The 64,221-nt window shown below is 43.1% G+C and overlaps 1 protein-coding gene across 1 annotated transcript; it reads left to right on the top strand.

Moving 5' to 3' along the window:
- Window positions 1–44,248: 44,248 nt before the first annotated feature.
- LOC143440298 (histone H2B variant L1-like) lies at window positions 44,249–44,820 on the top strand. The gene has a single exon (XM_076926963.1). The coding sequence runs from the start codon at window positions 44,393–44,395 to the stop codon at window positions 44,762–44,764; it is 372 nt and encodes a 123-aa protein (XP_076783078.1). The 5' UTR covers window positions 44,249–44,392; the 3' UTR covers window positions 44,765–44,820.
- Window positions 44,821–64,221: the final 19,401 nt, after the last annotated feature.

Raw genomic sequence — 64,221 nt, 5'->3', positions numbered from 1 at the left:
CTGATGGTGTGTCTCCATCTGTGTGCTCGGCCCACCCGATTTCAGCCTTTTGTTACTTGTGTTCTTCTTTCTTAGTCTCTGATAACTCTCAGTCAGGTTTCTAGGACCCAGCCAAGCAGGTCCTGGCACAGGCCTCTGTCAATACCTACCACACAGCCCTGACTTGTGATGATCGCACACTTAATTCAAAATAGCTGAGCCTCACTCCTATGCTCAGAAGCTGTGTGCTGCACATAGAAGTCTCTCCCAGTCAGCCGGTCTACACAGTGAGCACCCCCAGTCGTATGTGATCACTCAGAAACAGTTTCAGTGTGTCTCCTTCCCACAGGCCCTTTCTGCCAGACCCCTTTTAAGAGTATCCACCTAGCAAGAAGTGCTGAAGACAGGTTGTCTCCCATCACAACGAGCAGGCTTGCTTACTGTCCATTATAAGACACATGGCTTCTTTTAAGCTCAGAATTCCTCCCCGTGATGCAACCTATCAAAATGACAGAAAACTGCCATTAGCTTGAAAATGCCCTTCAGCTATTGCCACTTCTAAAGCAGGTGCCCTCTGAACCTGTTGTGAGTCACAGTTGGAGATAAGGCTCAGAGGATTTGAGGCTCAAATCGCTGTTGCTCTGCCTGCTGCTACCTCTGAGAATGAGGGTTTATTTCCCAGGTATCTCCTTGTGTCTTCTGCCAGTACTCATAAAACTAAAGCAGACTTACTTACCTTGTAGTCTGGGGGCAGTGGTGTCAAATTTCAGGACATTCTAGGCCTGTACCACTCAGCCAATGGACATGTGAGTCTGCCTTTCTCAGACAGGACCCTTGCCATGGTTTTCTTGTCAGTGGCTAATATTAATGAATCTTGACTAAAGCCATGCTTGATGTACTAAAGATAAAGCGAAAGTTGCCCCCAAAATGTCAAGAATAATGGCAGTTCAAGGCTCCTTCCTGAAAACAGCCCATTCAGATCAATTAGGAAAATGGAAATCTTTAAAAAAAAAAAAAAAAAGAAAGAAAGAAAGAAAGAAAGAAAGAAAGAAAGAAAGAAAGAAAGAAAAGAAAAAAGAAACCATGGGGGGGGGTTGAGGGGGTAGCTCAGTGGTTAAGCCACTTACTTGTTTCACTTGCAGAGGACTGAGTTCAGTTCCCAGCACCACATGGTGCACTCAGTCATCCATAATCCCAGTCCCAAGTGATCCAATGCCCTCCTCCTGCTATTCTCAGTTACCAAGCATACAGATGGTTTACGCACACACCTATAGGCAAAACACACGTACACATTAAAACAAATATTTTTTTTTTAAAAAAGATACAACACAAAACATTAGAACACCACTCTATCTGGAGTGACTCAAGAACCAGTTACATTCTTCTTGTAAGCAGCCAGAGGTGACCTGTGAAGATGGTTTGCTACTCTCTTGACCCAGGAAACCCCATAAAGTCATGCAAATCAAAAGGTTCAAACCTTTGAGTTCACTTTAAGAAGATTTGGGAAACTGCCCAGGCCATCAAGGGTATGCCTATGTGCAAAGCAACCAAGTATCTGAAGGATGTCACTTTAAAGAAACCATTCCAGTGGTATAATGAAGTCAGTAGGTGCATCAAAATCAAACAGTGAGGCTGGACACCGGGATGGTGGCCAAAAGAGAGTGTTGAATTTTTGCTGCACGTGCTTAAAAATGCAGAGAGTAATGCTGAACGTAGGGTTTAGATGTAGATTCTCTAGTTGTTGAACACATCCAGGTGAACAAGGCACCTAAGATGCGCTGACAAACCTACAGAGCTCACGGCCGGATTAACCTGTCCATGAGCTTCCCCTGGCACATTGAGATGATCCTCACTGAGAAGGAGCAGATTGTTCCACAGCCAGAAGAGGAGGTTGCACAGAAGAAAAAGACATCCCAGAAGAAACTAAAGAAACAAAAACTTATGGCCCGGGAGTAAACTCAGCATAAAATAAATGCAGGAAAGAAAGAAAGAAAGAAAGAAAGAAAGAAAGAAAGAAAGAAAGAAAGAAAGAAAGAAAGAAAGAAAGAAACAAAGAAACAAACAAAGAAACAAAGAAACAAACAAAGAAACAAAGAAACAAACAAAGAAACAAAGTAAGAGTGAGTGAGTTACACAAAGACAGAATATGAACATGGCAGTCTATGTTCCAATGCCACTGGAAACACATCTTCTTTACATCTCTCCCCAGGACAGTATTTGCTAAATAAGACACCCCTGTTCTGTCATATGGCTTAAATTATAAATACCGTGGAAATGTGTAAGCTGGAAGTCATCCCTGATTCCAGCCCTGTGCTGGGTTAAAAATTGGCTATGATTGTATAAATTTGGCCATATTTAGGCTTCATCCTAAAATACCACTCAACAACAAAGTAATTACAAGGTTTAGTCTGAAACATTTCACACAGTTATTCCCTTTAATCTTGGTTTCAGCTCTGGGAAATAATGACCATTCCACAGATAATGAGCTCTGAAAATAGAGCATTCAGGGCAAGAGTTTAGAAATCAAAATGCACAAGAAAATTAATGTGTCTCAATTGTTCCAGTCTAAGTGGTCGTTGTGCTACCTGGCGGCCAGGCATAAGCAAGCCATGGAACAGATGTACTTGGTGCACGGGAGACAAGGTTGACTCTGCTTCTCTCTCCTTTCCAGAATCCACTGACCTCACACAACAAGGATGCTAAAAGACTCATGTCAGGGCTCTCCATACAGAATCAAACCTGTAGTGACTAGAGAAAAGCCCCCCCAAACTCCTCGTCTTCCTGCTTCCCTTTGAAATGACAGGTGGGGTGCTCAAGGGAAAAGAACCAAGGAAAGAACTGGACCCTGGGGTTGGGAGAGAGTGATGCTTATTCTTGTTCTTCCCAATCTAGCAGAAACTCCAAAGGGGAATAAGAGTTGCATGCCAGTGACCCTCAGTGTCCATATGTTCTAAGGAACTAATCACTCAGACCTCTGACAGTGGTCCAGGGAGGAGGTGGCACTCATATGTGTGTGTGTGTATGTGTGTGTGTGTGTGTGTGTCTTCATGACTGCTATATACTCCTGTCACAGGCTAATAAACATTGTCTGATTTGTGGTCAGGAAGATTCACACATGTGTTTTGCTTTGTATTTTTTTCAGTCTGGTCTCTCCTCAGTGGGTCTTTTGTCTAGTTCTTCTAGCACGGTTTGGTGAACAAGCTTGCTTTTGAGAAACTTCCTGCAAACTGAGATCTTTCACTCTTCCAATACTTCAAGCCTTAGGAGTTGAATTTCAAGAGCTTCAATTTCGTTTGCTTTAGCATGTCCCTTGTTTCTGGTGAAGACAGTGGTGATCATTTTAATTGATGGCTCTTAGGAATTTGTCATGGTACCCAATGCTGCCCCAAATCTGTATTTTTAATTAAAGCAGTATCTCTGGTGTTCAACTCTGTGAATAGCAGGAAAGTAGATGCCCTCTGTGTAGCTGGAGGGAAGGAAAAGGCAGGAAAGAGTGTAGCAGTGAGGGATTGTAGGACCCTTGGACCATCAAGAAAGGAGGTGGAGGAATCTTAGCATACCCAAGTAGCAATCGTGTTTTGTCTCCAGCATGTTCATATCTCTAATCATTCTGTCTCGACACTTCCTTTAGTCTCATCCTGAGAAATGATTCCCAGTATAGAGCAATTTTGTTTGGAGGTTTTTGTTTTTTCATTACACGATGTGATGGGTTGGAAAGGCTTGGTTCCCATAGGGAGTGGCACTGTTAGGAGGTGTGGCCTTGCTAGAGTAGGTATGGCCTTGTTGGAGGAAATGTGTCACTGAGGGACGGACTCCGAGGTCTCTTATGCTGAAGCTATATGTTGCAAACTCCCTAAAGACGATGTTAGTCCCTTTCAGAAAAGGTCCCTTCCTATAACTCTGTGACTTTCTGGAGGGTAGATATTCCCTCAATTGGCAAATCCTTGTGATGAACATTATTTTCAAAACTGACAAAGTTTGCCAATAAAAGTCAGTTTGCTAAAGTCAGAATTAAGCTCTTCTCCCCCATCCCCACCCCAGCAGCGCCTGGCTCATCAGAGATTGAGAGTCTGGGAGCCATTTGATCTCAGAGAACACACAGATGTGGCTGCTGCTGTAAAATGCAAACTGACTGCAAATGAAAGAAGAGTGTAATCCTCACAGTGGCTCCTCCTTTTCTCCAGCTCAGCTAGAGAATTAGCAAAACGTTCATAAAATTCCAAAGAATACAAGTCCAGGACAGCTGAAGGAAGAATCTTCAAAGTGGAAAAGACACACGCAATGTAATCCTTTTGTGTAGATTTAAGTCCTGTGCTATTGCAAAGGATGTGCTCAGATGAATCTCAAATAAGCCCTCATCAATGGCCGCTCCTCCTCCACCATCCCTTAACAGAAGTGGCTTTAATGAAACAGCCTGCCCAGGCACTGGGAAATTCATATCTCAGGGTGCCAGGAAATAATGCAATCATGGTTTGCAAATGCAAATTTAGGGGAGTCTCTAGACTCGGTAAATAAAGATTTATGAGACTGCCTCATTAATATTTCTTGCAAGCCAAGTATCGCACAGACGGCGTGAGATGAAATTCTCTGTAGCATCTTAAGCGTCCAGCTCATAATAGATATGGAAATGCTGCCAGGCCGACAGTATGAAGTCATGGTTTCATACTAATGGGAAAGCTCAGTCTCCTTTAGGATACGTTTGCCTCAGTTTGCTGGAGGAGTGCTGCACACACACCAGTCGCCATCTTGTGGGACATAAAACGGAAGCATAAATTGATGTTTCTCCTGATTTGAGGGTTTTTAATGCTGCCAATCTAGCAGCAAACACCCACAGGGAAAACACATGCTCCGGGCAGAATGGAAATTTTGTCTTCTCATCAAAGTCTCCTCTCTTTCGTTTGTGTATCTTAAAGGAGAAAGGGAAGTTTCTGTTCCAACTGCATTGGGAGCATAAAGCCCCAACGAACATACAGCCTTTCATCTAACAGCGTTTTTATGATGCTTTGTGATGCTTGTGTGTGAGAGAGTATGATTTCAGAAAGCAAAGCGCCCCACCAGGACCGAGCTAGGCAAATTGCTTAGAGAAGTATACAAGTGTGTCTAAGATGCGGCTCTCAGGGCTGTTCCACAAGGAACATTCATTTCTATCCCAAGGACACTGGTGATTTCTTTGAAACGTGCTGACCCAGTTTCTTCAGGGTGAATGTGCCCAAACAAATAAAATTCTCATGTTTGGCCTTCATTTACCATTTCTATCTTTTTTTTTTTTTTTTTTTTTTTTTTTTCCCCCAGGGAAAAGACTCACTTGCATACAGATTTCACAATACCTTGAAAAAACAAAATAGCTAACACAACTCAAGTGGACAATTTAGAAGAATTGAAATGGAAAGACGAGAATCTTCATCTGTGCAATCGTGTGTAAAGCAGAGTGGTGCAGACTGAGGATGAGCCGCGGTGGCCCGCCGTTGCTCGGCAACGGGCACAAGAAGGAAGTCTGAGAAGTGGTATTCCTCCTGCCCCTCAAGGTGGGCATAGGCTTTCCTGTCCCGGGGTAGCATACTGAGACTTTGAACTTATTAACACTACAAGGAAAGCTCCAGAAGTAAACTATTCATAGTCTTAAATTGCACTATCCTGAGTGGATAGATGAAAGCCTGTGCCCCTGGCTCTGTCCCACCTGGGAAGTGGATCACGCCTTTCTTCAGCCTGTACAGTACCTCTGAGACTGCCTCCGGTCTCATATCAATGGTCCCTGCGTACAGTGTTTATGTTCAACTAAACCCTGCTTTTATTTCCCGTGGCCTCGCTCAAACACGAGAGTGGTGATTCTAGGAGTTCAGAGAGAAGCTGAAAAGTGTTCTCAAACATGAAAGGGTGGGAAGAAAGGGCGTGATCTTCTTGAGGAAAAAGTATGGGCGGGTAGAGTACAGATCGATATGTTTTAGATCACAGTCACATAGCCTGAGTACAGCATGCTTCTATGGTCATGTTATCTTATTCCATTCAACTTCTTACGGTGCCTAATCTATGAATTAAACTTTATTATAGGTGATACATTTTCTCTGCTGACAAAAAAAAAAAAAAGCCAATTCAAGCCAAATTAAATTATAAAGGCAGGTTTACTGGGGGAACCAGCAGACAGGGGGACAGAGGAAAGTGGAAGAGAAAAAAAGAAAAGGCATTGCACAGGGAGAGATGCAGAGACAGGGGAAGGGAGCTGAAGGGGGAAGGAAAAAGGGAGAGAGAGGAGGGAGAAGAAGAGAGGGAGGGAGAGAGGGAACACAAAATGTCTGGATTATACAGAGAGGAGCCTCTGGGGAAGGAGAAGCCCAGGCCCTAGGGTCGGGGGTGTATGCCAGCCCTACCCTATAACTGATGGGGACTGAGGGATATGGGAGAACCTGGAGTGATCAGGCCAGCCCAGTCAGTCAACAGGTTCTCCAGTGCAGGAGTGAGGATTAAAAAGAAAGAAAGAAAAAAAAAAAAAAAGACGATCAGACAACATTGTAGCATAACCCCAGCCAGTTCTGAGGCTGAGGACGGGTTTATTTTTTCCCAATTTGCCTTTATACCATTTTAATTACATGCAAGTATTAAGGTCAGTTCTAGGTTGAGGAACTAGCAATACAATAGATGCAAATAGTCAAGGAACAAGCAAGACAATAAACCAAGTCCCACGATCACTCCAGTGATCACTGTTTCTAAGGGCTTCTCAGGATGACCAAAATATCTGAGCCTAATTCTCTGTCCTAGCCCAAAGTCACATTCATGCCTGAAGCCTATGTCTTTGTTCTAGCATAAGATTTAGATTCCTGACTGAAATTACTTCCCTGTTTTAAAATTCCTAAAATTATATTCTTGCCTGAACTTATTTCCTTGTCAGGGCCCAATGTCAGATCCCTGGAGCCAAGCAGCCCATTCTTTTCCTTGTGGTTGGCCAATGTCAGGTTCCTGCCAAGAGGCCCCAAAAGCTCTCCTCACTGGAGGCCAGGTCTGCTTCGGTAGGTTAAGTAGGCACCCCAGTCACTTGTCCCGCGTCTGAAACCCAACACTAGGCAATAATGGAAAAGAACCAAGTATGAATGGGAGTTGGCTTTGTCTGTAGTTTGAAGCTTCCCCGGGGGTTCTTAGCAACTTCCCCCAAGGAAGGGAGTGGAGACCAGGACACAGCTGCTGTATTTGAGTTTCCTGCGTGCTAGATACTGCATGTAAGTAGTCAGTAGGAATTCCCTTCTGCCAATTGCCCCTGGATCGGTTGTAATCACTCCACTCTACTTGCCTCTTCAAATATCTACTCTTTCTCCCTTTCTGCCCCTTCCTTCTATGCGTCCAGGCAAGCCTTTCCCAGTGTGTCACATCCTGAGGAAACTGTGCTACTCCGGAGTGATGCGTGTGGCCATCTATGTCGGTTGTCATGCTGACTGTGGCTGTTTCAGACACGTTAGCTTGCCAGCGCCTCAGCCTTCTCCTCTGTAAGGGGCGGTGTCACCCTGTGACACCTTATCATGGTTAGAATCTGAAGGACCCAAACAGGCTTATGTGTTGACTAGCTGGTGCTGTTTTAGAAGTGGGATCTTGGGGGGTGAGTACCTCCACTGGGATAGAGGGAAGTAAACACTACGCCCACCTCCAGTTTCAGTCTACCCTCTGCCTCACTGCCCCAACCACCGTGGAAGGCTCTCGGTCATCTGCTGACACGGGCCGAACCCCACGGGCTGCCGCGCCTTCTCCCCCGTTGATGGACCAACAGAAACCTCTCATCCTCCACGTTGTTTCGGGCAAGTATTTTGTCACCGCAGTGAAAAAACAGGTAACACACGCCCCAAAGCCCTTATCAACTTGGACTTTTCCCACAAAGCACAGGCTCCTTCACGAGCCCAGAGCCCAGTATCTATGGCTGTCAGCTCTTGATTTACGGGTAGGCATACGGTTTGCCTCCGGCACCTTTTCTCATTAGCATGGGTTTACTTTATAACTTTGCATCGACAACAGTTCACTTTGTAGACTGTCAATAAACAACAACCATGAAAATAATTCCCAAAATACAAAACCACATGAAAATGGGGCGGGAGGCACAGTGAACACATCTCCGTGACTGGATAGTTTTGAAAAATATACTTTAGAAACATAAATGACCACAAATGGTACATTTTATTTAAATTAAAAAAAAAAAACAGAACAAAACAAGCAAACAAAACAGACACCCTGCTTTTCTTAAAATCTCAAGTTATTTCCTAGTTAAACTAACCGACTATTGGGAGTGAACTACTATATCAGTGTCAACCCGCTGATGATCCTGGACAACGGTCGGAAGACTTACCCCCAGTCTGAGGGACAACAAGTGCTTACTTTTATGAGGAGCTGAGAGGTCTGTAGTGTCTGTTTAGGCACTTCCTTTAGAAGTGCCTAAAGGAGTCAGTCAGAGGCTGGCAGGTTGCGCCTTACTCCTGCACAGCTGGGGTAAATGCTGAGGAGAGCATGCTTACACGTACCATGCGAATCACAAGACCTCTGTGGAAGGACAGACTGACTGTCAGCTCCCACTGTGTGCTTGGGGTCCAGGGCAGGGCTGTGCAGGTTCTCAATCTACCACACACTTCTACATGGAAAGATGTCACTTATCCTTATACAATGGTGTGACTAAGTCTTGACTCTAGCTAAGCCAAGCTGCCATTAGCACTGAGAGCAGTCTGTAGAGCTTGCATTCATTAGTCATATACATATACATACAGGGAGAGAGAGAGAGAGAGAGAGAGAGAGAGAGAGAGAGAGAGAGAGAGAGAGAGAGAGAGATTTGTTTTGGCCTGAGAAGACAGGGCTCCTCTGAATTTACTTCAGTCTAGTGACCTTGTTCAGTCCTAGAGATATGACCAAGCCTGAGACAGACTATGGCCTGATTTGGTGGCTTTCATTCCAGCACTCTGATGACAAAGGCAGACAGATCTCTGTGCTTTCCAGGCCAGCCCAAGCTACATAGTGAGACTATGTCTCAGAAGGAATAACAAAAAGATACATCTACTATGAGACGCCCTGGACTTTGGATCATTAGGAGTGGTGAAGTCAATTCATGGGATACTAGTGTGGTTTAGTCGCAGTTTACACAGTTGTCAAAATCCACAGAATATACATAATAAGTAAACAAGATAAACTACAGATTTTGGTTAGGAATAATATATCCACATTGATTTATTGCCTGTGACAAATGTACTTACTCTGGGATGTGATGGAGGAGGGGGGCGTGAGTGTGTGACAAGAAGGTCAGGGGAACTCCATGTACTTTCCATCCAGTCTTCAGTGGACCTAAATCTGCTCTAAAAAGTAAGACCTAGGTGCCAGGAGATGGAGGAGGGCCTAAGTTTGGATCCCCATCAGCCACAAGCAAATGTGGACATAAAACCAAAGAGGGCTCTAGGTCTGCTGAAGTGCAGCTCTCCACGGCTGGTGGCTTCTGCGGGGGAGGGGGTTGTAGGTGGGGAAGAACTAAGTTTTCTTGGAGCTGGAACTTTAACCATGCTCCAGTGTGTATATGAACAACACAAATGAAGCTTGTTTTTCTCTTTTTGTTTTATTTTCTGGGAGGAAGGGGTCTAGGAGGACTGAGAAGTGAAGTGTGCTCTGGGTTTGTGATGTGAAATTCCCAAAATAATCAATAAAAATATCATGAAAAAACCCGGGCCTAGTGGCACATGCCCCAGTATTGGACGGGGAGAGGAGGTCCCCAGGCCTTCCTGGATAGCCTTTCTAGCTGAATCAAGGAACTCCAGGTTCACCAAGAAACCCTGTCTCAACAAATGGAGGAGGGCAACTGAGGAAGAGAGCTGACCTCGACCTCTGACTTACACACCCACACACATACTCACAAGAACATGTATACACACATGTATCAGGCATACAAAAAGTTTCTGTTTGTGCTATAAAGAGAAGTCACCAAAAAATGAGTGGTGGCCAAGCCTTTAATCCCAGCACTTAGGAGGCAGAAGCAGGCAAGTCTCCAAGTTTGAGGCCAGCCTGGTCTGCAGAGTGAGTTCCAAGACTCCACAGAGAAACCCTGTCTTGAAAAACAGAAGAAAAAAAAAAAAAAAAGAATGATTAAACCTATAACTAATGAAATAATTCATTAACAGTAGTTTATAGAAATATTGCGTGTGATATAGTCTTAAAAGGCCAAAACCATACATCTGAATGTACATTTGCATTTGTATTTCACATGGAGAAATGGAGTTCAGAAGTACAGAGAAAAGGATGAAGTGTCTACCCAGGGTTTCAAAAGGCATGGAGAAGGTCGAGAAAGAATAAGGGAGACATTGGAAGAGACTGTGGGAAGGAAATTTCAGGATGCCCTGTGCATTCTCAAATCAAGAAGCACAATGAATTTCAACAAGACAAGTAAATATAGCGGCACACCCAAATACATCATAGAAGAACTAGGAAAAGGCTTGGCATCTAAATTTAGGAACTAGGGGCACAGTAAGATGTCTCTGTAGGTGGAAACACTTGCCCCACACACCTGAGGACCCGAGTTTGATCCCTGGAAGGTGGAAAGAGACAACGAAAGAAATATTAAAGAAGGAATATCAACCAAGCAACAAAGAGAAAATGGATAACATTTACAATTGCTGCAAAAAAAAAACAAAAACAAAAACAAAAACTAAGAATAAATCTATTAAAGGTAGTAAATTTAGAGAAAAAAGTATAAAATTTTATTTTGAGAGCCATTAAGGACCAAAATGAAACAAATAGAAATTTAAGCCCGTGGATACGAAGACTCACTATCGTGAAGATATCAATTGTCTTCCAGTTCATTTAATTTCTGTTGAACACAGTCAGCTGTTCCAACAACCCAAACCAAACACGTAGCAAATTAATTAAAGGTGAGGTAAATGTTGACAACTAAAATCTGTATTTTAAAGTATATCATCACATAAATAAAATGCAATAAAATGAAGATAAGAATTTTAAAGTAAAAATGACCTACAAAAAAACCCTGTATATGACAGAGTATATGTGTGTGTGTGTACATATATACATATATATGTATATATATACACATATATATCCTCAGATACATGTTTAATGATGATAAGTTAAATAAATAGGGAGTCCACTAAAAAAAGAAAGTATGTGTGTGAGAAATTATTTCAAATTGAATCACTATATACCATTTTAGTGCATAAAATTAACAAGTATTTTAAATGATAATCCCTAGTGCTGTTCAGAGTATAAGGAAAAGTCTTTCAGCATCTGTGGGAGACACTCAAAAATGTTCAGCCTTAACAATATACAGTACTGGCAACTAAGTTGTATGCCTTTCCCCTCAACATAGATATGGTGGCGCTCTAGGCCCCAAGGTAAGGTATTAAGGACCAGCACCGTTAATCAGGCTTTTTAAAACTAGGGAGGTTTCAAGGGTGAGGCTTTAATCTGATAAGACTCTTGTCCTCTTGTCAGCACTCACAGGGGAAGGCCATGTGAGGACATCAGGGCAGCCTGCAAACCTGCAAGTGAGGCCTCATTAGAAACCAATTATGGCTGGAACTAGAACTTTGACCTTGCACTTTCCAGGCCCTAGAACTGTGAAAAAATAAATCTCTATTGTTGAACCCACCCAAAGGGGGGGTGCTTTCTTCTCATGGTCCAGTAGACAAATATTCCCAAGCTCAACTGCTTTTAATGGGCATGCCACTCAGCCAAGCCAGTCATCATCTGGGAATTTAGCCTAAAGAAATAAACAAAGAATTTTCTGCAAAATTGAACATGTTTCTGCAAGCGAGAATTGACAGAGTAGCTACTCCTGGCAGTATAATACATACTTAACAAACTTTAAAGTGTGAGGTAGAAAACATGCAACTTTTAAGTGGGGCGGGGGGGAGCAAGTAATAAAATAGTGTTCTGGAGTCCCTAAATGTATATGATTTAGTAGTGAAAGACATGAGCTTAACAAAGTGTGATAACACACACCTCCAACTTAAGAGGTGATAGGAGGGTCAGTAGTTCAAGGCCATCCTTGCCTGCACAGTGAGATCAAGGGGAACTTGAGCTACATAAGGCCTTGTCCCAGAAAATTAATTAATATGGTTTTTAAATGTTTATTTATTTTATGTATATGAATACACTGTAACTCATCCTCAGACTATATCTGTCTTCAGACACCAGAAGAGGGCATCAGATCCTACTACAGATGGTTGTGAGCCACCATGTGGTTGCTGGGAATCGAACTCGGGACCTCTGGAAGAGCAGTCAGTGCTCTTATCTGCTGAGCCATTTCTCCAACCCTAACTAATATGTTTTAAAGCATCCTGGGAGAATGGTTTGTATACACCAGCTCTATGACTTAGGGAAAGTTGCTAATTACCTAGTGTCTTGCCTTTCTTCGTCTCTAAAAGGAGCTGCTATGACAATTAATTCAGGTGCCAATGGCATTTCAATAAACCTGAAGTGGTGGCATTTAAAGTCCTCAGCAAAGAAGGAACCCATTGGGATAAGCACTCAGCAGAGTGGGTACTCAACAGGGTGGATAACTGGCAGAGTGAATACTCAGCATAATGGGTACTGGGCAGAGTGGGTACTGAGGAAAGTGGGTACTCAGCAGAGAAAGTACTTAGCAGAATGGCTGTTCAAGACTCCAGCAGTGTAAGGATTTCTGTCCTGCCTCTAGCTGTTGCCGCTAAGCTTGTGTTCTGGGGCAGAGTTCTCCATTCCTCCAGCTGCTTCATCTACAAAATGAAGGCCCTGGCCAGCTGATCCCTGAGAACCCTTGTACTCTAGAAAACAAAAACAAAACAAAAACAAAAACAAAAACGTAAATCTGTGTCCTGTTGGTAAGAAGAGACAGCATCACTTTAAGTAACAAGAAAAACAGAACGAGCGGGCTGGTGAGGTGGCTCAGTGGTTAAGAGCACTGACTGCTCTTCTGGAGGTCTTGAGTTCAAATCCCAGCAACCACAACCATCTGTAATGAAATTTGATGCCCTCTTCTGAGGTGCCTGAAGACAGCTACAGTGTACTTACATATAATAAATAAATAAATAAATAAATAAATAAATAAATAAATAAATAAATAAATAAAAACAGAACTAGCATCATCCTGCCCACTGGTGCCTCCTCCTCAGGAAGTCCTCAGTTGTTCCCACCTTATGTGCAAGAAGATCTTTTCACATTAAAAGCTTCTGCCTGTCCCTGCCTGGCAGCCATTTTCAGAAATGCTGATTACTAAAATACATCACAGCAAAAAGCCACTAAGCATTCAGCCTTGCATTTAAATTAATTTTTATTTTAATGAAGCCCAATAGCAACCTCATTTACTTGAAAAATAGTAACACTTACACGGGAGACGCTTCATTCATCTCCCCTGCAGGCACAGTTGGTATGCAGGCAGATCTTTTGTGACCACTCCAGAACCCAGCCTTTGAGAATCACAGAGACAGAGGGCACTGTGGGTATCTTCTCAGGGCTCTCCAGGGAAAGGCGGATGCCTGCTTCCTGTGACTGTATCCTGGTTGAAGCTGGGCCTAAAGTTTTAGTGTGCTGTGCGTTAGGAATACTGCCCCGTGGGATGGATACCAAGTAGCCCAATAGCCCTTTGGCATCCATAAGGACAGGTGAATTGTTGGATTCTGCCTCAGAACCCTCAGCAGAACCGTATTCATAAGCTTCATATGGGCCACAGGTTGGACATTTCCTCTTTATCCTCTGAGAGATGATCCAGAGAAGACCATCCCCTTAAACCAAAATCAAACTGTTCGTTGTGATTGGTCAATGCAGTGTGGATGATTCAGATGGATATAAAGCTCGGGCATGTGTATTTGAAAGACAGCTTGCAAAGAAGCTGGAGAGATGATGGCTCAGAAGTTACAAGCACTGATGCTCTTGTAGAGGAGCCAGCACTTACATGGTGGCTCACAACCATCTATAACTTCAGTTCTATGATATATGATGCCTTCTATTGGGCACTGGTATGGTATACATACATAGACACATACATACATACATACATACGTACATACATACAGGTGAACACTCAGATACATAAAATAAAAATTAATCTTAAAAGAGAGAAAGAGAGTTTCCAGTCACCCAGTGTCTCTTTATCTCAGTTTTATATAAAGTGACCCTGGAAATAACACTAGATTCAATGGTGGTTGTCATCTAAGAACCATGAAAGGCTCCCGATATCCTCCCAAACACTGCAAAATGCTCAAATTACTACTAGTTGTATTGGGAATTTTTTTTCTCAGTTAAAAAAAAATAGTAATACTTCTTTTCTACCCTTGCTGAAGTCTGGCAGCCCAGATTGAGAACCTTTTAATGCCAAATAGAAATGACCGGTTTAATTCCCTGCACCACCCACACCCGTTTGCCATGTGTCTGTGTGCCTAAGAATGATCTAGAGAAGCAAAGGGGTTTTGGGTGTGTGTGAAATCCCACATATGTGTCTTCTCTCCTCCAGCTTTTGTAGGTGAGCTATTCAAATCACATCCACGGCATCATCTTGCTCTGATAGTCTAGAATAACAAGGAGCCTGGCTTGATTTCCCTTGCTGGGGAAGATACACATCTATTGCTGTCTACCTTTCCCTAGATTTGCAAAGCCAGCTCTTCATTCATTCTTAGCAATATGACTTGAGGCTTAAAATCTGCGTTCTGATTTATATGCTAGAGAAGAACACATTAATTTACAAAAACTCCAAGAGCTCACAGGCTAAATAAAAGCAGCGCCATTGGTATGCAATCTTCTCTGGAATTTAAGAGCATATTTATTTTCTTGAGAAAATATTAATTTATATTAATTTATACTATGTAGGGGAAACACCCCCTTAAAAGCTTAGTATTGCTAGCAGAGTCATCAGATTATCAGCCTTATCTTGTCAAGCTTCACTAATTTACTCAGTACTTCAGTAATTCACTAAATTACTGATTTACTCTAAATCAGTAATACCCCTTTAAAGTCCCAGTGCATCTTGTTAGCGGACGCTCGAGAGTGTTGGACATGTCTCAGGAGCACAGGACTCAGACCTAAAACAACAGCAGCTGTATATAAATGCAGGTGATTGTCACTGCTGTATGGAAAGCTGGCAGAATACAGAGTGCTTGTCCCTTACCCTCTGTGGAGCACAGCCTAGAGGTGCAGTACGAGCACCGCTAAGGAAAAGAGACATGTATCCTGAAATACTTACAGACTAAATGACAGGATGCCTGGGATTTGCCTCACGGGGGAAAAAGATGACTTGTAAAACATCACAAGCTATATGTGTCCATATGTATATGGAAGTGGAAAGATGTGGATATAGACATAGATGACGTTGAACGAGCATCAGAGAGGGAGACGTAGGAATGGATCCAGACACAACATCTTCCAGAAGCAGAGAGACTATACTGGGCTGGATAAAAGGAACATTTGCATCATCTTTACCCTGTATTTCTGTATATATACATGTATGTATATATGTGTGTGCATAGACACATGTACATATATTTTTTTTACAATAACATGTTTGTCTCCTCAATTTTAATATGTGATCTGGCTTCCATTTTGTTTTATTTTTAGTCAAAAGGCTTAAGTTGTGACATTTATGATAGGACGATACAGCAATAGCCTCACATCCTGTCTTAAAACACTAACAAGGTCTCTCGGCAATGCTCACTGTGTACAGGCGTGGACCTGCCTGCTTCAGCACTTTTTCTTCCAGAGTCGGTTTCTTTCCCATTTATGAACTCATAAATCTCCCAGTAGCTTACCAATTGACATTCATGGCCTCTCTTCATAACGCCTGCGACAGATTCTTGGGTACACATTTGGCTTCATTCTTTGTGTATTTGTTGTCTAGTTTACAAGATTCTGGGTGCTAAGAGATAGAGACAATGATGGTCTGGCTTATCACTATGTGCAGAGTGCCCACCGTAAAGCTGGCACATAAATGTATATTGAACAAATGAACAGTTGAAGCAGAATTCCTGCAGGAAGGCAGATGAATGAGTGGATTGATGAATGAGTGGTTGAACCAGGGTCTATGCAGGAAGACAGACATCTGAAGTCAGGTCCGATAGGCTCTGAAGCCCAGGCCAGGGGCTAAGGTCAGACATATCAATAAATATTTGAAGCGATCATGAATATCTTGTTTAAATTCAAAGAGCTCTGGGAAAGGCTGACATGAAATTCCACATCTTGAAACCGATCTGTCTCTGGCAGGTGAAGAAACTGCAGCCAGTGGAGTCACACTGCTGGAGGGATGCAGAGCCAGGAGCCTGGATCCCAGCTCCCAGGCCAGAACCCAATCACTTCACCTCTCTGGCTGCTGCTATAAAGCCCCAACCCTCACAGCGATGGCTTCAGAGGTTCTTCTCAGCCTTTGCTGACATAGAGTCTGGAAGGGGATGAGTAGAGGGTTCTTCCAATGGCCTTTGAGTGGGTTTTAAACAGAATATATCCAAGCCTCCTTTGACCCCAGCTCTCCTTCAACTGCTGAGGACTCTCGAATCTCAGGCCAATAGGAAGGAGACTCATTCCCTTCCAATGTCTTCTCCACCACACATACTGTCTGGTGTTCCTGAGAGCCAAGTTGGGGTTTAGTCATCACTATATCTTTGGTGTTTAATAATTACATGTAAATGTAACACTAAGCACCTGTTATGCTAGTTACCATAGTTGAGTACCTGCTGTCTACCAGGAACTATCTAAAGACTTGATATGCCGTGGCCACTCAGTGCTCACCGACACGTGATGAGAAAGGTGGCGGTGTGCCCACTTTGGATGTGAAAACTGTCTCAGAGGCTTAAATGGCTTCTCTTATTAGCAGCTTAGAGAGCTGCAATTAGCCCGGATAGACCTGCTCCTACAACCACATTCATAACTTCAAATGATTTTGTTCTTGTTGCCAAGCAAGACAGTGGTTTCTGCACTGTGTAGGATCAGAGAAGGGCAAAAACCCAGGGCTGCCAGGGAGACTCCAAATTCCTCAACAGGTGGCTTTGACCTCTAAGACCAAGATGTCGCTTGACTGTTATACACTCCCCTGCAAACGGGGAGGCAAAAGGAGGAAGAAGCCGGCAAACTCTCTCCTCTCACTGGCTCCTTTCCCTTCTAAAACAATTTCAATCCATGGAAGAAAGAACAAGACAAATCTAAAAGCAGGAACAAGCCTTTCAGCTGTTTATCAACTGTGGACACAGGCCATGGGTCCATTATCTCTCCCGGCCAGTTAGAAACATCGAAAATGACAACAGCTGATCAGAGGAGAGATGGCTTAGGGACGTCCCTTTTTATTCTCTTCATTGTTGAGATGTTAATTGCTCCACAAGAAAAATCACCAAACTTTAAATATGCTTTTAAAGATAAAAATAACAAGCTATACATTGAGATGTAAAGTGAATAAGTAAATTAATTTTTAAGATATGAAGCTAGGGATGAAGGTTTAACTCAAGAGGCTGAGACAGGAGGATCACAGCTTTGAAGCCAGCCTGGAATACCTTGCAAGACACTGTCTCAGAAAAAGAATAAAGAAGCCCAAACAAACAGACACTGCTAGCTCTGCTTTGCCACACAATAGGAAGGAAAATCAGAGGTGACACAGGTCTATGGAGACAGCAGCGTCTTAGGAGCCTGGGTAAACGTCAGAGACCTATGGTAACCTGGAGAGTTACTTATTATCCATAAAGACCATGAATTTCTAAAAGCTGACTGTAGGGCCAGGGTAAAAACACAGAAACCTGTCTTCTTTTCTAAGTCTGGTGTACACTACTCACAACGAATTTTCGAGCAACGACAAGGAAGGTAACTAAGTGAGGGATTTCGGGCATCAGGGACTGAGGTCTAAGTCCTTTCAGTGTCTCCCCCTCTCCTTCCCTCCAGTATTCCCAAAGGCTGCCCTGAGGGCGAAGAGGGAGCTGCGGACGCACCGCGGGGAGCGAGAGGCAGGCCAGCAACACAGGCAGACTCTTTGAGCTCCGAGGGTAGAGATAAAGACAGTAAGCAAGCAGCTGTCACGTGGCACGTTGTGTCTCTGATAAGTTTCACTTAAAAGAGGCCTAATATATCCAAAAAGTTAAAAAAGAAAGAAAAAAGTCCAATGAATTCCCTTTATTGCCCCTTTAATGTGTTACCAAGGAGTTATTGGTACCGTTTCATGGGCTCTGGCACAGATGGTTCCGGCACAAATGCCCCTACGATTTGTTGGGGGGGGGGGGGGGGGCGGGGTTTCACATCTCAGCTCTTTTAATGGATTTTTTTTCCAAGAGGAGCTTGAATACGGGGCTCCCGTTACACATTCCTTGTGGCGTTGGCTCCAGCAAGCTTGCAATAAAGCTCACCAAGGAAACAGCTCTCCATCACCAGCCGTGACTTATTTAGAGCAGAATGTTTCTAGATGGATTCTAATGTAACCCGTTTCCTTCCATCCCGGGACAGCACAAAACTGAAAGGTTAATCACAAGTACCTTAAGTTTCAAATGTTGTTGAGGTTTCCTGAGGGGGGGGGGAGGAGATTACAAAAACACGCATGCATTAGATTCCATTTTAGAAAGAGACCATTTATAAATTGCTAAAAAAAAAAAAAAAAAAAAAAAGCAGTGAGCACCCAGGAAGCTGGTAGCTGTGTTTAATTAAGACAAACTACTAAAATGTTCTATCAGGAAAAAAAAAAACTACTTAAAGATTTAGAAACTGCTTAAATCGGCAGACTCTTAGTTTGTTATGTGAACAGACTGTCAGTAAAAATCAGTTTGCTGGGGTCTGTGGAGGGTGCGTTAAATACTGTTCCAGTGTTTAACCAGAGGCTGTTGTCAAACTTCATTGGCTACTCTGCCTCCAAGGGGAGGGAGAGCATCTCTCAGGCACTGGTACTTGCTGACAAACCATTAAAAAGAAAGCATAAAACCCTCTGGTCTTCTAAGCCCAGAGGAGGGAGGGCAAGCATCCTAGGATATCAGCTGTGACCAACGACTGCAGACTTCATTCATCAGATGTGACTTACTTTTTCTGGCTGTTTTTTCCCAATCTCACTTCCCATATATAACAAAAAAAAAAAAAAAAAAAAAAAAGAGAGAGAGAGAGAGAATGTTGTACAATTAATTGGGAGGAATTAAATAATGCAGTAAGTGGATAACTCTCTCCCATGGAAATCCAGTTCTGGTGTCACTAAGCTGAAGCAGCACTTCGAGTGCATGTGACTATAAAGACAGATGAAACGGTCAAAACCTTTTTTAAGTTTTTAATTATTTTTATTTTATGTACATGCACACTTTGCCTGAACATATGTTTATAAGTCACATGTGTGCCCTGTGCCCACAGAAGTCAGAGAAGGCGCTCGGTCTCCTGAGACTGGAGTTATTTATGGTTTTGAGCCACTTATGTGGGTGCTGGTTATCGAACCCTGGTCCTCTGGAAAGGCAGCTACCATTCTTAACTGCTGAGCTGTCTCTCCAGCCCCCAAACCTCTCAGTTATAATATAGCACAAGAGCAACAAGACCCACAGTTTTTGCTTTTTTCTTATATTTTAAAACTGTCAGATAATATTAAAAAAAAAATAACAGCATGCCATTTATTCCTGTGATATCTGACTTTACTGATGTCAATGGCTGCCGTTCTAACCTTCTTACTGGAGGCTTAGCACAGCTCCCGTCAGCTCACTAGACTGTCCATCACCTAGAGCTGAGCCATTCAGACTCAAATACATCCATAGATCCCCATGGTGATCCGACCCAAGCGATGATCCTGACTGGGGAGACCTGAGATCGAGGCTGAGATTCCATATTTTTGTTTGGTTTTGGGTTTTCTTTGTTTGCTTTTGTTTTTTCAAGACAGGGTTTCTCTGTGTAGCCCTGGCTGTCCCAGAATTCACTCGGTAGACAGGCTGGCCTCGAACTCAAAGATCTGCCTGCCTCTGCTTCCAGAGTGCTGGGATTAAAGGCGTGCGCCAACATGCCCAGCAAGAGTCTGTATTTCTAACAAGCTCCCAGGGGCTGAGATTCACACCCTGAATGTAAATCCCCCCTAATTATGTTCTCTAAAACTTCCAGCAGGAAATGGAATCACAATTAATAATTACTTGTGATTTGGTTCCTGAAAGGTAACAGTGTCTATTTTGAAAGAGAAGTCTACTTTAGACGGGAATTCTAAAATCCAGCTCTAGTCTTCTTAAAGGCGACTTCCACAGACAGACATCATTTTAGTTCACCCAGAAGTCCTTTCAGGTCGACCAGTATTGATTGACTTTAGGAAGTGATCCAAAACTGAGCACACAGATCCATTTAAAGCAAAGTTCCAACCCACCCCACCCCCAGTCTACACTATTGATGTCTGCTTGGCTCTTTCTTGGCAGTAATGTACATAAACAAACTGAAATGTGCCCTCTTAATTTTTGAAAACCTCTTCCCAGGGACAGAATTCAAGTTGCCTCTAGCATCTGCCATACAAAGCTCATTTAAATGAGGCATATCTAAATAAAATTTCTGTAATCATCGGCACTCGTTTCCTTTAAAATGTATTAGCCTAGTAAGACTGGACCATGGAGGTAAAACGTCAAAGGTTCAAAACAGCCTAGTTCATTCGTGACAGCATGGTTCTGGTTTTGGTTTGTTGTTTTGTTTTTTTTCTCAGCTTATTGAAAGAAGAGGTAGCCCGGCAGTGGCGGCGCACGCCTTAAATCCCAGCACTTGGGAGGCAGAGGCAGGAGGATTTCTGAGTTCGAGGCCAGCCTGGTCTACAGAGTGAGTTCCAGGACAGCCAGGGCTACACAGAGAAACCCTGTCTCAAAAAAAAAAAAAAAAAAAAAAAAAAAAAAACAAAAAACAAAAAAAAAAAAAAAAGAAAAGAAAAAGAAAGAAAGAAAGAAAGAGAGAGAGAGAAAGAGATAAAGAGATTACACTTGTCCAAGATGGTGACATTATAGGGCTGTGAGGGTTTTAAATTTGTGACAAGAGATGGTGGGGAGGGGAGCATTCTATTCAGGGCAAGGAAATTCTCATTTATGCTCTAGAGAGCCACAAGTACTCCAAACCCATGAACCTTCCACTGACCGTCCTTTGCCAGTGGCCCAGGCTCTGTCAGGGACACTCATGTCCCTTTGCTCTGGTCACCTTGTGGCTGAATGACCTCCCCATATCCTGGATGCTCAATGAGAGGATTTTTGCAAACTTCTTCTTCAGTGACTTTATGCAGTTCTTTTTGTCATCATCATGGGTTATTCTCATGGACTGAAGTGTGTGTGTGTGGGGGGGGGGGTCCCCTGCTGTTTCTCTGTTGAATTCTTATGTGGCTAGGTCACCAGTGCCAGCCTCTAATAGCAAAGGAATGGAAAGAATGGAGATTTTCCTCGGTATAACGGCCTGTTGAAGGAAGGGAAAGAAGGCTTTCAGGTTCTTGGTTTTGGGTCAGGTGCTAACACAATGGTGCTCCATCCTCTACTTCTTCTGTGCGGGGCCCAGGGACTAAGGTCAGACCACCAGGATCAATAACAAGCTTTTTTTTTTCACTACAGCATCTTGTTGACCCCTTAGCTGTGCTTTCAATATTTACTTTCTCCTCATAATCTTGTAACACTTCATAACCATCCCCTTGACTATTCCTAACTCCGTTAAGGGGATGGATGCTTCACCGTTTGGGATTTGCAACGCTAAAATACCAAAAAATTAATTTTTCTCTAATTCAGATGTCTTCCTAATTGAGCACATGAAACACAATCATTTATCGATCACAAAGTGAATGCGTATGCACAGGTCATTTTAAACTAACATTAGTCTCAACTCTAGCTTATAACCAGTTCGGTCATAGGACCATGCTTTAGCTCCTGCTTCAAGGAGTTTCACATCAAAAATAATTGAGTACCTGGATGTAATGGTGCACATCTTTAGTCCCTGCACTCTGGAGGCAAAGATAGGAAGAGCTCTATGAATTTGAGTCCATCTTTATCTACACAGGGAATTCAACGCCAGCCAAAGCTACATAGTGAGACCCTGTCTTAAAAACAAAAACAAAACAAACAATGTGTGTGTGTGTGTGTGTGTGTGTGTGTGTGTGTGTGTGTGTGAATAATAAATAAATAAATGTTGTTGATATAATATGATGATTGCAGGGCCTGAAGAGATGGCTCAGTTGTCAAAAACACTTGTTACTCTTCCAGAGGACCCAGGTTTGATCCCCAACACCGACATGGCGACTCATAACTAATACCATTCTCTAGCCTTCACAGGTATTTACATACACATGATGCACAGACATCCACATAGGCAAAATATTCACTCACAGAAAATAAAACAATAAACATATTTTAGACCCATAAATACTTTTAAAAAAGAAAACAAACTAAACAAAAACACAGAGCTTCGAAGATGGCTCCATCTACACAGTGTTTACTGGGCAAGCAAAAGGGTCTAGTTACAAACTCCCTGGAATCCATGTAAAAAAGCCAACTACACCAGGATATGCCTGTAATTCCAGCCCTAGGGCGGTGGAGACAGGTAGGTTCCTGAAGCTAGCTCACTAGCCAGCTACTCAAACCAAATTGATAAATTCCAGCTTCAACTAGAAACAGTCTCAAAAACTACAGCAGAGAGTAATGCTTAATGCTGACCTCTGGTATTTACACACACACACACACTTGCGTGTGAGCACACACCACACCACACAAATTAAAATTTTTTTAAATGCCAAGATGGAGCATTTGTTTGACTTGCACAGCTGGGTGTCGGCCAGGACCTGGTTGATCTGTCATGGTTCTGCTCCCTTCTGTCATTAGGTGGGGTGAGGCATGTCCTCCTGGGGCAATGGCAGAGGCAGAGAGAAGCAGAGTCACACCAGGGCTGGGCTGGGAACTCACACATTGTCATGTGTGCTTTGTTCTCTTTCAGGAAAAAAAAAAAAAAAAAACCAAAACCTACTGTCAGAAGGCAGAGAAAATTCCCTCTGCCCATAGGGGTGAAGGGCACTGCAAATTCATGCAGCAAAAAAGCTTAACACAGCTGAGGGACCGGGGAACTGAGGCCAGTGCTGAGGTAGTTAAGATCTCTAGACACAGTTCCTTAAGCTAAGTTAATTAATAGCAATAGCAGAATATAGTAATTTTCCACAACGTTGAAAAAACAAAACAAAACAAAACAAAAAAAACCTACCAAAGGTTAGATGAGCCGTGGACTTCAGAAGGCTGGTTACTTCAGGGCATCCTTCTTGTCTCAGAACGATATCAAATTTACCTCTCTCACACAATTCATTCCTAAGCAGCAACATTTCACTGAGAAGTTCCAATAAATCACCTTACTATCTATCATACGATGGCATCTTTTACAGAAATTTTTAAGAGAGCAACTTCTGATGTAACATTCTTCATATTCTCTATTTATTCTTAAAAGGAGTTTCCCTGAAGCAGAATACATCTTAAAACCAAGTACCGGGCCTCCAGAGGCAGATTTCTACCTTCTGTATACTCCAGAGGGGGGAAAGATAATTAGATTGTGTTTCCTCATTCATGACCACTTAAATATTCATTTTCTGGGGTTACATTTTAATGTGTTTTATGTTTTATTCAGGACGCAGTGTTCCAGTAAACAACCCAAGCCTAAATCAATGGCTTATACCGACATGAAGTATGTCATTAACATGCTCTTTCCAGAGAGACCGGTGGACGGCTGTCAACAAGCCCACAAAGAACGCTCTCCTGCATTTGGAATAAATGATAAAGCAGGTACAAGAAATAAAAAAGGAGAGGGACTTTGAGAATCTCTAATTCCCTTCATGGCCAACAGGAACTGCTGTCATGTCTATAATACTTAGGGCTGATGACACAGCACACGCCATTTTTCTCACTCTGTTCCCTTCACCTCTGGGGCTTGTACATTCACGGAGTGATGTGACTGAGACCGCAGAGCCACGGTCTCTAATACCCACACCGCCCTGAGCAGTGTGATCACAGAGAAGCGTTCCTGGACAAGCAGCGGCCATTCTGAGCGCTCGCCGAAACAGCCACTGCAAACAACAGGTCACTCGATTCTTTTATCTTCATTGACAGAAAACTGAGAAGCCTGCGATGGTGGCTCAGGGGAGTGGGGGAAGAGAGAGCTCCTCGGTACAGATTAGCTTTGGTGAGCTAGGGCTGAGCTCAGGGTGCCCTTGAGGTCAGTGGTGCTTTACATAGAGTTCCAACTTAGAGGAGAATGTGGTCGGTCTCGGGCAATGGAGGCAGAGAACACAGAGGAGCTTAAGGAGCAAATGAAAATCCCAAGTCTAGACTCGGTCGGTTCCATCTCTCCAGCTCATTCATCTCCCATCTCCAGCTCTTCCCACATCCGCTACCCAACAACCCCTCACACCACAGCACACACAAACACACACACACACACCACACACACATCACACCACACACACATACACATCACACCACACACACATACACATCACACTACACACACATCACACAATACACACACATCACACCATACACACATACACACCATACACACACATCACAACACACACATCACAACACACACATCACGCCATACACACACATCACGCCATACACACATACACATCACACCACACACACACATCACACTACACACACACATCACACCATACACACACATCACACCATACACACACATCACACCATACACACATACACATCACACTACACACACACATCACACCATACACACACACATCACACCATACACACATACACATCACACTACACACACACATCACACAATACACACACATCACACCATACACACATCACACCATACACACACACATCACACCATACACACACACATCACACCATACACACACACATCACAACACACACATCACACCATACACACATACACATCACACTACACACACACATCACACAATACACACACATCACACCATACACACATACACATCACAACACACACATCACACCATACACATCACACCATACACACATACACATCACACTACACACACACATCACACAATACACACACATCACACCATACACACATACACATCACACTACACACACACATCACACCATACACACACACATCACACCATACACACATACACATCACACTACACACACACATCACACCATACACACACACATCACAACACACACATCACACCATACACATCACACCATACACACATACACATCACACTACACATACACATCACACCATACACACATACACATCACACTACACACACACATCACACCATACACACATACACATCACACTACACACACACATCACACCATACACACACACATCACAACACACACATCACACCATACACATCACACCATACACACATACACATCACACTACACACACACATCACACAATACACACAAATCACACCATATACACATACATATCACACTACACACACATCACAACACACACATCACACCATACACACACATCACACCATACACACAAACACACATTCACATCACACTACACATACACATCACACCACACACATCACACCATACACACACACACATCACACTACACACACATATCACACAATACACACACATCACACCATACACACGTATACATCACACCATACACACATACACATCACACTATACACACACATCACACTACACACACACATCACATCATACACACATACCCATCACACTATACACACACATATCACACTACACACACATACACATTACACTATACACACACACATCACACTACACACACACATCACACCATACACACATACCCATCACACTATACACACACATCACACTATACACACACATATCACACTACACACACACATCACACCACACACATCACACCATACATACATACACATCACACTACACACACACACACCACACCATACACACACATCACACCACACATACACATCACACCATACACACAAACATATATTCACATCACACTACATATACACATTACACCACACACATCACACCATACATACATACACATCACACTACACACACACACACACACACCACACCATACACACACATCACACCATACACACACAACACACTACACACACACCTCATACCACACACACATAAATGCACATTCACATCACACTACACATGCACATCACACCACACACACATCATATATATCACACCACACATACAAATACACACGTCACACTGCACAAACACATCACACTACACACACACACATCATACTATACACACACATATCACACTACACACACACACACACACATCATACCACATACACACACTCAGGCATGCACACACCGGCACTGAGACTAGTTACTGCTGCCCACACATGCATAAGTAGGTGCAAGTGTGGCCATGCACTGGAGTGTGGTCAACTTGACTACATCTCTAAAGGCTGCCTCTTCCTCCTCTGTCAGTCATCTGTGGGGAGCTGACAGAAGGCGGATATCATCCTTGCAGCCATCTTGAGCCATATACCCTGACAAGAGACTTGATTACATCAGCTTACAACAGCTGAGCACACTCTGATAATATCTTATTTAAATACCCAGGATCTTCCCTTGGGTGTGTAAGACTTAAAGGTGTGTGACTTAAGGGCATGACTTAGAGATCAGATTTAGAGACAAGGCCTAAGGGCATGACTTAAAGGCGTGACTTAGAGGCGTGGCTTAGAAGTGAGACATATAAAAGGCGAGAGGCAGACAGAAGAGTTGAGTACAACTTGGAGTAGGAATTAGGCATTGAGGAAGGAGACACTCGGACTAGAGAATTGGAAGGATTATTATTAGATATTAGGCACTTGGCACTTGGAGGAAGAACTTGGAATTAGACATTACGCACTTAGCACTTAGAAGAAAGAACTGGAGAAAGAAAGAACTTGCTTGGAGGCACTAGGGACTAGGAACTCAAGACTTGGGACTTGGAGAAGAAGAGAGACTGAAGAATAAACGGGACTGAATCACACTCTGTCTGGTCTCCATCCCTCGTATCCATCCTCACTCTCTCTCTTGCTGAACCCCGACCTGCAGACGGGGCAGCTTGGGGCAGTGTGGGCTCTAACAACTCAGCCCCCAAAGCTTTTGGCAGTGCGGGTCCCAACATTGACAGAACGGTCCGAGACATCTTGGCCCCCAAACGTGGGGTAGAGAGGTTCTCAACATTCACCGACTGCCCTCAATAGCTCCCCAGCTAGGGTTGCAGGCACTTGTGTTCCCCTTGAGCCCATTTTAAAGGCAGTCCAATAATAACATCTTCATAAAGATGCCCAGAGTTACTCAGAATGTATACAATTGTGTTCTGCTAACTATTTTAAGAACTGGGGATGTGGGAACTAGAGACATAGCTGAACAGTTGTTTGCTGCTCTTTCAGAGGGTGGATGTTAGTATTCTGTCTAAACTCCACATCCACAGTTACCTGGCAACAGCCAGGTATGCTCCTCCCCACAGTTACCTGGCAACAGCCAGGTAGGCCTGGCCCACTATAAAAGGGGCTGCTTGCCCCTCCTTTCTCTCTTACTCTCTTGATCTCTTGCCTCTAGCTCCCCTCTGTCCCCTCTCCCTTTCCCTTCCCCCGCTATCCACGTGGTCATGGCCGGCCTCTACTTCTCTTCTTCCTCTCTCTTCTTCCTCTCTTCTTCCATCTTCTTCCCCCCACCTTTGCCCTATCTCCAGAATAAACCTCCTCCCCAAACCGTTTGGTCTGGAGTGGTCTGTTCTAAGCCACGCAGACGTCTAACACCGTCTAACAGTGGGAGTTTGGTTTCCAGCATCCATGTCAAGTGGTTCACAACCACCTGTAATCCCGGCTCCAGGGGATCTGACACCCTCTCCTACCTCTGAGGAAACTCACCCTCATGTGTACACACAGAGAGACATACAAACATATATACAATTAAAGCAAAAATAACCCTTAAAAAAAAAAAAAAGCAAAAATACAGGATGAAAAAATAATTTTGAAGATTTGTTTTTATATATGAGTAAGCAATATTTTTATTTATTCTTTGATAATTTCATACATGTACACAATGTGTTTTGATCCTGTCTACACTGTTCTCCCCAGCCAACACCACTGGGCTCCCCCAACGTGTCCTCTTCTCCCAACCTTATATCCTCTGATTTTAATACCTTACTAAATCCAACCAGTGCTGCCCAAGTGCACACGGGTGTGGGACCATCCACTGAAACATAAGTGGTCCACCGATGGCCACATCCTCAAGGGAAAATGTCTCGCCCTCCCCAGGAGCAATCGGTTGCCAACGGCTTTCTCTTTTAGTTATTTTATACCTTTGACAGCATTGCTGAGGTATAGCTGAGATTCAATAGAACCCACACATTCAAGGTTACATTCTCCAGAGGCTTGCTATAAGTATATACCTGTGAAATCATCACCAGAGTTGAGCACAGACCCGCCCATTTCCTCCAAAAGACGACCTCTGCCTGACTCTGCTTTGCTTCCCACAGCATCTCTGGGCCACCACATCCAATCTGTAGGCACAAGTGACCTGCTTTTTGTATGTGTGGATCCATTCTTCATTTCCTATCAATGAATGCAAACAGCTTCTCTCTCTGTCTGGCTTCTTTCACTGGACCCTGGGAATCATGCCATTTTCCACCCGTGCTGGTAAGGAACAGGCTCTGTTTCTGGGTAGTGAGAGCCGGAGAGCCTGTTCTCCCTGATCATTTGAATCATTTTTTTTTTCCAGGAAACCCGGGTGGTTTTCACACTCTCGTGAGTAGATGGGTGCTCAGCTGAAAACCAGAGAGGATCTTGTGAAGAGCTCTGGGGGTCTTTCCTCTCTGGTACTCAGTCCTTGGACTCTAATTACTTGACTATATGGTCTTCCGTTTCCAGCATTTCTTCTGGGTTCCCCTTCCTGAACCACAGCCTTGAAACTCTCCTGAGAGTGAGGTGGGTGACCATGACTTCACCTTCTTTGTTCATCACATGTACACACACACACACACACACACACGTATATATGCATATATATCATAAGTATATATATTATATGTCTTTCACTATCTCATATTCAGAATCCCGAGAGCCATTATTTCATACATTTCTTTGTCCTGACTTTCATATTAGGAAGAAAGATAAATGTAATCACTAGCACTCTAGATAGCCAGAAGCAAAGATTCAAAATGCATTAAATAATTTAATATCAGCAAAACAAGAGAGTTTGGGTAAGAGGCTATTTTAATATTTTACATTTTGTGAGGTCTACTTACTTTTCATTGATGGCAGATGATAAAATAAGGTTTTAATAGGGGCTGTCATTCACCATAAGATTGCCCAACTATAGGTACCAGGAGTCAGTGGGGTCTCAGTGGAGAGTCTACAGATCTAGATGCGTGTTGTCAAGGAATAACAAGAAGATCAATAAACAATTAACGTTTTGGAAGAGTCAACATTATAGATGTTACCAGACTGTTGAACTTTTAATGCCTTCTCCTGAGCAGCATCTCGAAAGACTAGGGACCCCTCAGATGTGGACACACACTGCTTCTACAGAGTCTGTCTCAGCCTTGCCCACCCCTCAGCACATACTTACTGAGCACCTGCATCTGTAAATGTCCAAGACCATAGGACAAAAGCAGACAGGGTCTCAACATCCTAGCAAAACAGACAATGAGCAATTGATAGCTCAATGGTTGTATTAAAAACTGAAACAGAGAGGTAGGCCAGCTCGGTGGGTAGCTTTTTTTTTTTTTTTTTTTTTTTGGTAGAGCTGTCAGGAAAGGCCCCTCTCAGGAGTTTAGTTGAATTTGAGTGACTTGAAGGGGAGAGTCCACTGAAGAGCTCTAGAGAAAAATATTCTGTGAAATAGAACAGAAATCACAAATGCACTGAACTATAACTGAGCCAGACTTGAGGTAGGGTTCTGGGGGACTACAGCCTAATATTAGCAGTGACTAAAGCCAGCTAGTATGTACGTTCATTCAGTCAGATGCTCGCTCATATTATAATATACATAGCACTCTGCTGCATGTGTGACTGCAAAGAGAACTTACAGCAAAAAAAAACACTCACAGGCACAATTTAATGAGAGGATCCAAGATATGCATAACAATCAATAACCATAATAATAAAAATAATGGATCTCCTCGTTGAAGTCTAAGAGGTGCATTACTTCTGAGACGTATATACAGCCCCGTCTTACTGGCCCACTGCACCATACTACAGGGAGAGGGAGAGGACTGTGTTAAGGGATAAAGCATTTGCGGGATTGTAGGATCAGTACGCTGAAGAGGACCTGTTGACAGAGAAGAACTATTTTGAACAGGGCAAGATGGTGCTACTCAGAGACTTTCTCCTCTATTCTCGTGTCCAAGTTCCTAAGCAGCAAATACCTGAAAGCATAAAATAGTTTTCATTGTTGGCATCTCTGTTTAAAAAGAGGGAGGAGGCAGAATGATACACGTCTTTAATTCCAGTACTCAGGAGGCAGAGACAAGTTCTAAAAGTTTGAGGCCAGCCTGGTCTACATTACACAGCAAGTTCTGGGCCAGCCAAGGATTACATGGTAAGATGTGGTCCAAAAAAAAACACATCATACCTTAAGAGAAGTGGTTTACCCAGGGCGCCCTTCGCCAAGGGAGGAAGCTAGAACACACTTTTACTAGAATGTAAATAGGGGTGGAGTAGCTGGAGCCACCACAGACAGAAGCTCACAGCTACCAAAGCCAGTCAGTCAGAGCATCCTACGCTGCTCCCTGGGAGAGGAGAAAACACTGTAAGCACAGAGAGCATGCCTAGGGGCTCCCTAAATTGCCCTAATGAAATATAGGACTTTGGAATTCCATATGCTTCTGTAGAATCTTCAAGCAATCACCTGCTATCCTGGGCTAATTACTAGAACTTTTCTGACTTTTTTTTTTTCAGTCATTTGGGGGATGGATGCACAAGGGTGGGAGGGTGGACCTGGGAGGAATGGGAAGTGGGTGTGATAGGGGTGCGTTGTATGAAATTCCCAAATAATTAATAAAGATATGTTGGGGGAAAAAAGAAGAATTATTTTATTTTAGGTTTTAGGTCACAGTGAGGTTTGAATACCATATGGTAAGTGCTTAAACAATTGTAACTACTTTAGAGATTATTAATCATGATATGAGAGGGTTTTTAGGATAAGGAGATGTAGTCTGTAATGTATAGTTGGGAGCGGCATGGAATAGCACTAGAACCAAGTCACTGAGATGTATTTAAGCATCTTAAAGCAGCCTCTAGTTTTCCTTTTGTTCCTTGGGGTTGTTGCGAAGTTTCCTTTCAACCTCAGGCTGCAAAGCATTGCTTGCCAACAAGCTGTTGGCTGTGATGGATGGTAGAGGCTTACCCACCTTACAGGCTCTGCCTCCTCCAGCTCTTTCGCCTAGGAAAACTCATGTTCAGGTCTCTAAATCCAGCTGCTCAGAACCCATCAATACTTGACTAGAATCTTCTACAAGCCACATGTCAAGGCTTCCCCGTGCAAAAGTCTTGAGAACAACCATCCTTCAGGTCCTGACACAAGTTGCCCAAGAGACCAAAAATAAATACCTGCTTCCCACTGGTTCGCTGTATTTGTTTCCTGGTGCCTGACTACCTGCATCCAGATCCATAACAGCCTCTGAGCCCCGGGGTAAGCTCATTTCCCATCTGCTCCTTCCCTTGAACAACAGTATCCATGCATTTTAAAGAACTGAGCCCCCGAAATTACAGCTCAGAAAAGTACCTGAAGCAATAGAGGTATAAATTCTTCCCTCACATTCTTACAGACTCCGGGATACAAGCCACCGGACTCCCTTTCCTGGCCCAAATGCATACATGTAGAAGGTTACCATTCTGATGGAGGGGGGCCGATAATCTGAGACCTTCTTAACAACTGTCTCCCAAAGTATCTTAATGTGGTCCTCCGAGCACAGTATGTTCCCTCTCAGGAGCACCTGTGCTTCCTTCTCAATCTGTCTCCACAGCCCACGTTATGCAGAGGCTCCTCATATCAGGCCCCATCCTGAGTATACCATAGAGACAGGAACTTGCCTGTGTGTTCTCCGACACAGGCCATGAAAAAGGGCAGTATCAATTTCCTTCTCAGGAAATTGAATCTAGGTGGAAAAGTGATTTGGACATCAAATAAAATAAAATTATAGAATTGGCTGGCAAAGCAAAATTTGAAGAGAAAAAAAAATGGAAAAAGAAAATCTGAGGAGGAAAAACATGTAACTTTAAATTTTAGTGTCTGTGAGAAGAAATAATAATCCCAAAGAAATAGGTGTTCATATAATTAGAAAGACTCACTAGAGGGAAACACAGGGCAGGGAAGATACAAGGAGGAAAAGCAGACTTCAGGAGCAGAGGTTCAGGGAACAGAATCTGGAATGGATTTGGATGGGGGGGTGGGGAGGAGGGTGCAGATTAAAAGCTCCTTCCAGGCATTGTTTGCAGAGAGGATAAGCTTAACTCTTAATAGGCAGGATTTAAGGCTGATGTTAGAAAATATCCTGGTATAAGGATTTTGAGAAAAATGTGGAAACTCCATTTCTGAAAATATTAAGAAGTAATAAAGATAAGCACTCTGCTTCAATGGCGGCTTAAGTCAAACGGGGAGACCCGGCTGCAAGGATGATCTACCTAGAAGCCGTTTCTGCTCTGTTCTGTTTTCTCCAGTCCAATGGCCTCTTCATTGCCGTGTCATTTAAAGAGATTCCTTTAGAAGCCTTTGGCATTTACTGGGTTTATCTGCCCTGAATTGTCTTAAGTCTAGTCCAGCTTCCTGTCCAGCGTGCGGTGTTCTCCTTCACAACAGTCTCTGTAACTCTTCAAGGGCACGATCCTGACACTTCTCTCTGAATCTCTGCCCAGCCCTGTGTCCCACACATAGGCGGGACTTCGTCAACAGTCCCAAACAATGTCCACTTATAGAAGAATACAAGGGTAAAGTGAAGATTGTAGAAACTTTAGCAGTGTCAAACTCACGTGGTTTGTTTCCTGCCTTTTACATGCGCACACACACACACAGAGAGAGTGAGAGAGATAGATAGAGAGAGTGAGAGAGAGAGAGAGAGAGAGAGAGAGAGATCCATGTAGTAGTTCTCCGTCTGCCTCTGAGGGTGTGCTCGGACAGATCAGCACACGGAACTAAAGCCTACATAGTGAGGCTGGCCTCTCTCCCATGAGACACTGGGTTTCATCAGGCCCTTGGCAGCTCACACAGGACAAAGAGAAAGAGGAAGGATATCTATACTATATTTAAGCTAAGCATCCATATGATCAGAACTGACCCCAGTAGCTCAACCTTAACCTGTGTCCCCCCACAAAGAAAACTCCACCATTCACCCATATTCTCAGGTCTTCAAACTCAAGCTGAGAGCCACCACACTGCCTGCCTCTACTTACCCTTCTGCTTCCTTCCACATCTGGCACGAGTCTTTTCCTGGGGAGAGGAGCCAGGCCTTGAGTCCCTCTTTTCTGAGTGTAACTTAACAATATTTAATAGCCAGCATGTTGGTTTGCTTTTGATAGTGGTGGTGGGGTTGGGGACTTTTTAAATTAGTAAATGTTTGGAAGAAAAACAGAAACTAAAGAAAATAAGATAATGGATTCTCATATTTTGCCATCTTTGCACTTAAATCCTTTTAAAATGCAATTAAATGCAACAGTTAAAAACCACAGATTATAGATCAAGCCCCCACGTGAGTCTTTCTGACACTTTCCCCACTTCCCCCCAGAGGAAACCATTACTAGGAATGTGGCATCCTCACCACGTTTCTTTTACATGTATAATTTATGATTAAATATGTAAGCAATACTGTTTTAGTTCCCCATTCTTCCATGCAATATACCACACCATATATTGTTGTGTGTGAAATGTCTCTCACGGGCTTACCTGTTGGAACACTTGGCCTCCAGCTGGTGATGCTATGCTGGAATGCGGTAAGAACAGTGGTTCTCAGCCTTCCTGACCCTGTGACCCCTTAACACCATCCCTCATGTTGCGGTGACCCCCCCATCCATAAAATTATTTATGTTGTTAATTCATAACTGTGATTTTGCTACTGTTATGAATCATAATGTAAACATCTGATACACGGGTGGTCTTAGGCGACCCCTGTGAAAGGGTCATTCAATCCCAAAGGCATCACAACCCACAGGTTTAAAACCTCCGTTGTAGAGCCTGTAGGATGAAGAGCCTCCCTGGAGGACATGTGTCACTGGTGCAGGCCTTGAAGTTTTATACCCTGGCCCTACTTCTGGCCTACTGTTTGCTTCCTCGCTTTGGACATGATGGACCAGCCACCTCATGTGACAGCCATGCCTTCTAACCCACGATGGACTGTCTCCCCTAAAACTGTGAGCCAGAATCAACTCTTCCTCCTCTAAGTTGCTCTTGCCAGGGACTGGAGCAATGAGGACCAAGATACACCATGAATACTTGGAAATTTTTTGGTCAACATTTTCATTTCATATAGATAGATCACTGTTTATGATAACTCCTCCAGATTTTTTTTTCCACCATATCAAGAAAACTGGTTTATTTAGCCCTTAAATTGCCATCTGCGGCCATGTCTACTACTGCTCTTTCTGTGCAAACGTTGTTCCAGTGAACAGCCATGAATGTGCCTTCTCCCATATGTGTATATTACATTCTCAAGAGTGGACATCCAAACATGTGACTGCCAAGGTGTGGGATACACATATACACACGGTCACATTTAACCAGCATCTCCCGTGTTGGTTTCCAAGGTGATTGCAGAAGCTCACACCATGGCTGCAATACAAAATAACTTCCCTTCACCCTTTCCAGCATTTGGTAGTGATTGAGAAGTTGGTGCATATGAAATAATTTCTATAGTTTTCATGTACATTTCCTTCACGGCTGCTGGGACTGAGCACTGTTTTATGCTCTTCAGCTTTTAAGGGCTTCCTTTTCTCGGAGTTCCTCTGTTTTCCCAGTTAATTCGCCATGTTTAACATTATTTTCTAGGACACCCAGGACAACACAGAGAAACCCTTTGCTTAAAAAGCCAAAAAATGAAAACCATTATTCTTCAGAAGCTCCTTATATTATTTCAATTGTTCTATACAAATATTTCCATATAGCAATTAATAACCTTTACAAATACTACATTTTGTGCAAATACAAATATTTTCTCCTATCTATAGCTTGTTATTTAATCTTGTTTACATTATGTTTGGATTCACTCATACAATTGCCATAAGCTGATACAACCAGTTAGGTCAGTTGTATTCTTGATGATTTCTTCATTTTAAGTCATCGTGCCTTTGTCTAATGTCGTGTTCCTAAAACGATGTTATTTCACATGTGCTGAAAGCAACTGAGTCTTAAAATCCTCCTCATTAGATACTGTGGCTCAGCCTCCAGTACTTGGAAGGCAGACACGGGTGATTTCTTTGAGTTCGAAGCCAGCCTGGTCTATATAATGGATTCTAAGCCACCCCAAACTACATAATGAGACACTGTCTCCAAAAAACAAAGAACAAAAAAGCAAAATAAAATAAAATGAAGAACCCCTATCTATGGTTATGATCCTTGGGTCATTACAGCTTATAACAAATAGTAAAGAGAGTTTGGGTGAGGAAATAAGGAAAGCCGGGTTGGGGGGCTTGGCAGAGAGCCAGGCAGAGGTAGCCCATGCCTTTGATCCCAGACTCAGGAGGCAGAGGGAGGCTGATCTCTGAGTTCAAGGCCAGCCTTGTCTACACGGTGAGTTCCAGGACAGTGAGGGTTACACAGAAACCCTTTCTCAAACAACCTTAGGAAGGAAGGGAGGAAGGAAGGAAGGAAGGAAGGAAGGAAGGAAGGAAGGAAGGAAGGAAGGAAGGAAATATCAATCTCGTTTTGTTGCTTTGAAAAAAGCTCCCACAAGCACTAAAGATATATACTACCTTGCACAGTCCACCCAGCCTCCCAGGATTCCCAAGACCTAGGTCTCTGGCCAAGTGTCAGATTTTTGACTATTATAAAGAAGGTAAGATAGAAAAAAAAACAAAACAAACAAACAAAAACTAAGAAACATCCACAAGACTGGTGCACACTGTGTGTCACATAAAATTTTGATACACAAAGAGCTTACAGAAGTCAAGAAAAAGACTCCCCAGTGAACACTATTAGGTCTCCTGAAAACACCTTAGATGTGAGCATGTGCTCTAACTCCGGAGGGAGAAAGCAGGTTTATGGCACATGGCAGGTTTATTTTTGCTGCACTAGTAGGGTATGCATCTTCAAAGCAGGAGTTCAGGTTCTGCAAGTTCGGTTTTATCCCTAAGTGGTAGGCCCAGCTGCATACGTCAAAGTGTTATTATCAAGGAACGAGGGAAAACATCTTGCAAAGGTTACCTTTGTGGCTTTGATTTCTGCAGAGCGATTTACCAACAAAGACAAGTGAAGACAAGGCACTTCTTGAACCATCCAGAGAACCACAGTATTATTTTAGAGGTGTCAGTCACATCTCTACCAACCTCATCTGTCACAGCTGTGAACCAGCACATGTAAAAGAGGACCCAGTAGCCAGAGAATTGTATGGTATTCCAAAATATTATGGTTTTGATATTAATGTACTCTTCACAGACTCAAATATTTGAACACTTGGACCCTAGCAGGTGGCACTGTTCTGAAAGGTTATAGGAACTATAGGAGGTGGGGCTCCTTAATGAGGAGGAGGTGGGTCACTGGTAGACAGGCGTTGACAGTGATCTTCAATCCCTACTTCCAGCCCATGTCTGTCTGCTTCCCGGTCAGCCAGGATGTTAGCAAGCAACTTCATGCTCCAGCTGCCACCACAGGCCATCCCCACCATGATGAAGACTAGACCCTACAACATACAGCCCAAAGAACACTTTCCTCTTTAGCTGCTGCTTGTGTGGCATTTGATTGTAGTATGTCATAGTTGGGGTTTCTACTGCTGTGAAAGAGACACCATGACCATGGGGAAACTCTTATAAAGGGAAACATTTCATTGGAGCTGGCTTACAAGTTCAGAGGTTTAGCCCATTATCATCATGGTGGAAGGCATGGCAGCATGCAGGCAGACATGGTCCTGGAGAAAGAGCTGAGAGTTTGGCTTTCAGATCAGCAGGCAGCAGGGGAGAAGAGTAAGCCTCTAGCCGGGCGGTGGTGGCACATGCCTTTAATCCCAGCAATTGGGAGGCAGAGGCAGGCGGATTTCTGAGATCAAGGCCAGCCTGGTCTACAGAGTGAGTTCCAGGACAGCCAGGGCTACACAGAGAAACCCTGTCTCGAAAAACCAAAAAAGAAGAAGAAGAAGAAGAAGAAGGAGGAGGAGGAGGAGGAGGAGGAGGAGGAGGAGGAGGAGGAGGAGGAGGAGGAGAAAAGAGTAAGCCACTAGGCCTGACTTGAGCTTCTGAAACCTCAAACCTGCCCCCAGTGACACACTTCATTCAACAAGGCCACACCTACTCCAACAAGGCCACACCTCCTAATATTGCCACTCCCTAAGGGCCTAAGTTGGGCCATTTTCATTCAAATCACCACTCGGCAGTAAGAAAAGTAACTAAAATACTGTGGTTCCTGGACAGAGTCAAGTAAGCAGATGTCCCCTAAGTGACACTGGTGGGAAAACGGTACATTCTTCTATAAGAGATGCAAGTGATAGGGTCTCATTGGGAAGCAAATATGAACTTCTGCAAAGTATAGTCATAATATTTTAATCCATAAACTAGTATTTTGAAAAACAAGAAGATCTATGCAGATGTTAGTCATGTACCATGTCCTCACGCGGCATCTTCCACAACACTCCAAAGAAAGTCATCCTGCTGTTTAAGAGGTCTCAGCTATGCAGCTTTGCTCAAAGAGATGAAGGGGACCAGAAGGCCAAGAAAAATGGTTACGTCAGAGGCAGGTTCTCAGGTAAAACTCAGCCACAGGAATCTCACTCTGCTGTAAGTGCCTTCAGATTGAGCTTCAGTGAGGGAGTCTTTTACTGGGCCCTGGAAAGACTGAATTCAGACATATAAACATACATTCATAAGTACTTTTCTTTTTATTTGTTTTTCAAGGCAAGGTTTCTCTGTATAGCTTTGGCTGTCTTGGAACTTGTAATGCAGACCAAACTGCCCTCAAACTAAGAGATCCCACCTGCCTCTGCCTCCTGCGTGCTGGGATTAAAGGCGTGAGCTACCTACCAGTGCCTGGCTCGGAATTCTATATTTTAAGGACATTGAAATTTGCTTTGTATGTATGTAAGCAAGGCACAACTTCACGATAGCACTTGGGTTGGGAGCTAGTCCTGTGTGTTGCCAGGTAGTTTTCTTTAGTTCCCTGGTGTCTAATTTCACTGTGCTGCAATGGATAGAACACTCTGTCCATGCTTCCCAGTCCCTGATTTAGTCGTGTTTCATGTATGTGGTTTTGCTGTCTCTTTATGTATAAATCAACCTAAAAGGGCATCTCAGGACAACTGACACAAACTGGTTTAAAACCTTATTAGGATTCTCTGAGTACAGACTTCTTTCCGTAAATCCTTCCCAATTTAGAGTCACTCATCCTCTCCCTCCCTCCCCCATGAAGGTGCAGGTTTTCCTCTAACTTGTCTGGAATGAGAAGTTACTTGATGACTGTTAGAATCATCTCCCTCACTGAGAAACGCTTCCTCCATTCTATACCCTAAAGCACAGATGATTCTCAACCTTTCTAATGCTGCAAAGCCTTCAATACAGTTCTTGTTGTCCTGACCCCCAACCATAAACTTATTCTGTGGCTACTTCATAGCTAATTTTGCTATTGTTATAGATCATGATGTAAATATGTGATAGGCAGGATATCTGGCATGTGACCCCCCCCAAAGGGCTTGAGATTCACTATGCTAGGGCCTTGGGGACGCTGTAGGATGTCAAGCAAAGAGGATGTGTTCCTGAGGTTGCTTGAAACTCTGAAATCACAGTACCTCCAGTGTCCCTGTGGCACTACCTTGGTTGATAAGAATACAGAGCATGAGGTTAAACTAGAGTACTGGAGACGAAGTTAGAAGACTTGGGTTCAAGTCTTAATTCTGCCGCTTTTTTTTTTTTTTTTTTTTTTTTTTTCTGGGAACGCAGATTCACAGCTGTGATTCAGCCAAAACTGCTTTTGTGTCTTGAATCTTATGATGCTCAGACAAGATGCCACAGTGAAGCAAAAGAGGTCATCAAGAAGCAGGGTGGACAGTAAGCAGCATGGGGCCCACGTGGAGCAATGTCCGAGCTCTGAAACCAAGCATCCATGAACTGAGGCAAGCCAGCTTGCTTACCCTTTACAGTAAGAGCCATGCTCACAGCTGTGTCAGAGGTCACAGGAGAAGAGCTGAGTTGCTCCCTGAGTACAGAGAAACGTGTTTAGACCATGATCAGTACTTGGTCATTGTCACCTTTCCTCAGAGCTCTTTCTCCTCCATCCTGAGCCAATCCTTGCCAGTTCCTCTTACACAGATAATTCCTTCCTCTTGTTCCCCCTCCACCCACTCAAGCTTGAACTGTCTCACCCTTGGGCCTCTGGGCAGCAGCACTGCTGGGCTCTCTGATCTCATTTTCTGGAATGTTGACATTGACTCCAACATCCCCTTACGTCAATTAATTACATAATCAAGATCAAATGCTCAGAGGTCCTCAGGTGCCCGTAAAATAATTTTAAAGCCTTAGACTACACATTCAGACATTTTCCAATCAAGCCACGGTGCCTTCTTTGTTTGGATCCTCTGGCCTGTAACCCCTCCCTGTACTTACTTGAATATAGTTTCTGATTTCATCTTGTGATCTCATACCTCCATTTAACTGCTTGTTCTTTCCTTTCCCCCTTCTTCCTCCCTTTGGGGCCAACTGAGGGAAGACGGTGTAGAACAGAGGTTGGAAGTTCCCACTTCTGTGTCTGACAGGCGTCCATTTACTTCCTGCTGTCAGACTTCTAAGGCAGATGATCTTGGCTAACTCTTATTTGAATCCACATGCTTAGCTAGACACACTTCGTTGTTTTGTTTGTTCGGTTGGTTTGGATTGGTTTTGAGTCTTGGGTTTTTGAGACAGTTTCTCTGTGTAGCCCTGGCTGTCCTAGAACTCACTCTGTAGACCAGGCTGGCCTCAAACTCGAAGAGATCTGCCTGCCTCTGCCTCCCGAGGGCTGGGATTAAAGGTGTGAGCCATTACTACCCCCTCCCATGGCCCTGCTCCCAGCTTAGCTAGGACACTCTTAATATAGTAAGAGAAAAAAATGCATTTTGCATTACATTTTACATTGATTTACAATAAATTTATGGATGGGGGGGCAGGTCAACTGCGTTTTAGTTAGTGTTTTACTATAAAGTGTGAACCAGAATTCGAAATATTAAAATTTTCTCAGATATTCCATCTCAGTCTTTTTCTGTTCTGTATGAAATTACAACAGACTCAGAAGGACCCGCATCAGGGACTGACAGCCTTGTGCCCAGTGCCAGAGCTAATTCCTTTATTATGCTCTTACTCTGCACAAAGATAATCTAATTTCTTGAGCACGCACCCTCAGGTCATCTAAGAACAATGACCCAGCTTTCAGATTAGCCAAAGCAGGACATAGGCAGTTCCCAGACAGGGGCTGGATGCTCTGACCTGGTAAAGTCAGGAAGCCAGTTGTGGGCATCCAGGGAATGAAGGCAGAGAAAGAAACTGACCTCAGTCAGAAAGTGTTAGTGAATTAGGAATGAGGAGGGTGTTTATTCCCTCTCAATCATGAAAATGTCAAACAGGAAAGAGCTAAACTGGTCCCCACAGCACAGAGGGTACTGCCCAATCCTGCCCTTTTCTGTTCTCTATTTCTTCTTTGCCAAAGTCGGGAAGAATGGTTGGGATATTTCCATCTGCAAGGCTTGTTTACAATCAAACAAAGGTGTTTACATCAAACTCTGCCTTTCTCCATGTCCCAGACCCCAGAGTCCCTGGATCAGAAACCTGTGTACTCTTTTTCCATTCTACCCTTCTCACCCACTACCTCATTCTCTCTCTTCCAGTCACCCTCCCCTATCACCCTTACGACTCTCACTCCACTGGAGTTCATTATTTTGTTATTGTTGTTTTGTTTGTTTGTCTTTAAGAAGACTATCCAGTACATTCAAACATTCTGTCTCAGCCATACAGTGCTCCCGAGGACACTGTGCCTGGCAGGCTGAGTTTTCTGCTCTAAGTTAATGTTGCATTTACTGCCATTGTATTTTTCTGAATTTATCTCTCATTGTCTTACGATGACCTTTCGGTCATCATAAAATCCTGTAACTTAAGCAACACTTTAATCATAGGTGGATGATAGTGTACAATCCATGCCCCAAACAGGAATAGCATAACACAGCATGAAGCAAGAGTCTGGGGGAAAAGCAATGCTAGACTTTGGATTCAGAGCTTTGGAGACTCTGGGGCCTCTAGCATACTGGTTGTCAGTCCAGTCAGTATGTTGTGTGTCTTGCTAGCAGACATTAGACTTCATCTGAGGCCTGGAGAATGGGGCAGAAAGAAGCAAGGAGAGGTAAAAGTTTTCATACTTTCAGGGTGTGAGAGATCAAAATTACCAGAATTGCTGCATTCCCCTAGTTAGTAACACAGTGGCAGCTCCTGCAAGTTGTCATGATGAAAGATGTTTCTCCCTTCATCCAGCCTGTCTGGAGGAGGAAGACTGGACAGGCAAAAGACAAACTTACAGTACACACACCCACAGTGTAAATGACTTATTAAATGATAAAAAGAGAATTTAGATTATTCCCTGTGGTGGTTTGAATATGCTTGGCCCACGGGAAGTAGCACTATCAGGAGGTGTGGCCTTGTTGGAGGAAGTACGTCACTGTGGGGGCGGGCTTTGAGTGCCTATTCTCAGTCTCTGCCATGTGGATGAGAGTCTACTCCTAGCTGCCTGCAGAAGAGTCTCCTCCTGGCTGCCTCAGCATCTCCAGTGCCATGCTTGCCCGCACACTGCCATGCTTCCCTCCATGATGATGATAGACTGAACTCTGAAACTGCAAGCCAGCTCCAATTAAACGTTTACCTTTATAAGAGTCGCCTTGGTCAAGGTGTCTCTTCACAGCAATGAAATCCTAACTAAGACAACCCCATTTTAGCCATGAAATTGACAAGACTGTTTTCCTTAACACTCTGTACGTATCTTAGCTTAACGTCTATTGTTTCGGGCTTTTAAGTTTTGTTTTTTTTTTTTTTTTTTTTTTTTTTTTGTTTTTTTTTATTTACTGTAATATATTGCAGCCTTCCATCTCCCCACCCAAAGACCAACCAAGAGAGTCAAAGGAGCCAGAGAGATGGAAATCAAAATGTCACCTTTCTTACTGACTAGTCTTGCAAAGAGAAGACTTTAAGGCGTGGAACAAATATTTCCTTATGTAGCACAGAATTAAACAGAATGACCTGCTAGACAACAAAAGAAACCCCACAACGATCCCTTCCTGGGGGCGAGCTGCCCACAGTCAGAGAATCCAGAAGAGCTGTGACGGACCTGTCTATGGCCTCCCCTCCCCAGTTCAGTAAGGCATTTGTCTCAGGAGAAAGTGACATGGGGAAAGAGGCCCCGAGTGTTACTATAATGGAAACTATAACTCAGATTGATGGGGAAGAGGAGATGAATGCGCTCTGCCTGGTAGTTATTCTGAGTAGCAGCAAATAAAGCTGTTCTCTAATTAAGCAAGCTAAGTGATTACATCTAAAGGAGTCTGTAAGCAAAATTAGTGAGCGCCAACTGAAGATCCATCACCCGAAAGCAGAGTGGGAACAGTGGCTTCCGTCTTAGTGGGAGGAAGCATAGCCGAGACAGTGAACAACATGTCGTTCACATTTGCACACGAGGCCTAACATCTTCAGGAATTAGAGTCAGAGGCTGGAAAGGTGGATCAGCACTTAGAACACTGGCTGCTCTTCCAGAGGACATGTGTTTGATTTCCAGCATCTACGTGTCAGCTCACAACCATCTGTGACTCCAGCTCAGGTGATCCAATATCCTCTTCTGGCTTCCTTGAGCACCAGGGGCTTGCATACGGTGCACAGACATACACACCAGCAGACACCCACACACATAATTTTTTTTTTTATTTTAAAAAGAGAGATTCGAGTTCATTTAAAGTTATCCACCATCATACCATCTTCTCTCCTTCTATATTCAAGTAGAAGAGATGGAGGATAAACAGCTTTCTGGAAGCTACACACAGCTCTCTCTGCCTTCCTGGTGCAGAAACTCATTTTGAAGGATATTTAATCAGACTATTAATAGTGGTGGCCATCATGAATAATTGACATGCTCATGAGTTATTGTCATAGTTACTTCTTTTTTTTATTTTACTCAAGGGTAGGTTTGATTAAGAGAGCATATGAAGATTTCTTAAACGAATACCAACATGACACATGGCAAGAATGACCCAACAAAGTGTCTTCTGGCTAAAGACAGAACTACAATATCAAGCAACAGCAAACCATGTCACTGAGCCTATAAAATATACAAGAATGAGGTTATCATTGTAGAAGGTTAATGAACACAGTTCATATCATAAACAATAAGAGATGGGAGTTTTGAATTCTTCAGCTATACACGCTTGTTCCTAATGAACCAACATCATGAAAATGAAATGGGCGACTCTTTTTAGGGGGAGGGTTAGAAACACAGTCTTCCATGACCACAAACTATGCAGCTGAGGTTTCCCCACAAGGGGTCAGCACGTATGAAGTACAATGGGGAAGCCCTGCCCACGAAAAGTGCCTTGCTGTTTTACGTGCTACAGGTTGTTTCTATTTTGGTTTTGTTATGTTTATTTTTGTGTGTGTTCAACAAAAAAAGAGAGAGAGATGTGAGACAGACAGACAGACAGACAGACAGACAGACAGACAGAGGAAAGAGAGGAGAGAGAGACAGAGAGGAAAGAGAGAGGAGAGACAGAGAGGGGGGAGAGAGCACGCACCTGTGTGTCATGGCACATGCGTGGGAGTCAGGACAACATTTAGAAGTTGGTTCTCTCCTTCTACTGTTGGTCTCGGGGATCAAACTTAGATTGTTAGGTTTGGTGACCAGCACCTTTTCCCGATAGTTATTAAATGAGTTTATGTATGTTTGTATAAGTACTGACCTACATACACACAAATAAAGCTAACATTTTGTTTTTCTATTGTTATACCAACCACCTAATCTGACAAGCTTTAGTCCAATTCTGATTAAATTGTATAGGATGATTGCAAATTACCATGGGATAAAAAGCAGAGAGCCTTTTCAGCTTGGCGTCAGTCTTTGCACTACCCTTCCACTCTGAGGAAAACCTGAGGGGAGCCACTTTGTCCACAGCAACAGGTCGGAAGCGCTGTTGCTACGTGTCTGTGACATAGGAAAGTAAGTACCAATCAGAGAGAAGCTTTGGCAACATGACTGTGACACGTCACTACAAGTAGGACGGCCAACCCCCATCCTCTGGCCCTTCCCTCCATCCCTAAAGGACAAGGAGAAACAACATCTATAATGGCCAAGCCCATCTTCAAAAGATACCGCTACATCAGAAGACATCTAAAACCGTTCTATAGAAGGTACTCACGCTGCTCTAGCATCAATCTTGGCCATGGAAATTACTCCCTTTACATAAACAGGGTCCTGAAGGAAGTTGTCCCCAGGAGAGGTATATCATCTCATACTGTGGACATCATGAACATCCTGATCAACGACATCTTCGAACGCATTGCTACGGAAGCCTGTCAGTGGATGCACTTCAGGAAACGCTGCACCCTCACCCAAGAAGATATCCAGAAGGCAGTGTACCTGCTGTTGCCAAAGAAGCTGGCTAGGCTTGCTGTGACTTTTGGAATGAAAGCAGTCCACAGATTCAACCATTCCTAAAGCTCTGTGTTCAAGACTAATCGGAACTTGGGGAAAGTAAATCAAACTGCCAATGACCTCGGTTATAGTCACGTATTCTTTATTGCATACTGTTTTACATGTGTGGGATGGTTTTGCCTGGGACCTGAGAAGCCAGAAGAGGACATTGGGTCCCCTGGAACTGGAGTTACAGGTAGTTGGAGTCTACATGTGGATGCTGGGGCTCTAACCCAGACCCTCTGGAAGAGCTCTTTAATGGCTGAATCACCCCCCAACCCCCCAATCGTCCATGAACTTCCACCCAATGTATTAAGTTTGGTTTTTATTTTTGTTTTTGAGACAGAGGCTCGCTGTGCCGTCCTGGCCTGAAATTTGCTATGTAGAACAGTGCCAACCTGCTTGGTCATTTTTATTAGGTATAAGATCTTTCTAAAGGTTCTGAAGCTTTTTTTCCCCCAATTCCATCTCCCTACCTGCTATATCCTGAGCCCCCCTCCCACCCCCCACCCCCGGCCCATTCCTCGAATTCTCTTTGTATTTGCTGTCTGTGTATCTCTGAGCCAGCAGTTCCATTCGGCTTGTATTGTAAGCATAGGTTCATATTACATGTGTTTCTCTCTCTACACTGTTTATCCAGTTCCTGCCTGCTGATAGATGTAGCTCTGGGTCACTTACCCTTCTGATCTATCTAGGACGCCACACTGTCACCATACCACAATTCATCATATGCCCTTTCCTGAGAGAAGTCTAAAGTGATTCTGTCTTTCACTAAAAGAGTTGCCATAACAGAGTTAACACAGTCACAGAAACATACAATTGATCACTATATATATATATATATATATATATATATATATATATATATATATATAAATTTATTTAACCCCACAAAACTCTGTAATGATTAAATAGCTGTCCCCAGACCATGGAGGATGAAAACAGGCACTGAGAACCAGTCATGTGCTTGAGGTCACCCTGGTGGGTGGGTTTAGCAGGACTGGGTTTGAGCAGCATAACAGGTCTGCCAGGGAGACTAGGCGACACAGTGAACAATCTCCCCCAAGAGCTCCTCTGAGGAAAGGCCTTGAGAATAGGATTCCTGAGCCCTTGGTGTCTTGGACTCAGCTTTTCTAGGTGCTGCTGGCTGGTCTTCCAAAGAAGACATGTTTATAGCAGACAACAGAAATTCCATTTTTTTTTTTTTCTGGTTATAAGAGACACATAAATTTCCACAAAAGGAAAAAAAATTGCTTGTTTTTGTGTTTCTTCGGAGGTTAGAACTATAGCCATTCTAAAGGGGAAGGCCTTTCTCTGTTCCTTGCCCAGGATTCATTCATTCTGTTTCTTCTGGGTTCATTTGCTTCTAAATCTAACTTGTCAGCGTTCCTGAAAACACCTGAACAGGCTCTACTCAGCTTACCTGGATGTAGACTGAGGTGATGAGCTCCTTAAAGCTGACCTTCACCAGCCGTCCACATCTACCTGGGAACCAACTCAGTCGACTCAGCTCAGTGACCAGCAGAAAGGCCCTGAGGTCTAAGAGGGTCAGCAAATCGCAACTTCTAGGCCAATTCCAACTGCAAAGACTATCACAGCTCATACACACACCTATGCATATAACACCACGGCACTAAGTGAGGCTTCTACTTTTGTGTGCAGACGTTTAAGAAAAACAAACACCAAATCTCCAACAGGCCTAATGTGACTCAGGAAGCCTAAACAGCATTCATGCCCTGCAGTGTGTTGTTATGGCCAGTGGCCAGTCACGCTTGTGATGGCGGGCCCTTGAGATCACAGTGTAGCTGTTCCTTCCCATTCACACTATTTTTACGGTACTCTTTTCTATGTCAAGAAGCACAAGCACTTACTTACCTTCGTGTTACAATGGCCTGAAGGATTCAACTCAGTAGTGTCCTATAAAGGTTTGCAGCCTGGGTGCAAGAAGCCTTATCATCTAGTTTGTGCAAGCATGGTGTGTTATATTTGCATAACAACACAAAGCCACCTGATGATATAATAAATACCTCAAAATAAGTACATTCATTGATTTTTAAAAGAGTAAACTGTTATATGTTGGAGCATCTTTGGGGTATAGTCTCAGGACTGGTATAGTTGGGTCTTCAGGTAGAACTATTTCTAATTTTCTCAGGAACTACCAGATTGGTTTACAGAGTGGTTATACCAATTTGCAATTCCACCAGCAATGGAAGAGTGTCCCTTTCTCCACATCCTCACCAGCATCTACTATTGCCTGAGTTTTTTATTTTAGTCATTCTGATGGGTGTGAGGTGGAATCTCAGGGTCATTTTGATTTGCATTTCCCTATGACTAAGGATGTTGAACATTTCTTTAGGTGCTTCTCAGCCATTCGAGATTCCTCAGTTGAGAATTCTTTGTTTAGCTTTGTACCCCATTTTTAATACGGTTATTCGGTTCTCTTGAGTCTAATTTCTTGAATTCTTTGTATATTTTGGATATTACCCCTCTATCAGATGTAGGATTGTTAAAGATCTTTTCCCAATCTGTAGGTTGCCGTTTTGTCCTATTGACAGTGTTCTTTGCATTACAGAAGCTTTGGAATTTTATGAGGTCTCATTTGTCAATTCTTGATCTTAGAGCATAAACCATTAGTGGAAAATTCCCCCTCTGCCTATGTGTTCAAGGCTCTTCCCCGCTTTCTCTTCTATTAGTTTCAGTGTATCTGGTTTTATGCGGAGGTCCTTGATCCACTTGGACTTGAGCTTTGTACAAAGAGACAAAAACAGATCAATTTGCATTCTTCTACATGCAAACTACCAGTTGGACCAGCACCATTTATTGAAAATGCTATCATTTTTCCACTGGATGGTTTTAACTTTGTCAAAAATCAAGTGACCATAGATGTGTGGGTTTATTTCTGGGTCTTCAATTCTATTCCATTGATCTTCCTGCCTGTCCCTGTACCAATACCATGCAGTTTTTTATCACTATAGCTCTGTAGTACAGCTTTAGGTCAGAGATGATGATTCCCCCAGAAGTTCTTATTGTTGAGAATAGTTTTCGCTATCCTGGGTATTTTGTTATTCCAGATGAATTTGATAATTGCTCTTTCTATCTCTGTGAGGAATTGAGTTGGAATTTTGATGGGGATAGCATTGAATCTATAGATTGCTTTTGGTAAGATGTCCATTTTTACTATATTAATCCTGCCAATCCATAAGCATGGGAGATCTTTCCATCTTCTGAGGTCTTCTTCAATTTTTTTCTTCAGAGACTTGAAGTTCTTGTCATACAGATCTTTCACTTGCTTGGTTAGAGTCACACCAAGATACTTTACATTATTTGTGACTATTGTGAAGGGTGTTGTTTCCCTAATTTCTTTCTCAGCCCATCCTTGGTGTAGAGGAAGGCTACTGATTTGTTTGAGATAATTTTATATCCGCCATTTTGCTGAAGTTACTTATCAGCTGTAGGAGTTCTGTGGTAGAATTTTTGGGATTGCTTATGTATACTATCAAATCAAAAGATGCTCCAACATATAACAAGGACACATGTTTTACTATGTTCATAGCAGCCTTATTTATAATAACCAAAAGCTAGAAGGAACCCAGATGTCCCTCAACAAAAGAATGGATACAGAAAATGTGGTACATTTACACAATGGAGTACTACTCAGCTATTAAAAACAATGACTTTATAGAATTTGCAGGCAAATGGATGGAACTATAAAATATCATCCTGAGTGAGATAACCCAGACACTAAGGGACACATGTGGTATGTACTCACTGATAAGTGTATATTAGCCCAAAAGCTCAGAATACCCAGGATACAATTCACAGACCATATAAAGCTTAACAAGAAGGAACACCAAAGTGTGGGTGCTTCAATTCTACTTAGAAGGGGGAACAAAATAATCACAGGAGATAGAGGGAGGGAGAGAAGGAAAAGGGGAGCAGGATTAGATATGGGAAGAAGGAGAAAAATCCAGAGGGTCAGGAAATTGAATAGAAATATATAGCAGTAAGGGATAGAAACTTGGGGGGAGCCATTATAAAGTCCCAGATGCCAAGGAAGCGAGATGTTCCCAGGACCCAACTGGGATGACATTAGCCAAAATATCCAACAAAGGGTAGCTAGAACCCATAAAAGCCACCTCCAGTAGACAGACACATAGTCGTTGAGGGATGGGGCCACCCACCCATCTCAAAATTTTTAACCCAGAATTGTTCCTGTCTAAAAGAAAGGCAGGAACAAAAAATGGAGCAAAGACTGAAGGAAAGGTCCTCCAGAGGCCGCCCCACCTAGGGATCCATCTCATCTGTAGACACCAAACCCTGGCACTCTTGCTGATGCCAAGAAGTGCTTGCTGACAGGACCCTGGTATAGCTGTCTCCTGAGAGGCTCTGCCAGAGCCTGAAAAATGCAGAGGTGGATGCTTGCAGCCAACCATTGGACTGAGCATGGGGTCCCCAATGGAAGAGTTAGGGGAAGGACTGAAGGAACTGAAGAGGTTTGCAACCCCATAGGAAGAACAACAGTGTCAACTAACTGAACCCCCCAGAACTCCCAGGGACTAAACCACCAGCCAAAGTGTACACATGGCTCTAGCCACATATGTAGCAGAGGATTGCCTTACCTGCATCAATGGGAGGGAAGGCACTTAGTCCTGTGGAGGCTTGATGTCCCAGCATAGGGGGATGTTAGAGAGATGAAGCAGGAGTTGGGGGGAGCACTCTCATAGAGGCAAAGGGGAGGAAGAATGGGATGGGGGGGGTGTGGAGGGGAGACCGGGAAGGGGAACAATATCTGAAATGTAAATAAATAAAGTAACCAACAAAATAAATAAAAGAGCCAGCTGACAACTAAATCACTTCACAGTACATTGCCAAGAGCCCAGGCTTCCCATCTAGAAGAGAAGTTTACCAAATGCAAGTTTGAGTAATGATGCATTGCTTTGTGAGTTTAGGCTAAGCAGGTTGTCAAAGCTTGACACCTTAGGTCAGTTCATAGGAAAAAAATGTATAGTTGATGTTTCAAATCAGTGGAATAAGGAGAGTAAATGCAAACGCCATTCCATAATTCAGGCAATGTCCTAATTACAGGAAATTTCGTTTCTAGATTGAGGTATGAACTTTGGGTGAAGGGGGCTTCCCACTCCCTCTGCATTGACATAAGTTTTAAAGCAGAATATAAATAAAACACTAGAATTTCAAAATAAGATCAACGTTCTTGCAAAAACAATCCTCAAAATACAACTGTTTTAAGGTCTGATTATAAAAATGCATATGTGTGAAAAAAAAACCTTTTGGAATTTTTTTTTTTTGTAAAATATTTAAATATTTTTTTGTAATTTATATTAAATACATACAAGTTCTCACTGTGCGGCTGGCTCAGTGGCTGCTGAACATGGATGGCCAGCAAGCATCTCTATGACCTCGTGCCTTACTGAACCTGCACCACTGTCTTACTCAGGATTTCACTGCTGTGAACAGACACCATGACCAAGGCAAGTCTTATAAAGGACATTTAACTGGGGCTGGCTTACAGCTCAGAGGTTCAGTCCATTATCATCAAGGCAGGAAGCATGGCAGCCTCCAGGCAGGCATGGTGCTAGAGGAGCTAAGAGTTCTGCATCTTGTTCAGAAGGCAAACAGGAGAAGACAGCTAGGAGGAAGGTCTCTCCAAGCCCACCCCCACAGTGACACACCTACTCAAACAAAGACACACCTCCTAATAGTGCTGCTTCCTGTGACTTGCATAGTCAAACCACCACCACAACCATTAAACACTAACCCCTCCCCTTTCTTCTCCCGGGTGCGGACAAAGCCAATCCATCTTTTGTCCTTAGGCATCCAACTCCTCCAGATCCTCCTGTAAGTGAAGTTATGCACCATTTCACTTTTGGTGACTGCCATATCACTGTGTAATACCTTCCCGTGCATCTATGTTGAGAATATCAGAATTTCCTTCTTTTTAAGATTAGCTAAAATTCCATCAAATGCATCTGTCTTTATTTGTTTATTGACGGAGGATTACGATTCCTTCGTCTTTCAGCCATTGTAAATGGTGCTGCTATGGACAGGGTACACAAATATCTACCAACAGCTCTGCTCCCAGTGCTTTAGAGTGTATCCTTAAAAGTGAAACTAGGGACCGCTAGAGAGATGGCTTAGCAGTTGGGAGCACCCCTCTAGAGGATCGGGGTTCAATTCCCAAGACCTACATGTCTGCTCACAACTGTCTGTAACTCTAGTTCCAGGCAAAATACCCACACATAAAGTAAATAATAAAATCTTTTTTAAAAAGTAAAACATGGGACGGGGATGCTGAAGAGATGGTTCAGCAAGCAAGTCATGTCACTTGCTGTCAAGCCTGACTGCCTAAGGTGAATCCCCAACTCCCACAATCCCTGGCAATTAACAGGGTGAGGTCACGGGTCTCTTAGAGCCTTCCAGCCATAGTTGCCCTATGTTGACATAAGAAAAATAAAATTTAACTTATTTATGTCTGTATTATTTTGAGTTATTATCATTCAGACTCTAACTTAATTCAAACACAGACATCCAGAAGATCACTGACTACCACACAATGTAGTTAGCCTCAAGATGATCACAGACTTATTAAATTAAAACGTATTAACCTAGAAATGGAGGCTGACGGCTTGTGGGTTGCCAGATGATGTTGTGGCAAAAGGAAACCTCACGTCACTTAGCGCCCCTTCCCTCAGAGATACACAATGCAGATGGCAAGAGCCTGCCTGTTATTAGTCTCTCCGGCATATGATGTGATTATGAAAGATTACTGAAAGTACAAAGATATTAAAAGATTCAGAGAAGATAGAAAACAATTTTCTACCAAGTCAGCAACGTGAACAAATAAGGATTTTGTCATTGTTTGAAACTAGTGGTGTACACCATAAGACATGTCACATGCCAACATGCAAAAATAATATAGATTTTTTTTCAAGGCAAATGATATATTTATTTAATTTTTAATTTAATTTAATTTAATTTAATCAATGTTTTATTTAAATGTTTAAATTTAATTAATGTTTAATCTGGGGAACAAATACAAAATCTTGTACATTCTGTTTTAAATGTACTTATTTATTCACTTTATATCCCAATATCAGGCTCCCCTCTTCTCCCAATCCTCCCCTCTCAAAGCTTCTCCCCCTCCCTTCCCCTCTCCCCTTCTCCTCTGAAAATGGGAAGCCCCCCCCAAAACACACACACACACACACATCAGTCACTGTAGGACTAGGTACATCCTCTCTCACTGAGGCATGCAAGCTGATTTTAAAGTGAAACTCACCCAACAATAAAGCTGTGGTAAACTTGAACCAAGCCAATGACAACAGATACAGAGAAAACGAAGATAAGACTCTGAAAGATATTAGGAGACAAAAGCTGTAGCCGCCACAGTGATATGTTCAGATAAACTGCCAACCAGACATTCCCTGGGGCTCTGGCCCAGAAAACTTAATATCTGGATCCAAGTCGTCAGGCAGCGTATACTTAGCACTACCGTGTAAAATAGCCACGCGGTATGCAACCAACAGTCTTACATGGTGACGTATGAGGGCGATCCAGAGAATGCTCAAAGTGCAGGGAACCTGGCAAAAGTCAAAAGACCTCATTTGGATCACCAGCACTCGTTGAAGGCTTGGGAGAGGACAGCTTGAATTTTTAATACTTGAGATTATTTCTTCTCAGAAATGATCTATGTCGCACATCAGGGGTTAGCAGATGGTCTCACCTCTGACAACTGATTATTTCAGAAGACATTCGCCCGTATGGGGAAAACTAGCAGGCTATGTCAGTTGCCTTCAAGATCAGGAGTCCAGAAAACAAGTCCAATTGTTAACAGGCGAGCAGCCGCTAATTGGTTTGTTGTTGCCTTTGTCAAACATGGAGGATTCCCACATGAGGAGAAACACTTGCTCTGACATAGAGCAAATAAAATCTTACCAGGATGGTAGTTCAGCCAAAAAGCCTCTTTCTCCTGGTATGGTGGTCTTCATTGTAATTATGACATTTGGGAGAAGGAAGCAGATGGAGCAGGACTTTAAGGCCAGCCTGGGCTGAACAGTGAGCTTCAGGCCAGCCTAAGCTACTCCAGTTAGGATCGAAAAGAAAAACAATCAAAAGTTCTTCTTCAAAACTAAAGAATTCTTTCACATCTTTTAACAGCAGATAAGATTAGTAGAAAATCATGAAAGATATAGAATACAGAAACAACATAATCAACAATATTCTATTCAACATCAGCAAACTTACATATTTCCTCAAGTATCTACCGTGTATTCACCCTAGTCAGACCAAATCTTAATCTTAATCTGTAAAACCCCAACTGTGTGTGTGTGTGTGTGTGTGTGCGCTCGCGAGCACACGTTCATGCGCGAGCACGCACATGTATGTGGAAGCCAAAAGGCAACAAAATCTGCCAAAACTAAAAAACAAAGAGAAAAAGAGCTGGAAAAAATTAGAATACTATACAAGAATTATGGGGAAACTAAACAAAAAAGAAAGAAAGAAAATGCAAACTTATGTATAATAGCAATATGGGAGACAAAGAAATATTTGAAATAACTGGAAATTTCTCTAAATTAATGTTATACAGCAAACCACAAATCCATGAATCTCAGAGAACATCAATCAGAAGAAGAGGAGAAGGAGGAAGAAGAGGAGAAAAAGAAGCAGGAAAAGAAAGAGGAGGGGGAGGAGGAGGGAGAGAAGAGGGGAGGAGGGGAAGGAGAAGGGGGAGGAGGAGGGGGAGGAGGAAGAGGAAAAGAAGCAGCAGCCGCAGCTACCTTTGGTGTCATATTTAAACTACCAGAAAATCAAAGCAAAAAAAAAAAAAAAAAAAACACTAAAAAAAAGCAGAAAGGGAACACTCTTGCCTACAGGAAAATGGATAAGGATTCCATCCAGCTTCTTCTCCACAGAAATCATTCACAGTAGAGTAGAGAAAAATAATGTTGAGGAAAAAGAGTCCCACCAACCTAGAAGTCTGTGTTCTCTAAGGCTATCTATCTTCCCGTCTTCCAAAAGTGAAGGTGAAGTTGTTTGCAGAGGAGGAAGAATTATAAGCTATAAATTCAGATCTATGTAAAGAGAAGAATTCCCTCGAAAAATAAACAACGGTAAATAAATTTTTATTTGATTTAGCTAACAGATAGGAGTTGACTCACAATAATAACCACAATACATTTGATTCTGTAGCCGTGTGCAACGAGAGACGCCGATGTAGCCTCATATGTGGAAGAAATGATGAATGCAAGGATGCAGGACTAGGATGGAAGTGTTTAGATGACCTCTGACCTACCTGTACTTCCCAGGAGACAGTAGAGTGATACTAGTACATGAACATGAGTTTGTTAGTAATGGACATTCAAACGCTAAAGCAACTAGTAAAAGGGTGGGAGAAGCAAAAATGTGTTAACTAAGGGAAAGAGAAGAATCATAGAAAACATTAACGCCTCAAAACGTAGAAAAGCTTCAAGGAAAATAGGGACAAAAAAACAATGTCAACATACTAATCCAGCTGTAGGCAGTTATCACCTTGAGGGCTACAGAGATGGCTCTATGGTTAAGGGTAAGTGTACCCCAGTTTGAGGACCTGAGTTTGATTCCCAGCACCACCATCTGTAACACCAGTTCCTGAAGGCTCCAACACCTCTAGCCCCCCAGAACTGTTAGCACTCACATTCACATATGCACATGCAGACACCTTTTAAAAATTAATCATTTTGCCAATCAATGACCCAAGAGCCTTAGTGATAAAACAGAGGTCATCAAGCTGGTTTAAAAAAAATTAGCACCTACATGCTGGCTATGAGAAATCCACCTTTAAAGTAAATCTACATATAGATTCTAAGAATATTTCACTGAAGAGATGGCTCAGTAGTTATGAATGTATCTTAGTTATGGTTCCTACTGCTGTGATAAAACACCACGACCAAAAGCAAGTTGGAGGGAAGCGGGGGGGGGGGGGGGGGGGGGGGAAGGGGGGGTGTCTTGTTTTTACCTTATAGCTTACAATCCTTAAGGAAAAGAAGTCAAGACAGGAACCTGGAGACAGGAACTGAAATAGGGGCCTTGGAGGGATTACTGGCTTATTCTGTCAGTTAGGGGTTTACTTCTGTGAACAGACACCATGAGTAAGAAAACTCTTATAAGAAGAACATGTAACTGGGGCTGGCTTACAAGTTCAGATATTCAGTCCATTATCATCAAGGCAGGAGCATGGAGGCATCCTGTCAGGCATGATAGAGGAAGAGCTAAGAGTTCTACATCTTCATCTGAAGGCTGCTAGGAGAAAATGCCTTCCACCATTTTGCTAGGAGAAAATTGTTAGAAGGAGGGTCTCAAAGTCCACCCCCACAGTAATATATCTCCTCCAACAAGGCCACACCTACTCCAACAAGGCCACACCTCCTAATAGTGCCACTCCCTGAGCCAAGCATATTCAAACCACCACACTCTTCATGGCTTACTCAGCCTACTTTCTTAAACAACCCAAGACCACCTACCAAGACACACACACACACACACACATATATATGCTATACCCTCCTATACCAAACACCACTCATGAAAATGCCTCTTCCCAAAGGAGTTCCAGCATCTATACCAGGAAGCTCAAACCAGCCTGTCACTCTAGCTCCAGAGAACCCAACACTGTCTTGAGGCCTCTGGGGGTACCTGAACTCACATTCATATATCTATAACCACAATACACATAACTTTTTACAAAATAAAATCTTTAAAAAAAATATTTTTTTAAAAAATCAAAGTTAACGATTGAAGAAAGAGTAGATACCACAGGAAGTTACCAGGGACAGCATTACGTGATGATAAAGGAGGTAGGTTACCTAAGACTACACAGTGACCTGCCATATTATAGAACTAACATATGAGCATCAAAAGCTGATTTTGAAACTTCAGAAGCCTGGGATAGGATTGTCACATGCTCGTGGCCAACCTGGACTATATAATATGATGTGCACCTGTGTGGACTAAAGTTTTTTTTTTTTTTGTATATTAATTTAATGTTATAAATGGAGACCACAACAGAATGTCAGATCCAGCAGGCAGGAAAATTAGAACAGGTTGATTTTGTCTAATGCCATGTGTCAACTAGATATAATAGACAAAAACCTACAATAGATATGTACAGCATGTTGATTCATGACTGTCAACATTTGGAAGCAACACATAGGACTTTCAGTCAATGGATGAATAAACTATGGACCATCCAGAAGAGCAGTAGGATTCATCACCAGAGAGAGATGAGCTACTAAGAGGCAGAAAGACATGGAAGAGACGTAAATGAACAAGATTAAGTACAACAAGCCAATCCAAAGGCTACGGGTTGCATGACCCCAACGACATGATCCACGAAAAAACCCAAACTATGGAGAGTGAAAAATAATAAAATCAGCAGTGTCAGGACTTCGTGGGGATGAAAAAATGAGTAAGCAAGCCCTGGTGTTGGGGGCCGACTTTTAGCAGAAAGCGGCTATCAGCTTTGCAGCCATCTTGAGCCATATACCCTGACATGAGACTTGGATTACAATCGCCTACAACAGCTGAGCACACTCCGATAATCTTGGTTTAGATACCTTGGGTGTATGAGATTAAAGGTGTGTGAGATTAAAGGTGTGTAATTTAAGAGTGTGACTTAGAAGTGTAGAGATCAGATTTAGAGACAAGACCTAAGGGCATGATTAAAGGTGTGACTTAGAGGCATGGCTTAGAAGTGAGACATATAAAAGGCAGAGACAGAACAGATCAGAGAATCAGACATTAGGGAGACACAGAGGAGAGGACCAGACACAGCAGAGAGAAGACAGGTAGCAGGCACTTGGAAGAGAACTTGGAAGAAGTAACTTGGAACTTGGAGGCACTAGGAACTAGAAACTAGGAACTCAAGACTTGGGACTTAGACCAGGAAGAGAGACTGAAGAATAAACGGGATTGAATCATACTCTGTCTGGTCTCCATTCTTCGAGTCTGCCCTCACCCTCTCTCTTGCTGAACCCCGACCCTCGGACCTGAGCAGCAGCTTGGACCGGGATACAGTGGCCCCCAAACTCAGGGCAGCCCGGGCCTCAACATTTTGCTAGGGCCGCGACATTTTTTGGCGCCCAAACAGGGACTAGTGTGGTTCCCAACATTTTTTGGCCACCCAACGTGGGCCAGCTTAGGCCCAACAGTTCAGGCCGCCTGATGAAGCATCTCTGTATAATATCGTAATAGAGTGTGGCATACGTTCACAGGACTTAAGTCATCAAAAGTAAAGCTACATGAACTATACACACCACGTGATGACGATCTGTCAATGGAAGCTCATCAAGTTCATGATGGGGGAGGGTACCTGTGTGTGAGGGTGGGGGATACAGGAGGGGTCTCTGTGTCTTTTTGCTCAATCTTTCTATGAACCTAAAACCATGCTAAATAATAATGATGATGGTGATATCTATTAGATTCTACTACACCCGTAGGTAGTGTCTTGCTCAGTCATCATCAGGGAAATGTCTTCCCGAAATAAACGGGAACTAATACAGAGACCCACAACTGAACAATGTGGAGGGAGGGAGGGAGAGAGAGAGAGAGAGAGAGAGAGAGAGAGAGAGAGAGAGAGAGAGAGAGAACGTTCAGTACTAAATACAAAGTCTTCCTAAAACCCCTCTCCTTGGGACTCTGGGAACTCTGTGGAAGAGAAGGCAGAGAGCCTGTAAGAGCCAATGGGGATGGAGGACACCAGGAAAACAGTGTCTTCCAGACACAACAGGACCAACACACATATGAGCTCACAGCGACCATGGCAGCATGCAAAAGACTGCACAGCCCAACCCAGATGGTGTCCTTGCACTGATAGGAGAAAGTGGACAGGTGCTCCAAACCATCTGCAGCTGTCAGCCACTCAGGGTGGAGTCTCACTGGGTACACAAACCACACTAGAGAGCAGAGACTCATGTCTTAGTAGATGGCCAACACAAACCAAACTCAAGGGTATTTTTGGAGAGTTTTTGTGTTTTGTTTTGTTTTGTTTTGTTGTGTTGTGTTGTGTTTTGTTTTATTTGAGCTGGGCTTTTTTTTTTTTTTTTTAAACCTTACTGGTCTTTTGTTTCTGATATTTTGCATTTTTATGTGTTTTGAGAGGTGGGGCCCACATATGCACATGTGTGTTTCTCACACATTTTCATTGTTTTTGTTTGTTTGTTTTTATTCAAGTTTGTTTTTATTTGCCTATTTGTTTTCTAAAGAGAGATAGGGGGAAAAGGCATGGAATTGGAAAGATGAGGAGGTGGGGAAGATCTGAGAGGAGATGAGAGAAGAGAAATTGTGATCAGAATACACTATATTAAAATATTATCAATAAGCCAGGCGGTGGTGGCGCACGCCTTTAATCCCAGCGCTTGGGAGGCAGAGGCAGGCGGATTTCTGAGTTCGAGGCCAGCCTGGTCTACAGAGTGAGTTCCAGGACAGCCAGGGCTACACAGAGAAACCCTGTCTCGAAAAACCAAAATAAATAAATAAATAAATAAATAAATAAATAAATAAAATATTATCAATAAAAATAAAATCTATTGGAAGGAAGGAGGGAAGAAAATGGGGGGGAGGGAAGAAAGGAGGTAACTTGGGGTGTTTTGTACTATAGATAAAATAGTCTACCAAATATTTTAAACCAATTTCATTTTTTCTAAAACATAGGGTCTTGCTACATAGCCCAAACTGGCCTAAAACTTCAGCTCTCCCACTTGATCGAGCTAGGTACTAGAAGTGTGTACTATGTCCAGCTTTGAAGACCTTTTGGGTTTGTGTCTGGTTTGAATTTTTGTTGGTGGTGGTGGTCATAGTGGAGCGTTTATTTTGGTGATAGGGAGAGTGTTTTTTGTTCTAGCCTTTGTGGTGGTTTGAATGAGAATGACCCCCAGAGGCTCAAATGTGTGAATACTTGCTCCCTGGTTGGTAAAACTATTAGGAAAAGATCAGGGAGTGTGGCCTTGTTGGAGGAAGTGTGTTACCAGGGGAGGGCTTTGAGGATTGAAAAGACTTGCCATTCCCAGTTCTCTCTCTCCCTGTCCCCCACTTAAGGATCAAGATGTGAACTCTCAGCTCTTCCTTCTGGCGTGCCTTTGATCTGCAGTCAGATTCTAACCTTCCGAAACCATAAGCCAAATTAAACTCTTCCTTTTATAAATTGCTTTGCTCATGTGCTTTCTGACAGCAATTTTAAAGTAACCAAGACAGTATATCACATTGCTTTTTTGCACTCTCGTCTGGAAGACAGAGGGGGAGAGTCCATTTCCTAAGCAATCGCTCTGTGTCTCCTTCAGAGGCATATTTTTTCTGGGATTACGGCTTTAGACTGAAGTATGCCTCCGACATTGCTTCTCCGTGGGGTTCTTGGGCAGACAGCTATCAAAGCTGGAAATGGAGGGTCCAAAGGAAAGAGCTTCTATGGGCTAAGCACTGGTGTTGCTCAGAACCTTAGCAATGAAGAACATGGGGCTACAGAAAGGACCACTGGCCTACATGCATGTCAGCTGTCCTGGCCCAGTTTCTTCTGGTGAAGACTGTAGAATTCTCATGATGGGGACTCATGAAGAGAGCAGAGGCTGTGGACCTGGCTAGGTGACATTGTACCAGAAGAGGACTACAGGGCAGTGCCGATAGGTGATTGTTCCTAATACCCTGGACTGTGAGCATGGGTGAGTCCAGTGCCCTTTTGTGGAATCATGGAAAGGAAATGTCTGTTGAAACCTTCCCAGAAAGCTGGGTCATGGTAACCCTGAGTTACTAAGGTTTTACGTGAAAAGAACAGAAGGTCTCAACCCGTCACCATAAGTCTCCCAATGGGCCTCCCTTGGCCTTACTTGTAATTACTTCTTCTAAAGGTCCCTCTAGCACAGAAAAGCCACTCGACACCATCCCTGCAGATCCATGTTGACAGCAAAACTTAAGAATGTCAATAAACAAAATAACATTTTGTCCTAGCTAGATACATGTGCTCTGGATGACTCCACAGTTAAAAGGCTTGTAAGAAAAACAGCCAGTACTATTTAGCAGGGTAGCCAGCCAGCAAATGGCTCCCTAGTGAGTCTTATCTCCTAATCCACAAGTCTGTACTCACAGAGTCCACTATAGTGGTACATCAGGGTTGGTGTTAGTACCACATAGAAAGCATCAGAAATGAAAATGTGGCTTTCAAGGCTACATCCTCAACAAACATTCCCACCATGTTTTGGTTGCATCTTGAATCACTTTGAAGAAATCATGTACCATAGTCAAGGGACTAGCAAAGCAGTCCCATGGAAAATTCCAGAAGCTGAAGATCTGACACCCTCTAACAACCAGCACCAACTTGTGAGTCAAGGTGAGTGAGCCACTTTGGGGAATGACTCTTCCCACCCCAGTCAAGGCTTCCAAGGACTTTGGCCCTGACCAACTGTTGGGAGCCGACTTTAGTAGAAAGCGGCTAGATCAACTTTGCAGCCATCTGGAACCATATACCCTGATGAAAGACTTGGTTGTCAAAAGCCTATAGCAGCTGAAGCACACTCTGATAAATATATTGTTTATCCCACATAGCTTGTTTTGCTGTTTAGTGACCTCAGCTGTATGGTGCACGTGGTAAAGTGTTTTCACCTGTGTTCTCCTGCTTGTGTATATAAATACCTCAGAATTCCCTTCAATAGGAGAGACGCAATAAGAGAGACTTGAGAAAATAGAGAAGAGACTTGATCACACCCTGTCTTGTCTCCATTCTTCGAGTCTCCTGCCCCTGCAGCCCCACTCTCTCTCTTGACCAGAGCACTTAGCCCCAAAGCGTTGAGGCAGAGTACGGGCCACAACAACCAACATCTTACCTATAAACTCATGAAAGAGCTTGGAAGAGAACTACCCAGCTAAGATGCTCCTGAAGTGAAGACCTCTGGAAACCTCATAAAAGGAATTAGTTCTCATTTCAAAAAAAAAAAAAAAAAAAAGCCAGGCGGTGGTGGCGCACGCCTTTAATCCCAGCACTTGGGAGGCAGAGGCAGGCGGATTTCTGAGTTCAAGGCCAGCCTGGTCTACAGAGTGAGTTCCAGGACAGCCAGAATTACACAGAGAAACCCTGTCTCGAAAAACAAAAAAAATTGGAGCTGTGGTTGTTCCCAGCACTCCGGAGACAGAGTCAGAATCCCTATGAGTTCAAATCCAGCCTTGTCTACATAGGACACCCAGGACTACACAAAGAAACCCTATCTCAAAAAAAAAAAAATTATAACAGTTCTTACTCTGTGTGTGTTTGTATATATATATGTGTGTATGTATATATGCATGTATGTATGTATGTCTATGTATGTGTTGCATACATGTCAGGACCAGGACTTGTGTGTGGAAACCAGAAGCAACTTACAGAGTCAATTCTCTTTGGGCGTGGGGGTTGGCAGCAAGTGAGGTTACCACAGAGCCACCTCCCTGGCCTAAATCAACATTTTTGTTGTGAGCTTTGAGACAATTGTTAGGCCACAGTGTTGAGATCCTTTACTCTGCTTAAATTCACGTGAGAAAAACAAAACAATCCTCCCAAAATAGAGAGAGCTTGCCCTGCAGATGGCTGCCTTCCTTTGTCGGGCAGCTACTGTATAGTTTTAGTCACATTGTCATCCTCACCTAAAAATAATCATTTTGAGAAATATTAACGTCTCAGTCACAAAGGCCCACCAACAAAGCGCCACACAGCTGGCTAGTTAGGCCGTTTGGACAGCTAGATTATAATCAGGCAAATAATTGGCCCAGACAGTATCAGAGGGTAAACAACGTCATTACAATGCCCTCTCTCTGAATGAGCAGGAAGGGAAATTACAATGATTTGGTTTTAGGAATACAGACTGCTGATGTACTGCTATGACTGTTAAGGAAACATTGAATGGTGTATTTTCTAAAGAAAATGCCTACAGGAACAGAAATATGTTGAAAATATCCTATTGAAATCTCAGGGACAATGCTAACCTACATGTACCGAGATGCTAAAAAACAAAAAACAAAACAAAACAAAAAAACACAAAAACAAAAAAATCCTCTGAGGTCCAGCCGAAACATGACAAACAAACCAAAATGACTTTAGACAATAGGATAAGAAGAGATCACTAGAACTAGAGGCATCTCTCCATGTATTGGGGGCGCGAAGATGAGGCGGTGAGCTGCAGCAAGTGGTTTGGGACTAGGAGCTAGGAGTGACTTGAGGCTGTGATGGCAGGCGCATAGGGCAGCTGGCTCACAACTGTGCAGAGAAAGGGGAATGGAAACTCTTAGCCCGAGTTCTCCTTTCGTCTCCCCTCCTTTTCATTCAGTCTGGGACCCCAACCCTGAAATTAGAACCACCTGCATTCAGAGGTCTTCTCTCCTCAGTCCATCATTCTGGAAACACCGGAACAGATGTGCCCGGGCGCTTTTGATCCAATCAAATTGATGCTAGAATAACCACCACACCTATGGATTGAAATCTGGCCCATGAGTTTATTCCTGGAACACCTGTGCCCTGTGAAAAGCGGTAAGGTGATCTAGAAACTCCTAGAGTTAGCATCAGGTAAGAGAAAAATGCACGGGCTCACAAAGGCATATGGATTCAAGAAGCCAAATGGGCGTCACCATGGCAACATGCCAACACCATCCACCTGGGCTTTCAGGTCGGCAAGGCTGAAGAGTTAGTTGTACAGACAGTTTTGGTAGGTTTGGAACCCCCCTTGTGCTCTGCATAGAACAGAAGTAAGTAGAGCTTCAGACTTTACTTTATCCTGTGTGTTACTGGGCCTTTCGTCATTGTGCTGGGTCTTGGGTTTGCATCCAGTGTTATTTGTCCTTTCATCGTTGGACTTTCTCGGGTTTGCATGGCTGTGATAAATACCAGGACCAAAAGCAACTTGCTTAGGAAAGGGTTTTTTTCAGCGTCCAGTTGTCGTCCATCCTGAAGGGAAGTCAGGGCAGGAACTGGAGGCAGGAAGCTAAACGGTCTTGATAAGGACTGAAATAAACCCTTCCCTGCCCAAGCTGCTTTAGTCACATGGCAACAGAAATTCTAAGACACACAGACAAAAAAAAAAAAAAAAAAAAAAACAACGAAAAACAATTTTAAATAAGTTAATAAAAGCGAGGCTCAGAAACATTAACTATTTGCTGGAAACACGCGCTAGTAAGCACATGCGCAGTTTGTTTTAGTCCCAACTATGTATCCTAGCCCAAATTGCCTTACATTTGAAAGGGGAAGGGAGAATTAGGAGAAAGCTGGAAAGTGGAACAGAAGGTTCCATGGGCTTAGGAATTTAGTCCCCTCTCCATCGCTGTGCTATTAGTGGCCTCCAGGGCCAGTTACATCACTGTCCAAGTAGCTCCCAGAGATTATGTACAGTCTAGGCCACAGGAAGAAGGAAAGGGAAGGAGGTCAACTCCTCTCCTTTTATTTTTCCAGAAATAAGTCATGACACTTCCACCTTGATCTTTTTTAGGAGAATTTTGTCACCATCACACCTAGGCTCAGTTGCAAGAGAGGTGAGACAGCCCCCACATAAATGCAGAGTGCTGTCCCTAGGGAGAGGTAGCAAGATGTGCATGCAGCTGACGCTAGCACAGTGGGAAGACAGCAACTGTAACAACAATAGTAATAACAATAATTTACTTGACCTAGCTGCTCAAAATCATTCCTGGTACGATCTCTCACAGTGTCCTATTGCAGATTGCTTAACTCCAACTTGTGTTACCCAACTCTTCTACTTAACTGTATTCCCATTCCGAGTAAACTCAGCTCAAAGTTCAAAGGAAAATGTTATCAAAAGTAGCATTTCACTTTTACACATTCAAAATACTACATAGAAATTTTAAAATGCTAATTGACCTCCTTCTAACATCATGAAAATAGGTGACACTTTGCAAACAACAACTAAGGTGTTTGTTGCTTCTTTATGAAGACCCATGCATATAAATGAATATACTTTTATTTTCAGCAGTAAGTTTTTGTTGCTTTTGGTTTTGTTTTCATTTATTTTGGGGGGGAATGGGGCTTCCTGTATCTCAGATTGGCTTTGAATTCACTCTGGAAGTCAAGGATGGCCTTGAACTCATCCTCCTGCCTGCATGTCTTGATTTCTAGAGTTGCTAGCAGTACCACCAAGCCTGTGTTCTGTGATACAGGGGATCTAACCCAGGGCTTCATGAATGCTAGGCCAGCACCGTAATGGCTGAGCTATACACTCAGACCCTCAACAGTGATTTTTAAATTATCTAATTATTTATTTATGGGATCATGTGTGTGTTTCAGCGTGCATTTGTAGATCAGGGGACAGCTTGCAAGAGTCAGTTCTCTCCTTCCTCCATGTGGGTTCTAGAGATAGAATTCAAGTCGTCGGATTCAGTGGCAATCACCCTTATCCACTTAGCCATCTTGCCAGCCCTCAATAATGATTTTATTTTTATTTATATTTATTTATTTATTTATTTATTTTTGG

This window comes from Arvicanthis niloticus, chromosome 29 (assembly GCF_011762505.2).
Source record: "Arvicanthis niloticus isolate mArvNil1 chromosome 29, mArvNil1.pat.X, whole genome shotgun sequence".
Taxonomy (NCBI): Eukaryota; Metazoa; Chordata; class Mammalia; order Rodentia; family Muridae; genus Arvicanthis; species Arvicanthis niloticus.
Note: the sequence above shows the minus strand (reverse complement) of the source record. Positions and strands in the feature narration are given on the sequence as shown.

Bases quoted from the DNA above. Each gene is read 5' to 3' on its own strand.
- LOC143440298 (XM_076926963.1), top strand. From the start codon at position 44,393: ATGGCCAAGCCCATCTTCAAAAGATACCGCTACATCAGAAGACATCTA.